General features: G+C 36.9%; 4 protein-coding genes and 3 long non-coding RNA genes across 12 annotated transcripts; 1 reads left to right on the top strand and 6 right to left on the bottom strand.

Annotated features, from left to right (window-relative positions):
- Positions 1 to 10,452: 10,452 nt before the first annotated feature.
- LOC147522908 (uncharacterized) lies at positions 10,453 to 14,170 on the bottom strand. Its single transcript, XR_015195727.1, has 3 exons — positions 12,935 to 14,170; positions 11,937 to 12,301; positions 10,453 to 10,786 (listed from the first exon to the last, which is right to left on the bottom strand). It is a non-coding gene; the product is annotated as an uncharacterized LOC147522908 (long non-coding RNA).
- A 5-nt stretch (positions 14,171 to 14,175) lies between these two features.
- LOC147522907 (uncharacterized) lies at positions 14,176 to 20,568 on the top strand. The gene is made up of 3 exons (XR_015195723.1): positions 14,176 to 14,249; positions 19,841 to 19,966; positions 20,058 to 20,568. It is a non-coding gene; the product is annotated as an uncharacterized LOC147522907 (long non-coding RNA).
- A 12,787-nt stretch (positions 20,569 to 33,355) lies between these two features.
- On the bottom strand, positions 33,356 to 34,510 carry LOC147522906 (ATP-dependent DNA helicase pfh1-like). The gene has a single exon (XM_086568919.1). The coding sequence runs from the start codon at positions 34,508 to 34,510 to the stop codon at positions 33,356 to 33,358; it is 1,155 nt and encodes a 384-aa protein (XP_086425045.1).
- Positions 34,511 to 35,154: 644 nt separating this feature from the next.
- Positions 35,155 to 37,726, bottom strand: LOC147522905 (uncharacterized). Its single transcript, XM_086568911.1, has 3 exons — positions 36,883 to 37,726; positions 36,483 to 36,788; positions 35,155 to 35,786 (listed from the first exon to the last, which is right to left on the bottom strand). The coding sequence occupies exons 1-3, from the start codon at positions 37,724 to 37,726 to the stop codon at positions 35,155 to 35,157; spliced, it is 1,782 nt and encodes a 593-aa protein (XP_086425037.1).
- Positions 37,727 to 40,007: 2,281 nt separating this feature from the next.
- Positions 40,008 to 41,622, bottom strand: LOC147522904 (uncharacterized). Its single transcript, XR_015195716.1, has 4 exons — positions 41,245 to 41,622; positions 41,077 to 41,129; positions 40,858 to 40,994; positions 40,008 to 40,742 (listed from the first exon to the last, which is right to left on the bottom strand). It is a non-coding gene; the product is annotated as an uncharacterized LOC147522904 (long non-coding RNA).
- Positions 41,623 to 42,205: 583 nt separating this feature from the next.
- On the bottom strand, positions 42,206 to 45,132 carry LOC147522902 (uncharacterized). Of its 6 annotated transcripts, none has more exons than XM_086560956.1 (5): positions 44,627 to 45,132; positions 44,128 to 44,316; positions 43,621 to 44,016; positions 42,937 to 43,381; positions 42,206 to 42,566 (listed from the first exon to the last, which is right to left on the bottom strand). In XM_086560956.1, exons 4-5 carry the CDS (start codon positions 43,043 to 43,045, stop codon positions 42,253 to 42,255), a joined length of 423 nt encoding a protein of 140 aa, XP_086417082.1. In that variant the 5' UTR covers positions 43,046 to 43,381; positions 43,621 to 44,016; positions 44,128 to 44,316; positions 44,627 to 45,132; the 3' UTR covers positions 42,206 to 42,252. The 6 variants fall into 6 exon arrangements, with proteins under 6 accessions (XP_086417082.1, XP_086417075.1, XP_086417089.1 ...); XM_086560949.1 differs by having other exon boundaries at positions 43,621 to 44,004; XM_086560963.1 differs by having other exon boundaries at positions 43,621 to 43,939.
- Positions 43,223 to 44,181, bottom strand: LOC147522903 (DExH-box ATP-dependent RNA helicase DExH3-like). Its single transcript, XM_086568905.1, has 4 exons — positions 44,136 to 44,181; positions 43,919 to 44,049; positions 43,621 to 43,728; positions 43,223 to 43,381 (listed from the first exon to the last, which is right to left on the bottom strand). The coding sequence occupies exons 1-4, from the start codon at positions 44,179 to 44,181 to the stop codon at positions 43,223 to 43,225; spliced, it is 444 nt and encodes a 147-aa protein (XP_086425031.1).
- Positions 45,133 to 54,021: the final 8,889 nt, after the last annotated feature.

The raw sequence follows: 54,021 nt of genomic DNA, 5'->3' as shown, positions 1-54,021 counted from the left end.
GCATTTCAACATTCTCATCTTCTCAAGTAACGTTACAGCATCCGATAAGCTATTCTCCACACAAAGACCCTTAATCAAATAACCAAAAATAATCGTATCTGGATTATACCCTCTTTTAATCCTCTCCCTATCTCACAATCAGAGTCTCACTCCGAGAGCGTACTCAGTAAACTCTCTCATTTTTAGTAAGAATGGAAAGGTCTCACATTTGCTTTAGTTCTACGTGTACTATTGGGCCTAGGCCCAACAAATTTTATAATATATATTTTAAGCGGGTATTTGTATCAGCAACTTCTATTCAAATTAAGTTACAGAGCACACTCCCACACCTCAAGATTGGAGACTTTAACTTAAGTAAGGAGATTGGGGGAGCTGGCAAAAGAGTTTCAAGAGTCAGCCTCCAGTTTCATCCCCAAATCCACAGTCGAAGAACAATCGCTCCGTCAACATGCCATCTCCATCAATTTCCGTTCAGGTACCACTCTCTCTATCATTTCAATACATAAGCTACTGGATCTTGCCCTATTGTTCTATAAACGCAATGTAATGCATTTCAGGTACCATTTTAACGAAATGCGATATGTTCTCTATTTTTTGTTCAATTTGTACTTTAAAATTTGTCATATATCAAAATGTATAGGGAACTGTTCAATAATTGCAAAACTGTTTTGGTACTTGGGATTTTTTTGTACCGTAAACCTCACTACATGCCTATGTCAATTGGCAAAATAATACCAATGGATGAAAAAGTTTATTTTCCTTTTATTTGTGGACGGTGGACAAAGTACATTTTGCCAAATTAACGCGTGGAGGTAAGGCTTTAAGCTGAAGCAAGAAATATGTTGGGTTTGGGCTTTGGCAATATATAAACAAAAGAATTGGCATAATCGATAAAGATTAAACTATCGGCTAATTAATATTTAAACTAAAATTTAAAATAGCAGTTTCGATAGTGACTAATGTTCATAAATAGTAAGGTTTTATTCATAGTGCTATTCCTGTCATGTTCTGATGGTTTACGTGTTGTTGATATAGAAAACTTGTTCGTTTTCTAATTCGAATGTCATTTAAGTTGTTTCTGCTACAGTTCGGGTGTCTGTCCTTGTTTTCCTCGTTGTTGGCATATTCTTTCTTTTCTATGGCCTGTAAAAATAAAAAAATATTTGCTCTTGGAAATCTTCTCGGTCGAAAATTTATCCTGTAGATAGCTATATATAAAAAAATAATTATCATTTTTTATCTCTAACATTGATTTGTTAATTTTTAACAATCAGTAAATGTAAAACGTATTGATTTACCTTTTTCAAAATATTGGCTGTTGCGTAAATTCATCATAAATTTCTCGAGTTTGATCTTGAATACTCGGTTGACAAATCCTTCATTCCTTGAGGCAATTCCATTATTTTCAATACATTTTGCAATTTCTTCATCAGCATTGAAATCCATTATAATTTCAGGGTTTTTTGTGACTGTGATAGCGTTGATTTTTTTTTCTCTAACCATTGAGTTGTCAGTAGTATCATCTAAACCTGTGTACATGTCTGCCGTGATTATTGGTAGTCGGTTATTTGCCTTCATCTGTATAACAAATATAAAATTTAATTTTTTTGTAAAAGTAAATGCAAATGTAGAGAAAAATAAATATTTTATTAAGTTATGATGAACTATAGATAATTCAAATCGAAAAAAACAAAAACATAAATTTGATGGATCTAACACTGTGCTAATCCTCATCCAATATAGAATTCAGCTCGAAAACAACTAAAAAAATAAATTTGATTGATCTAACACTACGCTATGCCTCATCCAATTCTGTTCAATTATTTGGGATGCTTAGGTAGTTCATTTCCCAATTTGGTCCTCCTATAAGCAATGCTTCATTTATTGACTTCAATAGGCATTTTCGTTTCTCAATTTTTCAATATATTGATGAAGTTGTTTTTCTTTAGTCTTTGCTTCATGTAGCTCTTCACGTTTAGTAATGACTTCTTTGTGGTTGACGTCTAACACCTCAAATGTGTATCTGCTGTAGAAAGCGGTAGCGTTTCCTGCAGCCGCATTTTCTGAGTCCACTTTCTTAGCTTGATAGGTTCCCGAAAATGATTGGCTTATAGGATAATTAGGATTTTTGAAGATTTCTCTCATTATCGGCAAATCTATTATGACATCTGCTTTGTATTGGTTGTTTTCAATCGTTGATATGTAAACTGGTTCTCCCTTAATCTTTTCCTTGATAAGAATTTCCTTCAACGCTGTCTTGAGTGAAATATTGTGTTTGGTTTCATACTCCATGAGCTGCATTTTAAAAATTACATTAGTTAATGAATTGGAATGTGATAGTAACGACAACAAAATGTTTTGCAGTTTGAATGGGAACAATTACAAATTGTCAACCAATTGGTGATGAAGTGTTTTGGTTTAATGAAGAAGGTAACATTAATAGCCCTAGTCATTTATCAACAACTTAGGTTTATTTTACACTAATAATGGCAATTTGACATCTTTAAAGCTCAAGGCAAGCCATTTTTATTAGTACAGAGAATTTGTTATTATCCAGAAATATCCAGTCTGACCATTTATCGACTTGCACAAAGTTGAACTTGTTCTTTCTTAATTTTCAATTTATTAGGTTCTTCGACATTCGACCCATGTCAGGGCTTATAATAATTTGCTAATTTTAGAACATGCACTATTTTAGGCTTTGTTTTATTTAAGGCTCTTTGACTGTTTGCAGGCTCTGTGGGAGGATACTAAATATGTGTGAAAGTGGCCTATAGTGAATAGGTGTTACTTCCCTGTGGATGTTCCTAATGCTGTTGGCATACCATGCTCTCCTGAAGACAATAAGGTACAGAAAACTCGGATTTGTTTTGCTTTCAATCTTTGTTGCTTATAGTTTTTTTGTGCTTCTTGTTTCTTTGGTTAGTTGGTTGGGTGTTTTTTATTATTTATTATTTTGTATTTTATTTTTGCAACTAATATGACTTGAGATCATAACACAAAGTTAGGTCTACATAAAAAAATTCTTGAGGTTGACACAATCCAGGTTAACAGCGGCTCAGTAGGTAGACCGCTTTGTCTTTCTGATGTAAATGTTCCACTTCAGAGTCAGAATCTCAACTATCTATGTCCACCATTGTCCATCTCCTTAACAACTCAAAAACTTTATTAACAATCTCTTCCTTCCATGAGTCCCAAACATTTTCCTCCTAACATTTTATAGATATGAAGTTAACAGTGAACCATGTCACAGGTCCAACTCTTCTTCTTAGCTATTATTACTACTTGATCGCACATGCCAACTCTCTGTCAGACTCCAACTCTCGAGTCTCGACTATCTTTATCCACCACTCCCTATCTCCTTAACAACCTATTATAAGTACGAACCATCTCTTCCTTCAACACCAAGTCGCAAACCCTTCAACCCTGACATTCTACAATACTAAAGCTAACTAAGTGAAGCAGTACACTCACATAACATATTTTCTTATCTTATAAATTATAACTGATGGTGAAGCATGTAATAGGTCCAATTTCTTTTCTTAGTTATTATTATGTGATTTGACCATACATGATAAACTTATTCTTCTTCTTAAGTCCTTATTAATTCCATAAAGCACAAATGTATCATAATAGAAGCTAATTCCAAAATATAAAGAAAAAATAAACAGAGAAGTTTATAGATTTCTCTCTAATTCTATAGGCAGTCTACTGAAAGTATCTGAAAGAACACCAACATAGATGCCAGATGCATGGACACAAACTAATTTGTCTATATATACATATCAATGAGGTATCTTTTTGAATTAAGATGCATACATTAGTTATAAGAAATCGATGACACTATTGGTAAGACATAAAGCTTTTAAAATGGACTGATTCCTTTGTGATACTGAACCCCACTTCGTTTAACTATACTACAGAAAATATCTTCTACTATACCAAACCCAATAGTCCAATAGTCCAACTCAATATGAAAATCCATTTTGTTAGATATTAACATCAACATCAACTCATTGATTATCTTGCTCTATTTCAATACTTTATAGTTCATCAACTCTTTAGGGTACTTTTAGAATCTTAGAAGTTGTGACTTAAATATAATATTTTAATTTTTTACATATGTTATAGCTGGAGAGTCAGTACATGTGCCAGCTACGACTCTTGGATGGTTTACTTACCTGAAGGTGAATTCTTGTCACGCATAGGTTCTACAAATTTTCTAAAGGTTGAACCACTTATGAGCTATTTATTTTCCAGCATTCTCAATTTTATACTAATTGAACCTATTTGTCGCTCAGTTTAAGTATAGATTTGTGTTGTTCACACTTGATAGTTTAAATTTTCAGGACTTTGAGAAGTATGTAAGTGGTCTACTCTAAAGCACCAAACATACCGGGTCAAAAGAAAAAGACACAGAAATCAAAATACTACTTCATGCTTTTGTATAACAACATGAGAAATCAACAAAATTATTAAATAAGATACTGGATAAAAAATAGTTTCCCTTATTCATTTTTTTTTAACTCTTTGTGGAGCCTTGATTGAATATCCTCTATTGTATGTAATAAAGAAAAGAAAAACAACTCAGTTAGATATGTAAAACTAATGTATTGAATTCAACATGTAAATCAGAAAATAAAAAAAAAAAAACTAAAAGTTTACCTTTTTTTTTATTTGCCTTTTTGTGTTAGGCAGATCGTTGGTTTTGTATATGTATAGGTTTGTTTAGGTTTTCTTATGTCATTAGAAGTTAAGTATTGATAGGATTCTTATTTTGTATATATCCATAATAAGTTTTTTTTTGTTTTGTGTTAGGTAGATCGTTAGTTTTGTATATCAATGAGGTTTGTTTACGTTAATAGGATTCTTTGAGTTGAAGAAGTCCTTATGGTGGTGGGAATCTAATTAACTCAGATTATTTGGGTTTTTATTATTGGGCTTATCCCATTTTAAGTAGGCCTGGGAATCAGAGTGTATACCATGCACGACTATATGGTTACATGATTTTGTAAATCAGCAGCTACCATCCCTAACCAATCAGAATAAAAGAGCAAATTGTTTCCAAGTCCCAACAGATTTACTCTTTACTCAAAAAGAGTCGAGAAGTGTCGGAGACTTAGAAATAGCATTGGAGATTAAGTTGCATAGATGTACTAATAAGTACCGCGTAGCATGCGAGGCGAGGGAAGGGCAGGAGCAATTGCATCACAGAAGCAAAGGCCCTAATGACTGTACTGGCTTCTACGTGTACCGGATGAAGTACACTTTCAGTAGAAGCCACACCCTATAGAATAACTATTTGAGTCAGTGCAATCCGCTTAGCTATAGCGTGTGCGGACTTAGGCAGTATGATAACAAATGTGGTCAATGTCACTGCAATGACAATAGTAGTAACAGAGAAGAAGTACACACAAACTCATTCTAAGTTTTAACTCCTTCAAGCCCAAGATGTTCTTAGGAGTTTCGACTGAGACTCAGAGGCATTTGAAGGTACATGATCAGTAAGTGAGTGTTAGTGTTACTGATGAGTGATGACCAAATCCTCAGAATTTGTGATTTATGATTCTGAACCCATCGTTGAAAAACGACGTAAATGTCTCTGCATAAATCCTGATATCTTACATCTTTTGCATGTGGACAATGCCTTTCTTTGTCGTGCATCACTTGAACGCAAGCTATGTACCTTCTCCAAGCATTTTGAGTTGTTACTACGCACTCACTCAGTTCCAGAATTTGTGGTGTCCTCTCTTCTGCCCCAAAATCTCCAATTGGCATATGGTTATCCAGTTATCCTTTTTGAATTTTACATGTTTCCTCATTGAGAATGTACCATGGAACCCCACACATGCCTCGATTGTTTGATTGCATGTAGGTAGTTGGTCCATCATACTACTGGCTGTGTCACTCATATTCCCATGTTACATAACTGTTGATTATTCTTCCACTTTGTTCTCTTTTTGCGGTACATGCCCAACCCGGCCTCCTCATCTTGTAATGTAGATCGTGGAGCAACGAATAAATTAACTTAGACCCACTATGAGATTTATCCCCAACCACAAACACATTATCCTGCATTGGCCACCACACACCAAAAAATGCGATTATCACGAAATTGAAATTAAAAATAACGTGAAGATATGGTCCTAGCTAGTGGAACTATTAACTTTATAACAAAAAAAAAATTAAAGAAAGATTGGTGTTCCCAAATGAGCAGCAAGTAACAGAGTAACTTCATGGCCAATTTGATTCTGACTTGGGTTAACTGTTGTTCTTTAAAATGTGTAATCTTCACCTTACAATGCGGCGGGAAGTTCCCATGTTACCTATATGCTGACATGCAGTGGTGTTAAAATTGAGCGGAGTTAGTGGAAAGCATTATCTTCTTTCTTCTATGTTATAATTACTTTTAGTATGTGTGTTAGGTTTTGTAGTGTATGCTAGCATTACAATTGTATACCATGTTAGTTGTGCTTTCAGCTTTTATTTATTTCTTGCTAGATGTCCTTTCACATGACATCTAGGTGTCTGGTGGTTTACAGTCTGTTTTCATTTGAATGTTTCCTGATTCAACTGTTTCTTAACTATTAGATCTGTTTCTTCAATATAGGTGTGGGTTTGAGATTCGGATATTGCCCAAGATAAGAATGACTCAAGAGGCATTCAGCAACACAAAAGATGGGGTTTGGAACTTGCAGAATGAGCTCATTTAATAGTTGATGATGAACACATGAAAGTATTTGAAAATCGTGTCAGCCAGATTCTTATGTTGTCAAGGTCAACAACATTTACAAAGATCGTCAACAAATGGAATACAGCTCTCATAGGTAACATTGTTACCTTTGGTTTTCATTTAATTTTCAGTTTTCTTTTCTTGTATTTTCTTTCTTTTTTGATTTGTAGATGTAGAATTTGTGATTTCACAGAGACTCAAGTACTTTTGATTGCCTTTGGCAGGTCTTATGACATACTTCCGCGAGGCAACTGTACATACGCAAGAACTGTTAGATATGGTGGTCAAATGTGGAAATAAAATTCAAACATGTATTAAAATTGTATTGAATTCAAAGATGCCTAGCAGGTAGGAAATATGGTTACCTTCTTACCAATTGAATTTCTTGAATTTTTAGGAGGGTCCTAATTAATAATCTGTTATGTAGGTTCCCTCCTGTCATCTTCTATACACCAAAAGAAATTGGAGGATTGGGTATGCTATCAATGGGTCACATATTGATTCCACAAAGTGATCTCAGATACAACCAACAGACAGATGTTGGAGTAACCCATTTCCGAAGTGGTATGAGTCATGAAGAGGACCAGCTCATCCCGTATCTCTATCGTTACATACAGGTATTTCTTGGAGCCCCTAATTCACAATTTTATGCGTATCTAAAGTTGAAACCTGTATATTAATATTCATATATACTAATATCATGTCATATTTCTCGACAGCCATGGGAAAGTGAATTTTTAGATTCTCAGCGTGTCTGGGCGGAGTATGTGTTAAAGAGGCAAGAGGCACAATCCCAAAACAAGCGCTTAACTCTCGAGGATCTTGAGGTAATATTCTTTTCACATGAACTCACATCTGTATAAAATACTGAAAATTGGACATAGGTGCCATTGCTGGTTGCGGAGGTGTTGAACTCAGGCTTAGGCGGACGAAAGTCCTTTGTAGTCTTGATAATGTGTATATGGCTTGAATGTGTGCTTCCATCAGAACTTTGTTGGTTAGCATGGAGCATTTTACAGATGTGAGCACTGCATTTCTAAACAATCAGGAGATATAATAAAGTTGTTGATACTTGAAGCAAGTTCACATAAATATTCACTAACAATATTAAAATAATTAAACTAATTCTAAAAACTATTTCCATTCCCTATTCATAATTGCCTTGGCATATTCAATCTCTTGTTTTGAGAATATATCTTCCTGCACATTTGATAATCCCATATAGTATTCTTTGAGAATTGTATTTTTCTTCATTGTGTAGTATTGCAATCGATTATGCTCTAATTTAATAGATATATCAATTTTTTTTTTTTTTGCAAGTGTAATTGCATAATGTTGTAGTGGAGATTCACTCTTGATGATTGTGCTTCTTTTACAATTTCCACCGTCATCTAGACTATCCATGTAGTGAACCTGTAATAATTTTTTGTTAGATTTTCCCACACAGAAAATGAATCAGAAGACATTGTTTATGGTATTTTATCAACATATATTGTCTAATTATATAAGATATCAAAATAGGCATAACCAAAGAACAAAAATGGAATTAAACAAAACACATTGCCAAGTAGGTGTAAACAAATAAAATAAAATATGAAAAATAAACAAAACAACTTTGAGAAGGAAAATTCACTGTAGAAAATGTGATTGATCACAAATAAAAAAAAAAATGATGGGATTATTTTAAAGTACTGCTCTTTTGTCACTCCCTTTTTTTCTTCCTTCTTCCTTTCTTGATTGTCACTGTAGATTCATAACATTGCTTTACTATGTTCCCTTATCGTTTGTTTCTTTGTTTTCGAATAGCTCTTTGATTTTCAGAGTTGCTTTGTTTGTCCCTTGTTTAATGTATTCAAACAGATACTTGATAGTCGTTGTGTTGTTGTACTGACCTGTTGTACCTATAAAATTGAATTTCTTTTTCCAATCTGAACATTTGAAAATATAATAATTGTTTGAGTCACAATTAAAGAGGTATTGAAAATATGAACATGTTTGAGAAGATATTAATGAATAATTTTTTTACAAATAAACATGTAATATGTAAAATTAAATATCACAAATCTTGTTATTGTTGTTCCAAACATATTGCGTTGGAAAGTGAACATACGAATATCCATCAATTTCATTGTCACTTTGATAATCCATTTTCTTTGTAATTATTTTTCAGCCTAAAAAAGTAGTCCAGTAACATTAAATAATTTACCTATGAGCGAAATTTATAGACCCCAAATCTAAGAATAAATACAAACGAATTAAAAATAAATCTATAAATAAGAAACAAATTTTGCTTGCAATAATAAATTAATCATAAATGTTATATGAATTAGCAATTATTTTCGTCAATGCATAAATCTATAACATATTGCTTTCTCTTCCTTGAGTCTTTTATCCCTTGACAGAGCTTTATCATTTCTTCTTCTTGTAGTTTTTCTTTCGCCCATAATGATAGTATTAGTTTACGTAGTTCTGAGATTTCATTTTGTTGTTCTTCAATCTCTTGGCTTTTTTCATTTAGCTCCTTGTAGTTGAAGTCTTCAATTTCAAAAAGGTTTTTGTCTTTTAGATAATTGATTGCACTCCATGCTGCTGAGTTTTCAGACTTTTCTTTTGTAGTTGATGGAATTCGAGATACGGTTTTTGTTTTGGAGTCATCAAATATGGTAACCTGAGATATATGTAGATTGTCTTCAAATTTTGAGGTGTAAGTTGCTTCTTCTATGTGAAGTGAATCAAGTATTTCCTCAAACATTTTTTTTTTGTGACGTAGAGTATTTATATTCGTCATCCATATCTTGCAATATTTAATAATAATAAATGTTAAAAAAATATATATCAAGGGTAAACTTATGATATTTAATATATTCCACAGAGTTGTACAATATGATGTTGATGGTTTTTTAAATTTATGCCCTCTACTAATTATGATTACACCCTTACGATAAGACACAGACGTTTAATTGCACTCTACAAATTTATGCACTCTACTAATCAAGATTTATTTTAGTTGAACTTGTTATAGGTTGCACAAAATATAATTTTGCAGAATAGAGTTAACCTAAGCATAACAGATACATAATAAGGTAATTATTTCAACTAATTTTTTTTTAATTTAATATGATTTGTTACTTTATAAATTTTGTAAATAAGAGGAAAATGTTGTACCTGTATGATTGCTTTACTGGAATTATAGAATAGCTTGCAATATACAAAAGAAGAATTTAGAAACTGTAAAAATATTTTGATAAATCGTAGAATATATAAGTATAGTAGTTAAGTTTTCTAATAATACCTTTGTTTGGAGGAGAGAAGTTTTGGAGATTAGTGGAGTACGGTGTTTGTTTTTGATTTATAGTTGTTTTTTTGGATAAAGATTTGTAGGTATTGAGATAGTTATAGTAGTAAATTAGTAATAGAGTTCTAAGACTTCTAAGACTCTCAGTGTTGTGTTAGTTTTAGTCTTTTAATTGTATAAGACTTCTAATTGTCTAAGAACTGAAGATAAGAGGATTAGGATAGTTTTGAAAGGTCTATGCTACGAATGCTTGACTCAGCTGTGAGGGAATGGTTTGCTATTGCGACGAATAAGGGCTTCAGAAGGGCTGACTTGGACCTTCATATTCTTATTTGGTTGACTAAATTGACTTTAGTGAAAATTAAAGAACAATCCAAGCAACTGGTTGTTAAAAAATAGGATCGAGTCATATTAATCTGCTAGGGAAGACATAAAGTTATTTACAGATAATATTTAGATTTCGTCCATTAACAGTGACTGAACAGGTAAAACCTTTGGACAATCTCATCAACTTCTTTCTAAATTGCATAGTCTTTTATATCATAATCTCTTCCACGACAGCATTTGCAATCGATATTCATTTTCGACAGAAAGCCTTCATTCTCTAGCAAGTATGTAACAACGTCTAGTTCAATCTCATTTTGTTTGTATATATCCAATTCGACTTCTGTGAGGTGCTCCAATATATCTTCATCAGAAAGTTATTCTGGTTGCCCATATCTTTCAATGTTATGCACTTTGTGATTCGGATATTGTCCCTATCAACAGTTCATGAGTTAGATAATTATCTATAGGCACACATGTGTTCGACTCACGAATAAGTTGTTATGCTATAGTGGTACCTGTATACGTATGTGCAGAGATTGCATGTTGGGATAACCCCTTAGTAAGTGTCTTTTATACCAAGTTGGGATGTCATGTGTAAATCCTAGCAAATCAAATTTTTTGGACCATAAATAATTGTGGCGCAAGAATAAAAAAAAACAGATCAATAACTAGGGTGTGGAATGCCCATTTTCGATTTTTCGTATGAATTGATAAGGTGAACCGTGAGGCGTGAGCATATAAACCTATTGACCTACTTGTGCTTAACATCGAGTACCTTATCAGTGCGAGGCTTTATGTTGACTGGGCAGCTAAGTATGTACTGAAAAATCTCATACACTTGTCTGACCATGGCTTACAACCTTTTGCCAATACAATCATAGAAAAGTGCTACATTCGCAGCTCTAGTCCTTAGTTCCAGCAACTCATGCTTTGTAAGATATGGGAAAATAATAAATCATAAACATATGTTGCTACCTTAAGTCCCGAAACAACGAAATAATATGCTGGAAGAATATATCATTCCTCAAGCTAGTAATACCGCATTAAGACTACAATGTGGAGTAGCCATTGAATCTATTAGATACCGATCCTTGGAAATACTCTGAAACAGATTCTAAGTGTTACTGTAACTACTATAATGAGATCAACATACATCCATTTGCTAAATTAGAAAGTCGCCGCAAAGGATACCCCATGTTCAAACATTGACATTTTATATAAACCATCGCAAGGATGGTGGTTCATCGACCATAAGTGGTTGTAGAACGGATTGGCATACAGATGGAAAATGTCACATGACTAAGGGGTGTAGACCCCTTTTTGCGTGCAACTTTAAAAATCTACACCACTTCACCAAGGATTCAGTAGTAAAGATATATTTGGGTTACAATTTTATGGTCTAAGCCTTTTATTTTATATATATATATATATTTGGCCTTCCACAGATGAATACTTAACTTCGAGTTTTTAGTAAGGTAAAATTGTAGAAAAAGTTTAGATATGACAATGAATGGTATATTCATCCCTACATGTTAGACTGATTTTTTCTATCAATTTGAAAGGCATTGCGAATAGATGTACCTTTTATTACTGGAACTTGAAGAAAATTGCGAAGTACACATCGATTTTTAATGTACTTTTGAACGCGAGGTCCTTGAAAAGGCTCATTTTCCAGTAATCTTTGCATGAGCACTTGAAATTGTTGAAACTCTCCAGCAACTTGGTTGTTATTGCCAATGGATGAACTCCCAAGATAGACACAACTGGCCAACACACAGTCTTTAAATGGCTGTCCAATTCTCTGACAAACATTATGGATAAATCTGCTTCAGGTCTTTGGCGTTTAGGCAATAAAAAGTTTTAAGATAACATTGATGTAAGAATTGGAGTAGAAGATTTACGGGTTGTAATAGACTGAAGCTGGTGGTCCTTTAACTGAAGAAAAACTGCCAAAAAACAAATGGTGATTAGGTCTGCTACAGAACGAAAAGTAAATGTCCCAAGAAAGAGGCAGAAGTAAAGGTTTTTTTCATACAACAAGGAAGATATTTGTTATTCATGCCCACTCTGGTATGGATTTTATTCATACTACTATGGATGCTAGATATATGTCACTACTAGTATCGATCAATGCAAACTCCTATTGAAACTTTACTTTCCTTTCTTAGGTCCTATTGTTTGCCCCAGCGTGGCGAATTGCACCCCTGTAGACCAATCACTTTGTAGTTTGTTCATTGGTCGAAACATCGGGAACTGACTCATTGAAACAACAAAAGTTTTCTTTGGGATATATGATGTGGACAATATAAGGTAAAATCAATACACGCACCTGCTAATACCTAGTGGTTTAATTTTTATGATAAGATGAAAGACTATAGGTGTAGACTTTTCCTTCCGTATCTTCCTTTACATATAAGCTAAGAAGCTCATCAATAAGAGAGATAAAATATAGATAGTCTTGTTCTTTAGCTAAATTCGTTAAGTAATCTGCTACCCGACTAGTTTCTCTATACATATGTGTGTATTGGAGATTTTGAAATCTATGGCCTAGGATTTGTACCATGGCAGTTTTTCGATACCTGTCAGAATCTAAGTGTGATCGAGCATGAGTCACCCTTATAATCCTTTGAGGATTGCTTGTTACTCCTGAAAGAGTATAGAGTTCAGATCATTGGAACCTGAGTTCACCTTCCTGGTTTCAAATAGGTCCACCATATCTTGTTCTTGAGTCAGATAAGGCCCAATCGGCATTGAATTTAATCCACTTTTCATCAGGTCTAATCCAGATACATTGCTTCTGTAGCTTTTGTTTGAATAGGACTGAGATGGTCAGTTTGGTCATTACCGCTTTCCCTTGTAGTGTATCATAAAGCACTTTGAGTAGACCTTGTAGGTAGAGTGTTATGTCCCTTAGAATCCTTCTAGAAACCACTTGACTTGGTTGTGATGTTCTTTGAAATCGCCTAAAGTTCCTCTCCCTCCAGATGTATCTCACTGTTGCACATGTGAACACTTTAACTATCTCAGCTTCAACATTATTTTTCTTACTAACATCATCCATTCCCAGTTAGAATTAATGAAAGGACAACATAGTCTACACGCTTTTAAAAAATGGGTGCACTTGGAACACACATATTTTTACACTGCTTATTTTAAAAAAATCTTGACCACTAAAGGTGATTCAGAACTTGCTAACTTAAAAATTGCCTTTCTTTGCTCTTTAGATTTCTTGCCAATTAATGTATGATATGACTTTTAGTGTACTTGTATTGAATACCTGAAGCTCTTCTTTGAGAGTTTTCGTGTCAGTTGCTATTTTTTGAACTCGTTGCGGTTCCATCCTTGTTAACATTGCTTCAAGTAGCGAGAATGTTTCCTCTTCTATCCGCCCTGCACCCCTGGTTGGCAGCGTTGCCATCATTAGCATTTTGATATTTTAAATTAAATGATATCATGCTCGTCACGTCTTACGGAATCATTATAACCAGGTTTTTATACTGTTGTGAACATGCATAAATATACCTTTGTATCAATACCATTTACTAATAGCCTTTTGCATCCAACTCTTTCAAATTAGCAATAATGCCGAGAGATATTTATTGTTTTCATTTGATGTACTTAGGAGTGTGAGGTGAGCTATATGAAACTAGTGACTATGTACAATAATTCTTTTGGTTGGTGTGCTATTTTACATTTTCTAGTTAATATTCTTACCACATTCTGCCTTGTGAATTGTGATGTAGATTATATTGTCATCTCTGGTTTATGAGAAGCAAGAAAATCTAAGAATGATGATGAAAATGCATGGGCTAAGCGATGGTATATCATATACATATTTCTTTGTCCAATCCTTTACCTACATCCTGTGTTTTGTTGTATTTGGTTCCATCACTGGTAAGTTGATATGAACATGTTGGGGATTACACCAATACCAATCGGTTCCCCCACTACACAGATAACTTGTATGAACACAATTCAACTTCGGACAAAATCTAGATATCAACTACAACCTATACTAACATGCCCAACTCGCTAAACAACTATTAACAACAGATAATAATGTAAAGCAGTAGAAGCAAACCACAACACAAAGATTTACCGTGGTTCGGCCAATGATGCCTACTTCCACAAGAGCCAGTTCTTAATAAAGTAGGAAGGAAGATTACAATCTCTCCTTCGATCTCTCACCTTACTAGATCACTCTTTATCTCTTTCTGAGGGGTTGTCTCTCCAGAAAGGTTCTCTCTTTTGTTTTAGTCCGGATTCCAATCCTTCCGACTTGTCCGGTTAGGTTTTCCAAAACCTTGATTTTGGTTTTATCTCCAAAACCAAATTCGGGAATCTTGTAGCAAAGCCCACGAAAATTAGACTTCGAGCGCTGGCGCTTCTATGTGAGCGAGTCGCTTAAGACACCGGAAGCCGAAGCTTAAGTCGCCCTATGAAGCGGTCGCCCTATTCTTCTTCGAACTCGGCGAAGTCGCTCCCATCCGAGCGCGGGCGCTCTCTGACATTTCCAACGCCGAATTTGCCCGTTTCTCTCCAGCTCTGTTTTCTCTCCTCATGTGAGGGATAACTCCAACAATCTCCCCCTCCAGAACAGTGAGGGGCTTCCTCCATGCAATTTCCAAATCAACAGGAGGAGTGTGCTGCCATTCCGGCAATAGCACAACAAACATCAAACTTACCTTTCGGTAAGACTTTGGTCATCATATCCGACCCGTTCTTGTCGGTATGGATCTTCTCGATACATAAATGCTTGTCTTCGAGTACTTCTCTAATCCAATGATAACGCACGTGTATGTGCTTGGATCTAGAATGAAAACTCGGATTCTTGCTCAAGTGGATGGCGCTCTGATTGTCACATAGAACTACAAACTGTTTCTGCTTTAGCCCTAGTTCGTCGAAGAACCTCTTCATCCATAGCAACTCTTTGCAACACTCAGTGGCTGCAATGTACTCGGCTTCTGTAGTGGAGAGGGCAACACACTTTTGCAACTTAGATTGCCAAGAAACCGCTCCCCGCAAAAGTAACCGGATAACCGGAGGTGGACTTCATCGAAGTCAACATCACCGCCATGTCCGCGTCGATTAGCCTTCAAGTAAGGGCTTACTTCCACCAAAACACAAACACGATTTGGAAGTGCCTTTGAGATATCTCAATATCCACTTAACACCTTCCCAATGCTCTTTACCCGGATTTGATGTAAATCGCTTACAACCCCAACGGCGAAAAGCAATATCCGGTCTAGTACACACCATGGCATACATTAAACCGCCCATCTGCGGATGCATAAGGAATCTTTTCCATCCGACTCTTCTCATGCTCACCCTTAGGGACACATCTCTTTGGTCATGCGGAACTGGCCACCAGCGGACAACCGACCGCCGGCGATCCATGTTGAATCTCTTCAACACCTTCTCAATGTAGCTTTCTTGAAAAGCCACAACTTTCCACTCTTTCTATCACGGTGATCCGCGATCCCAAGTATCTGCTTTGCTTGACCTAAATCCTTCATCTCAAAGGACTTACTCAAGTCTTTCTTCAGACTTGGATATCTTGTTGATGTTTGGGCCAACTATCAACATATCATCCACATACAAAGAATAGCACTATGAAATCCCCATCCGGAAATCTCTGAACAAACGCCAATGATCTAAGCGGACTTCTTGTATCCTTGCTTCGCCATAAAGGAGTCAAACTTTATGTACCAATCGCCTCGGTGCTTGCTTCTTAACCCATACAAGCTCTTTATCGGCTTGCATACTAGGTGCTCCTTGCCTTTGACCTCAAACCCTCGGCGGTCCATGTAGACATCTTCTTCAAGGTCTCCATGAAGAAAAGCCGTCTTAACATCTAGTCGCTCAACCTCTAGGTTCATACTTTGCGCCATACCCAATACCACCCGATAGAAGTCATCTTCACTACGGGAGAAAAATCTCATCAAAGTCAATCCCTTTCCTTTGACCGAATCCCTTCACAACAAAGTGAGCTTTGTGCCTTGGGTGAGGATTGTTCCCCTCATGCTTGACTTTGTATATCCACTTATTCTTGAGAACTTTTCTCCCCGGGTTTCTCAACTAACTTCATAAGTGTGATTCTTATGCAAAGAATCCATCTCATCATGCATGGCCTTCAACCACTTTTCTTTGTCGTACCTTCAAGTGCCTCTTGATAGTACATAGGTTCTCCACCATCCGATAGTAGCACGTCATTATGTGGTGGATACCGGTTGAAGCTATTCTCCCTCTGTCGGACCTCCTTGCCCCATCTGGCGGTGCCTCGGGAGGTTGCACTTCTGCTTTGCTCGGTGGTGGTTCATGCATCTCATCTGCATCTTCTATACCAATAGGTTCTATCCCATCATGAGCAATAGGATTCTCATCATGAGCTTCAAACTCATGGTTCTCTCTGCATTCTCAATGCCTTAAGACGCTCCACGGTAGGAACTTCGGTTCTCGAATCAACAAGATCATTGGTGAAAGCCTCGAAACTTCTCACCTCCCTCAAAGTCTGCTATGGTTTGGTCTTCTAAGAACACAACATCTCGACTTCGGATTACCTTCTTGTTAATCGGATCATAGAGTTTGTAACCAAACTTTTCATCTCCATAACCTAGAAAAATGCACTGCTTGACTTTGTCATCAAGCTTGGATCTCTCATCCTTCGGAATATGCACAAATGCCCTGCACCCAAATACCCTCAAGTATCCATAATCAACATCTCTGCCTGACCATACTCTCTCTGGATAATCACTATTCAGAGGCTTTGCCGGCGACATGTTGATCACATGCACGGCTGTACGCATTGCTTCTACCCAGTAGCTTCTAGGTAGCTTAGAGTGAGATAGCATGCATCTCATCCTCTCTACAATGGTACGGTTCATTCTCTCTGCTATTCCATTCTGTTGCGGTGTCTTGGGAACGGTCTGCTCATGACGAATCCCATGACTCTGGCAATACTCTTCAAATGGCCCAATGTACTCACCCCCATTATCCGGCGAATACATTTCAACAACTTCCCATCTCTCTTTCCACCATCTTTGTGGAATTTCTCAAACACGCCAAGTACTTCATCCTTGGTCTTCGGACTATAGGCCCATATCTTTCTTGGACGATCATCAATGAATGTCAAGAAGTCGGCTCCCGGTGGGACTTCACTCTCATAGGACCACATAAGTCGTGTGCACTAGCTCAAGGACGTTGTCCTTTCGTGAGACGGGAATCTTTGGAAAGACACCTGTGTTGCTTTCCTACCAAACAGTGAGTACATGTATTTAAATGTGTACCTTTAATGTCGGCATGGCCTTTTGCTTAGCAAGAACTTCCATCCCTTTTATGCCCATGTGACCGCGGTCTCTTTGTGCCACCGATTCGGATGAAACTTCTTCTTCGCGCGTTAAACTTCTGGCTTTACACAAACTAGCCGTGTTTTGTAAAGAGAGCAAGTTTTCTTTCCTCTAGCTGCTATGGAACCTCGCTTTCGGTTTCCATACCCGTTACCAAACGAGTTTACAAAGCCATCATCATCTAATTTCCCGGCCGAAATCGGGGGCTTAACCGTATGTCGGGGACATGTCTTACATCCTTGAGTGTCAAGGTGTAGCCGACATTGGTTTCTACATGAACATCTCCAATGCCTATAATCTTGAGGGCACGCCATTGTTATCCATCTTCACTTCACCATATTCACCACAGCCGTAGGTAGTGAAGAATCCCCCGTCGCGATGTGGCGTGATAGGATGCTCCCCATTTTATCACCCACTCGTATCGACATGAGGTACTAAGGACGGCCACACCACAATCGACACAATTCCCACTAGGTCGCCGACTAGTGCGGTAGTATCTCTACCTGTGTTTCCGTTCCTCCGCACCATGTCTTCATGTACACGCTTATTCTTCTCATCCCTCTTCGATGTTACTCACTCATATATCCTGCTGGCCTTTTGTGGCACAATAGTAACATTGCCTCTCGCCTTAGGAGTTCTAGCTTCACCCCTAGATTTACTTACGTCATCACCTCTAGAGCGAGATGGTTTTACGCCCGACCTCTCCCCGTTTCTCTGTGAAAAGGATCTCTCGAGTGAGAAGAGCTGCTTCTTGCACTCCTTCGGTCTCCTCATTCAACAAAGGCGTGGTAGCCATCTCCATGGTAACAATTCCATCCTTGGCTGCTCCATGTAGAAACCGCTAATGTCTCCCAACTTTTCGGGTAGAGCCTAATAGAAACAAAGCCTCAACTTCGTCTCCCAAATTGATCTTCATCAAATGCATCGATTGATGATATTCGTACTTCATTAAGATGCTCGGACATTGAAGAACCTTCTTGGTACCGTTGTCGCAAACTTCTTAACGACTAGCACTTTGTTTCCACCCGACTTCCTCTCATAAAGGTCTTGAGTTTCTTCCATAGGCGAAGTCAGTAGTCTCTTGGGCCACATGGTGAAAGACACACTCGTCAATCCACTGTCGAATGTATCCAATCGCTTTTCTGTCAAGCTTTTTCCACTCAGCCTCATCAGTCTTTTCTGGTTTTACTCCCTCATTCTCAATGGGAAGTGCCAAGTCCTTGCAGTATAGCAAGTCTTCCATCTTGGCTTTCCAGATGGTGTAGTTCTTCCTATTCAGACTCATCATACGAGTGTTCACGGAATGGTCCATCTCTACAAGTTATTTAACCTCAAATCTTCTCTCAGGAATTTCGTCAAACACCTTCTGACCAAGATTCGGATAACACCCTAGGCTATTCTAACCAAGGCTCTGATACCACTTGTTGGGGATTACACCAATACCAATCGGTTCCCCACTACACAGATAACTTGTATGAACACAATTCAACTCCGGACAAAATCTAAATATCAACTACAACCTATACTAACATGCCCAACTCGCTAAACAACTATTAACAACAGATAATAATGTAAAGCAGTAGAAGCAAACCACAACACAAAGATTTACCGTGGTTCGCCAATGATGCCTACTTCCACAAGAGCGGTTCTTAATAAAGTAGGAAGGAAGATTACAATCTCTCCTTACGGTCTCACCTTACTAGATCACTCTTATCTCTTTACGGGGTTGTCTCTCCAGAAAGGTTCTCTCTTTTGTTTTAGTCCGGATTCCAATCCTTCGACTTGTCGGTTAGGTTTTCCAAAACCTTGATTTTTGGTTTTATCTCCAAAACCAAATTCGCGAATCTTGTAGCAAAGCCCACGAAAATTAGACTGAAGGCTGGCGCCATATGTGAGCGAAGTCGGCTAAGACACCGGAAGTGAAGGCGGTCGCCCCTATGAGCTGGTTAAGCCCTATTCTCTTGGAACTCGAGCGAAGTCGCTTTCATCCGAGCCTGGCTCCTCGACATTTCCAACGCCGAATTTGCCCGTTTCTCTCCAGCTCTGTTTTCTCTCCTCATGTGAGGGATAACTCCAACAGAACAGACATGTTTACTATATGTTTAGGAGTTTTTCTGTAACTGAATATGTTTTGCATAGGATTGACAATTTTCATAATGAACGATTACGGCAAACAATTTCTATTCTATTTTGTCTACATCAACCTACAGATTGCAACAACTTTCCTTTGGGCAACAATTTTCTCCAGTGTCAAGATTGCTACAGGTTCCACCGTCACTTGCATGATTTTATATGTTGTCAAATTTGAAACCCATCTACAAAAGTATTGAATTTTCATTGTTGGATGTGATAACAGTAATGTCGTACATATATACCTTCGGATAAGGGCTCTTAGGGAAATTTCTTTTCCAAGATTTCCTTGAAGATGATTCCTTTCCTAGTGAGTTGATATCTCAAACATGTTAAAATAAATTAACTGTGATCTTGTTCTATATACTTTTATTTATTTATTTTTTTCGATCGGTAAAAGTTAAATCTGACCACCCTAGAGCGAATAACGTTGATTTTGTTCTATTTATTCATGTGTCTTGCATACCTTCTATTATACCGTTTTGAACTGATGACATAGAAAGCTAGAATGAACCTAATGTATTGATAATTGGCTGATCAATGTCATTGGGTTGGTCTATCCAACAGTGACACCTGTTTGCACTATATTAAAATATATTTTTTTGTGTGCTGCATTAATATCAGTCTTCATCTGTTTAAAACTTTTTATATATAATGTTTTATACTACATTGTCCTCTGTTTCTTAGGAAGCTTGGTTATTGTTATGGAGATTTTCCCTAGCATTTCTTTATACCGGGGGCTATATGACTTACGGGACTTGTTGTGGGTACTAGTGGAATGAGTTGGATTGATATGAATGATAGGTTAAACAGGATGAAAGAAGTCTGAATCATCATGTCTATGGAATGGTGTATTTTGCTTCCTATGGCATACTATCTTGATCAAGTTGTATCAGTAGGAAGTGGTGTCAAAAAGCACCCACTATTTTTCTTGAAAAACTTCCTAAATAAGCATTTGATTCCTTTGAATAAGACTATCTTGAGTGGGAAGGTTGCCTGAAAATAGTTGCCAAATATTGAAGGAGTGTTTGGGGATTACCTGTTTACCCCAAACCAAGTTGAACCATATGACCTTATCCTTTGGAATTCTTAAAGGTTCATATACTGACTTAGAGCTGAAATTATCACTTGCTTCAGGTGCATAGTAAACTGAATCGTCATCAATGTAGTTATTGATAGAGGTATTCAAAATATAATCCTTGAGAGTTCCTTGAGTCAGACTTTGTAGTATGTTGATCCATTTTCCATTAGATATAAGGCCGCTGACCTTTGCATCTAATGGTAAATGAATATTATTTCTTGCTACTGGGTCATCGCATCATATATACAGTATTCTATGTGCACACCATGGCTCGTGCCATAAGGAAGTGTTCTGTTCCGAAGCAATACTGTAAACAATGAGGTTCTGTGTAGTTTCTCAAGTGTTTAAAATATTTCGCCATGCCCATGAGGAGTCATTTTGTGTCTTCATAGTCTAAAAAAGCTTGTTTTTATGAGTTGCACCAAAATCTATTTTGACCATAAGCTGTCATTTTTGGAAACAATCTTGAACACTGGGCCACAATAGTTAGCTTTGTTCCAAATCTTCAAATCTAAAATGTTCAGACCTCTTTCCTTCTTCGTAAGAGATGTAGACTTCTTGCTTGCATGATACATTTTATTTTTCATCTCTTGCCCACTCCATAAGAACTTATTACAAATCTTTGTAATTTTGCCCAACACGATGCTAGGTAAGATGAAAGTTCTGGACCAATACACATGGAAAGTAGTCAATACAGAGCGTATCAACTGAATCTTCCATGCATGTGACAATTGTCTTGCTTTATATATAATGTTTTGTACTACATTTTCCTCAGTTTCTTAGGAAGTTCAAATAAATGGTTTAATCTAAACTAAAGTCGGGATGGCATTTGGCCAAACTAAAAAACTTCTTTTTGAAGGGGCATGGCATGGGAGCATCCCAAAGCTTGCAGCCAATTCGAGGAGGCCACTCGCAAGGTAATAGAGGGTGGCGAGGTTATGAATTAGGAGCTGGCGTGAAGACTCCATAAAGACTACTTATGGGGTGCTTCACGCTAGAGTCTAGTCATGCCTCACTTGGTCTGCTGTTTGGGTTGGCTTTTCCTGATGGGCCTGGTAGTGTAAAGATGAAGAATTATAACCATTCTGCGACTGCTAGTCCCTTGTACAGAGCTTTTGGGGTCAATTGAAAGTCTGGGTTGAAGTCGGAGGTTGAGGATTTTGTTTGGAGTTGCTATGATCACTTTGTGAATAAGGGAGGTCTTGTACAGTTTTTACCTTTCGTTTGTGCAAGGTTAGGGTGTCGCACTAAGTTGTTGAGTTTGGATAAGACATGGCGGAAGATTAGATAGGGGAAACCTCTTGGGACAGCAGTAATGATGTTGGATGCTCTGGAGCAGTGTTTCAGGTATCCTCTTGACAATGTTTTGTCAACCATTACTTCCAGGGCACGCTTCAGCAGAGAGACTGGTTTCAGGTCCTATAAACCTTTCGACGGAGTGGGGATCAAGCCTTTGTAGTTGTTAGAGATCAAGACTAAAATCAAGAGAAAACAGTTGTTGCAACGTAAATGTTTCTTTTTAAACTTCACCCTCACCATTTCTTTTAAATAACTCCCAGGCAAAGGGTCTTTCGACCCCTAAGTCTTACTCGTATCTAGGGCAGTTTGGCTTTGTGAGGGATAACGGGTAGTTCGAGGTGTAAGGTTCAATTTTCATAGAAAATGCCAAGTCTACAGACTACAATAGAATGTATTGAAGTGCTAAAAAGATACTGATAAACTAAGCACATCTTAAGTGAGCTTCTTTATATCATTAAAGGGGACCACTTTACAGCCTATAACTTCCTTATCCACTTTAGCAGACTATCAAGCAATCAAGTTACTAAGCTACGAAGTCAAACACCTAAAAGCAATACTAAAATGAATACCAATATTAGTAACTAAACATACATGAGACTAAAGAGACATAAATAAGCAAACAAAAAACAAAATATATAGATAAAATGTTAACCAACCAACTATTGAAAACAATGAAAGTGGACTTTGGAATTTTAATATTAAAAACAACAGTAGAGTTTTTCCATTTATTAAGAACTTGGTAATTTCCACAGCAATTTCGTAACCAATGCATCATGCTTCAAAGCCATTGTCCTGTATTGAAAAAGGAATTAACATTAGTATCTAGTATCATCTATAAACAATGTACATCACCAATAATGGTTTTTTTTTAAAGATGCGAAATTGAAAAGTTACCTTGAAATGCAAACTTTTGCAAGCTTTTTTGGCTTTTGGAGATTCATTTGAAAGATTGGTGTTGCTGCGATTCTTTTTTATTTTGGTTGCATCTTCCTGTATAGATGAATAGTAGCAGCACCTTAGTATTACAAAAATGGTTTTTAATGTATTTATTATTGTGAAGTAAGAAATATACCTTTTCTGTTAGATCAATTGGTGTTGATATAGTTGTAACACATTTCTCTGTACTTGCTTCCTGGTATTAAGAAACAAAATTATTAGAATTTGATATTATGAATTGAATTTTAAATGTATAGAATTACATATATATGTATTTTTAATTGTACATTTTCTATAAACTCTTCTATTTGTGATTCCTTTTTTGTTGATTGTATAGTATGCTGCAATTCCTGAAAATTTGTTTGGAAGTAGTAGTATGTAAATTTATAAAATTGAAATATCACTTTAACTTTAAGTATACTTACTTCTTCATTGGTGTTCATGGCGAGACGCATAAAAATATTGCATGCGTTTTTTTTTCGCTATAGTTCTTTATTATTTGCAGATTCTTTAATGTGAAAGCAATATTCTTTTCCAACTATACTCTGTAAAATCTGATTGACCAATTCGTTTCCATTGTCCTGTTGCAAATTTGAAAGTTAACAATATATAATTGTAAAAATAGTAGATTACTCATTTGCCATTGTACCTTATCTTCGATGGCAGCAATTTCTTTTTCAGTATGCTTGGTCATTACTTCTGCAGTCTTCCCAAATGCTACTGTGCTTGCACAATTTAAGCCATCGAAGATTTCAAAGTTTAACTTGTACCTGTACATTCCATATTAAAGAAAAACATGTAAGATTGCATATCCCTTATATGATATATTTGTAAATATTGTCCTTATTGATATCTGAGCTTAGATTCTGAATGGTTTTTGCACTTTTTGCACCAATATCTTGAATTGATTTTTTCAAGCTTATTTTTTCAACTTGGGCAACCTTTATAGTAACATGGCATTCTTTCATTATTGAAAACTTTCGAAACCTTTGATTTGCACATATATGATTTACCCTATTATAGAACAATAAATTTAAGACAAACTTAGATAATAAAGATGTATATTTTGAAATTTGATAGCAAATCAGATTAATAAACATTAGTTGTTACCTCATTTTCTTGAAATAATATGTTAGCTAAACTTCGGTATTCTTCTGCTGTGTTGCTTACTTGCTGCTTGCTAGTGTCTTGATCGTTATCGAGTGCATCTGTTTTGATCTGCTGTGCTCTGCATATATTTTTTTTTTAAATAAAAATATATGTTGAAATGGCAGAACATACATAAATTAATAATTGACTGAAAAGTAGTTTTATGTTACCTTTTCAAATAAGATGCAGCTTCAGGAATATTCTTATTTATATACACCTTTGTAACAAATATTGACTGGAGATAATCAACTGTAATCATACAGTAATATTTTTATTTATTTACAATATTTATATAATTATTTGAATCTGGGTAAGTAAGAGATATGTACCTCTAAAATTTTGGAATGAAGTTGATGTAACAATTAAGACATAATTTTTATGGGGTGATCTAATGAAATCAGTTGGAATTTGGTCCCCCCATAAAGTTATTCTCATGGTAGATTTGCTGCAGTTAAAAAGTAGGATAAAATACTATTATTGACTTATTTAAATATATAAAATTTGTAACATGTTTCTTACATATCTTGTATCGGCAAGTATAATGTCTCGTCTTTGTCTTTCACTGCCATATCTGATAACTGACGTTTCAATTTCCTTGACTTTTATAAGCACACCTATCACATCTGTTGCATGTAAAAGATTATTGAGTATACATGTACACCATACGTTAGTAAGCATGAAAATTTCCAATTAATGTATTACCTATCAGAACAATGTTATTTTTTTTTGAATGAATATTTGTGAAGGATGTGAAGAAGAAAAGGTCTTTTGGAATTTCAACGTCTTGATTGCTTGCTAATTTCAGTATTGTTTTATCATCTAATTCAAGATTGAACTCATGTGCTGCAGTACGGAATTTTTCTGACGGCTCTTTCACTTTGAAGTTTTCGACGATTAGGATATTGCCATCTCGAATGAATTTTTCAAACTTCTTTGTTAATTTTAATGAATATGTAGCTTGAATTTCATGACCCTGTACAATGAATAATATATAAGTGAACAATTTATAATAATATATGGTGAACAATTTATAATAATATATATGTGTTAAATAAATATTTAAATAAAACATGTTCGCCCATTAGTAAAACGTCGTTGCTTTTAAGTGCAAGATCATTGAAGAATAGGTCATTCCACTTTCTGGTAACTCTAACTTGAATTTTCCATGGAGTATCTTATTTGTTGATCATTTTCAATGAATGATATTCAGTTGTCATAATCTTAACCTGTAACCAATTTCATAAAAGTAAGAGTAAAGAACATAAAATATGAAAATAATTTAATTTTTAAAAACTAATCAAATACCTTTAAAATTGATCTTGGAAAAGAGAAAAGGTCGATGGAAAATTTTCAGGTTTTCTTGATGTGTTATATATCGTCCTAATAGTAGTTTGTTTGTTTAAGAAACTCTATTTTTTTTGCAGGCAAAATGTGAATATATTAATATAAATATAAGGTTACATGGTGAAGAATCGTTAACATGTTACATGAGGGGTTCCCACTACCTAACAAAAGGACTGAGCGTACTCTAGCTAAATCGAAAGTACACCTGATCAGGGCTCTCAATTTTGGGTACAAAAGATGGCCGTGATGCACTCCATTCCGATGCATCCATATCCAAAGTCGCCCCATGCTTTGCTGCGGAATCAGCACTGAAGTTGGCTTCTCTCTAACTGTATGTTATCATGTAGGAGAGCAAGTTCTGAGTGGCTCTTTCCCATCTAGTTTTCAGTTTCCATGCAATGTGACCATTTGCAAAAGACTGAGCAACCGATTGGGAGTCTGTTTCAATCCATATTACCCTCCAGCCATGAGCGATTGCTCTCTCTGCTGCTAGTACAATCGCGATGCTTTCTGCCTCATAATTGGTGACCACCCCGAGTCCTTGTGCCAGAATTCCAAGTAAGTTGGATTGGTAATCTCTGAATGTTAAACCTGCTCCTCCTCGTCCCGGATTCCCAAGTGAACATCCATCACAGTTGATTTTAATCTCTCCTTGTTCAGGTGGATACCAGCTTACTTGTTGGATTGCATTGAACGGCTTTGGCTTGCATTCGATGTCCCAAGAGTGTAGAATATCCAGATCGACGGCAGTGTTGTACATGTGACTCTTGGTCAGACGCCCAGTAACTTGAATGCCCTTCCTTACCTGGTTCCTTATATGTCCGGCACTGAAGCTGGAGTCGCTGTATCTCTGAGAATTTCGCATCTTCCAAATGGCTACTAGCATATTTTCTCCGTTTCCATTTCTTCTAGGTGCCGCTGACTCTCAAAGGACTCCTGCTCTTGCTGTTTTTGGATGTCTTTGAGGGTTTTGTTTGCCTGAGCAATTTGATCTCTAGTGCCCCAGTAAGTATTTTTGTGCCATGCCTTTAGAGTACTTTTGAGACGTTTGAGCTTGCGCATGACGAGACGGATAGGGCCATCACACATTGGCTCGCTCCAGCTTTGCTTTACCATATGCATGAACTGATTGTGCTCGAGCCAGATCTTTCTAAACCGGAACGGAACATTTTCAGGCCTAGTGTCTTTAATGCACCATCCCATTACTGGAGAGTGGTCAGAAAACTTGCGTTGCAATATCTTGCATCTCCAGTTGGGATTCGCTAGCATCCAGCTGTTGCTAACGAGAGCTCTGTCTAGCTTTGCCAAAATCCGCTTCTTCCCTATTTGCCGATTACACCAGGAGAAGCTATGCCCCAGAGTGGCCGTGTCCAATAGAGCATTTTCAGGTTTTCTTGATGTGTTATATATCGTCCTAATAGTAGTTTGTTTGTTTAAGAAACTCTATTACTGGTAAACTTCTATTGAATTTGGAATTGTATTTATGTTAGGTCTCTTATGTTAAGAATCCAACTTAGTAAGGTATTTTTTTTGGTAATAGTAGTTTGTTTGTTTAAGTAAGTCTTGAATTTGGAATTGTATTTATGTTAGGTCTCTTTTTAATGATAGATTTGAGTTGTAATTAGGACATGGGTCGATGTACAAAAGGTGGTTCATCTTTGTAAGGGAAAAGAGTATAATCTATATTACTTGTGAATGAAGAACGCACCTCATAATAGTGTCATGCTAATCCGAGGTTGTGTAACTTGTTGCAGTGAGTTGTAGGATACTGCTTGTTCCATTGATGCCTTTGGAGTTCAACATGACAGTAGCGACCAAGCATATTCATGTAATCTTTCCATACACGGTCCTCAAAGTTTGCTCTAGACTGACTTCCAATTGGATAACTCTGATCAAAATCAGATGACTTCAGATAAAACTCTACACCATACTTTTGTGTGACCTTTGAAAACTAATAGGCATAATTCTTCTGTAAAGAATGATAAATAAATTCAAGGCAGAGGCATCACATGCTTTAGTCATAAAGTTTTTCTTGAACAGTAAGAACAACATTTAAGCAACAGATGAATTTTGCATGTTCTCCTTCAAGGTTCGACCTTGTTCAAGGGCATATTCTCATGACCGGACGGAGTGTCCTTTTGTTCACCCGGGTGAAAATGCTAGAAGAAGAGACCCAAGAAAGTTTCACTATAGTTGTGTTCCTTCCCAGAGTTCCAGAAGGGAGCGTGCAGGAGGGGTGATTTATGTGAATATGCTCATGGAGTTTTTGAGTGTTGGCTTCACCATGCACAGTATAGGACACGCCTCTGCAAGGATGGTACGGGTGCGTGCATCGCGAAGAATGTGTTTCTTTTGCAAACAAACTGAAGAGCTTCGTCCTCTATGTGTCAACAACCTCCATTTCCTTCCTTCTCCCCATTTAGTCAGATTCCGCTACTATGGAAATGGCTGCTGCCTTGAGTCTATACTTGACTAGATAGGGAGTCTCAAAAAACTTTCTTATATGAAGATTTCGTCCTGTAAGAGTTTGACAATCCTGCCAGACAGATTGCATCATCTGACTGCTCTTCAGACTCTAACTATTAAAAGTTGTCATCCTGATCTTCATAGAACGAAAAGAATAATTCATATTTCATTTTGTACTAATCTCTCTCTGGATATTGGATTAGGTTCTAGTTGCGGTGGCGGCAGCTGGGGTTTGGGCTTATTAGAAGAATTTTTCAGCTGTTTTTGATGATTTTTAGCAGCTCCTAAGAAATTTCACTATAGGACGGATGGCCCCCGCCGAGAGAATGATGCCCGGGTTTTCTCGATGGGTGGATTTTTGTTTGCAGTAGTAGCTTCTTGGTATAGTCTGAAATTCATTATTGGGTAACCCTGGCCTCCGGGTTATGGTGCTTGTTTCAGCTTGTTTCCGAAATAAGAACTGTGAGTTCCGAGCTATTATGTGTAGACATGTAGGTCATGGGGATAACTTCATAGTTGAATGTCTAGCTATATCAGAAAGTGTGGAGTATACTCTGCATACAAATTGGAAGAAGTTATGTGTGGGATTGGATTTTACCACATCAATTCATGAATTTGGTGGTTCAAATGTGCCAAGGTGAACGAAGGCAAAGATGGCATAGATGCACAGAAGGACTAAAGAACTGCAGCTTAACTGCAACATGGAGGGAGGCCAATTTAATTGTGGATCAGGTGGCAAAGCATTCATGCAGTCAATCTCCAAGGAAGTGAAGTAGTTTTTTGTTTTTTTTATGTAAATCCCCACATGGATCACCAAATGTGAGGTTCCTGTGCATACTTAGTTTAGTGCTATTGTTGTGCAGTGGACGGTGATAATTGTAGTTGGTTTCACAGTCGGTGCTGCTGCAGCTCCAATGTAACAGTGTTTTTTTTTTTAATTATTATTAGTACGTATCTAATCTAAGTCTGACTCTTATAATTCCTAAAAAATAGGAAAATGTTGGAAGCTATCTATCTTTTTGCTTGTTGTTCCCTTATATTTTCTTGGGCTGTCCTTTGCTGCTTTCTGGTTTGTGGGTGGGGGGTCGTTCTTCCGTATAAGAGTGTATGTGTCTGGGTCTAGTCCTAGTTACTAATTCCTTAGGTGTTGATGCACTGTTTTTAGACATATATCAATTCGATACTTTTTATGGATAAAAAAAATAAGAGAAAAAATAACTGTGCAAAGCATCTCTCAGTTTTTATGCCATAAGTTTATTACAGTTCAACCTCCTCAATACCAAAACACACACAATGTGGTGCTCCATGATAGCTTCCTTATATATCTCAGTTTCTGATAATGTTATTCTCAATTCTTGTTACTACTGAACGACTTCTCTTACATTAGCCTGTGAGGGATAACGGGTTCAAAAGCTAGGGGATAGGTACCCTGATTTGTTGTGTGTTAACACACGATTTGGAACAAATCTTTAGTGGATTCTGGGTATTCTGACTGTTTCTTTTGGTACTTCTTGGTCTTCTTTTGTCAAGATTTTTGTCCGTAAGCACAGTGGTCTTCTTTTAAGCTTAAAGTCGGTCCTGTTCTTGTTATGTTTTTGGCAAGTCAAATCAAAATTCTATGAAGAATCCATTTTTATTTTTCTGATCCTGCAATGCTTCCTAATCTGCAATCTTGAACTCTCCATCTAGAACTTTTTCATTTGGTGACGAAAAGTGTTTCTAAATTCCATTGTTTGATGTGTCATTTTTATCATATTTGTAACTATCTATGTTATGTAGGGTAATAACTACTCAACATGAGAATTTGAACCACCAATGAAGCAAGATAAGGTTGTTTCTTAACACTGATGTGAAAAAGCAGGAAATAGCCTACACAAAGGTATGTATTCATAGAAAGGTATGTGAGTTGAGATAAACTTTATATTTCTATAGTATTTGTACCTGTGAAAGTCATATTGATGCTTAATATTTATGCAGACATATATCTTTAAGAATGAATTTAAAGTGAACCAACTTAAAGAAATTGATTAAAATAAATTACATATTATTAAATCCCAAAAAAATGAAATTTTCTTTAGAGTAGAGTATGTGAATAGAGAAGATTTTGTAAATGAGATTGGTTCTGTGGTGATTAAAGACTGAAAAGTCATACAATATATTAGAATAATTTTAATGAAAATCAAAAGTGAGAACTGAAAAAAAAAAAAAAAAAAAAAAGGTGGACATTAAAAAGGGACTACCATAAAAAAGCAAAATGGATAACTTAATCACTTTTCCATAAACTTTGGAAGTGCTTATGTGAAGGTATATGCCCTGCTTATGCATCAAGTCATGTGGGATTGTCAATCATTGGAGCATAGTTGACTTCATCTGCCACCAGGTGGAACACAATCCTATCCGGATGATTGGAATTTAACGCAGTTGAGTTGACAACTACTGAAGTAGCAAGAATGTTGTCAGAGAAAACACATAAATGGTAGCGAGTGTTACCTCTCAGTTTCTCTACAACATGATTGTCTTCAGTGAGTTTCCTCTGAATATTTGAGTTTTTTAACCATTCCACCGTCAGCCTGACACCAAGGTAGTATAGGCTTTTCGGGACTTCTTCAGCTATTATCAGCAGTTTGCAAAATCAAGAAAGATACAGGAAAGTGATTAATGGTGGAAACGTTGCATCACCAGATGCAATGTTCGTGAAGGAAGCAGGTCATGCTTGGAGAGGCAGGGGAAGAGGAAATATAGAAGCAATTCACTCTACTCACAACAGGTCTCATAGAGGAATTGGAGCAGCGAATAATGTATCGAAATTTGGTAAGTGGGGGAGAGGTAGAGGAAAGACTTGGGAATCACAATGGAACAGAACTCCCGACTTGCGTAGGAGGATTCAATCTCTACATGGTTCTCCTGCGGCAAGTGTATATGGCAGAGGAAATGGAGCAACAAACAATATGAGACCTACAACATCATATAGCTCCTCATTTGAAATAGGAAAGTGGGGCAGAGGTAGAGAGATTGATGATATCCAATCATCATGGAATCGAACTTCTAATTCTTGTAGGTGAATTAACTCGTCTTTGGCGTACATGCGAAAGATATGGGATCATCATGGAAAAGGATTTCTGATTCTGAGCAAATGCGGGCCTTATCTGGTTCCCCTGTTGCCAGTAGGAACAATGTCCCAGTCAAAGGCAAGGAGCATATAGTGTTATGGAGAGATCAAACTCCTGAGTCTAATAGGATAGTACACGCACCAAAGGTCGCTTCACCATCAGCACGGGGATGGGCTGGTGCAGGAGCCAATCAAGGCCTCGGAAGAGGTAGGGGTGTTCCTGAATGTGGTAAGTTGAATGCGGTAAGCTTCTTGTATGTTTTGGACTTTTGGGTAGTGGCTGTAAGTAGGATATGGAGTTTAGCCATTGCCAACATAATCAGGAGAAAATAAAAACAGAAATGTTATATATCTTTTCGACCAATAAAACTTAATAAATTGATAATATCCAATTTTTTCTAATCTATTGATATGATGCAAACAGTTACATCAATTAGCTAGAAGCTAATAGTCTAAAGACCAGACTCCAGAACACCCCACTCCCATTTAAGAGAACCCCAAACAGAAAATACATATCAAACCAAGAAACAGATAGCTACGAAGGCAACAAAACCAAAACAGAAGAACATATAGCAACACAGAAAGCGCTACTCAGAAAGCACCACCATCTACCACGGCAACATTCTCCGCCATATGATGTTCCTACGGTTAAATGTATATATGGTTCAGTACTCATATGAAAAGAGGTATAATCATGACGCTTTCTCATCTCATCTCATATGATATTTTAAATCGGTTGCTGGAACTGGGAATACAGAATATAGTCTCTAGTTATATCAGAACTCTGTAGCTGTTGTTATTTCTACTACCCATTTTCCCCAGGGCCTTTGTCTTACTCCGCTATATCTTCTCCTACTTTCTCCACCACCGCAACTAACAACAGCAGCAATTCCTTCTCCGTCTCCTGCATTGTAAGTAGTGGTTTCTTCTTTTGGAGTTGCTACTTGAGTTTCAGCTGTGGTAGTTATTGTAGTTGATGTAAAGCTTCCACCTTCTTGTTTTACTGTAGAGAGATAGGAAATAAAGTCAAAACAAACACCTGATTGCATCAAATGAGGTGGCCTAATTTTTACTTGGAAGTGAATATATATATTAGAAGAAAGAATACTGTTCGATAAAGATGAAATAATATTAGTTCACCAACAGAGTTGTAAAAGTATGTTAAAGAAATGTGTCATAGGAGCATTCGAAATGACTCGATACAAAAATTTAAATGAAGCAGAATATTGAAAATGAGACAGGAATAATAAAAAGGACACTATTATAACTATAGACTATTGGTGGTTTGATTAAGGGAATCAGGGAAACCTACCTATCCACATCAATTGAAAATCTGGAGTGTCAGAAACCATAGCTATTGTCGAGAAGTTGAGAGGAGAGGAATCAACGGAGAAAATGTGAACAGGTACAACTGGTGAAAGGAGTTTCCAAAAAATAGTATGCAACAAATAAGAAGCAGTATTACGGAAATAACGCCAAAAGTAGATGAAGACAAAAGAAAAAGTAGCGATTCATTAATCAATCAACAATATAATAGAGAAAGGTAAATAAGAAAAAACTTACAATGATAGTGAGGAGTAGAGAATGTCAAGGAAGATTGTTGAAGACTTCTTGGAAGACAATATATTTGGTATGCTAATGCAATTTGTCTTCTCTGTTGTTTAATAAAATCTTCAAGCCAGAGCGTGAAGTTACACGTGACATTGCAACATATAACTGCCCATGCGAGAATATTGAAATTTTGAGATATACTCCAACGCTGCTTAGAGTTTGGCCTTGGCTTTTGTTTATTGTCATACAATAACAAAGCTTTATTGCATTTGGCGTAAGACAAAAGGCCAATTTTTATTTTCTGACTTCATCACAATCCGAGGAATGGTGTGTTCATCTCCACTTCGTACTCCAGTAATGATTTATGCTTTTAGGACATAATCTATTATTTTTGTCACTTTCATCCGAGTACCATTGCAAAGTCCCTTACTCTGGTTTATGTTTCTAATAAGCATGATAGGAGCTCCCTCTTTTAGTTGAATTTGATGATTTGCAATCCCTGATATTTGAAGAGTGTTAAGAAACTCTGTAGGATACAAAATGTCTTGATCTGCGATTTTATCAGATGTCGCACTTAATGTGTATGCACTCAAGTATTCATGTATTTCACCTGGATTAATGAGAGAACGTATTTGTTTAACTCATCTGCAGAAGCATTCGTAGGTGTCAGAATGCATCGACTTCTCAAGTATTCTACATCTTTGTAGTTCCTTGAAAGTTCTGTATAAACAGTATTTACAATCTCTTCTATCCTATCTCCTTCGGAACGAATAATTAGATCTTCAGGTATTTCAATCCATGACGGTTCTTCCCCTTCGCATAATGATTGACTGGGCAGTTTTCCTTCACCAATAGCTAATATCCAATTGTTAAATTCTACATCGGATTGGGTACTTGGTGATGTAGAATCTATTCTACTCAAACGCATGTTTATGGAAAGATGAAAAACCTTGAAGTGACGCCATAAGTAGGATATGTTTATCGAAGCTGACACAATAACTTCTCTTGAGCCTTTTTCTATAACTGGAAGCGTCTGCCAGAAGTCACCTCCCAAAACAACTGTTTTCCCGCCAAATGGTTTATCTTTCAAGCTTTTATCAATCACAGACATTATGTCTCTAAATGTCTTGTCAACAGACTTAAAGTCATTTTTCTTACTCATTGGTGCTTTGTCCCATATGACCAAATCTGTTTTCTGAATGAGTTTTGCCAAGTGCATCTTTAGTGTGACATTGCAAGTTGCAGATTCATCTGATCGAATGGGAATTTTGAACCTCGAGTGGGCAGTTCGACCACCTGGTAATAAAAGAGATGTTATGCCTGATGATGCTACAGGTAGAACTATTTTTCTTTCAGAGCGCAGCTTTGCAATTATTGTAATCCATAGATAAGTTTTTCTTGTCCCTCCACTTCCATATACAAAGAAGAGACTTCCAACATTACTTTCAACAGCGCTAATGACAGCATAAAAAACAGCTTTTTGTTCGACATTCAATCCACCATGAAGCTGTAAGTACTGTGAGGAAAGTAAATTGCAATTATAATTTATTTCCTCTTGTATCATTCTGTTCTCAGCTTCATCTGCTTCTGGGATATCAAACTTATAATATTTTAGACTCCACCCATTCTCGTTCATTAGAATTTCAACTTCAAGAAGTGTTTTCCTTTCCAGTTCCGATTCAGATAAATTTGGATTAGCCCTTAAGATATCATCAGATAGTAACTCCCAATGGTAGTTCCACATATCAATAGCATTGGATAACTCACAAAACACTAAGAGTGTTACAAATAATCGGCGTAATGACGATTTGGAAAACCATTCAGCTTCTTTTTAATGGCAAGATGCCATTCATTGTCATCTTGTAAAAGACCAAAGCGCCGCGACAAGTCGACTTTGTAATCATCATAGAGAGTACCATTAACAGTTCTGATTTCTTCAAAATTTCTAGGTCCATTTACAATGTTTAGAAGCATACGCATATAGTATCTTTCGCCTTGTGTTGGCTGAGCATAGAATATTCTTCCAATCTTCAATCCTTGGCTTCTTCTTTTCCATTCCTGAAAAAATTAATAAACATGTATGTTATGAATAAATATAAATTTTATATGTAATTTAAAATATAATTCTTTGTTTGGAAATTGTAATGTATTGAGACCTTTGCATTTCTGTCCCACACAAATTGTAAAGGGAAGTCAACATATGTAAGATGTCTTCCACTCGGGTCTTTTTCATTAAAATGCATCCACTCAGTGACCATAGTTTTTTTTTCTTTTTTCACTTGCAACAATTTCAACTAGATCCCCATTTGCACGAAAAACAATATTCTGCTGATTTTCAAGATGGAACTCATTCTTTCAACAGAAGGATCTCTGTACTAGATGTAAAATTCATAAATCCTCCAACTTGCTTCTTGATGCAGATACATATTTGAAGTCTAGATAGTGCTTAATCTCATCAACTTGATGTACGACCCACTTCTGGTTATCTTTGTCATAGACATTATTTTCTTCAACAATACCTGTAGCTCGATCTTGCCCTTTTGAAATGTACTTGAATAAGTATTTAATCATCTGTGAACGGTTACAATGTTCAACATTGATGTGACACTGAAATTCTTTGGTAAGTTCAGGGTTGTAAGGTACAACCCATCGATTGTCAATTTCAACCGGATTTTGACGGCCCACCATTGCAGTTCTTTTATTATCTCGCCTTCGATAAACTGCAAAACCTTTCTCATCAAATGTCATTTCACTGCAAAAATCCTTTGGAAATTTCATTGTACATTTGTTCTTCTTAGTGTCCATACATGGAGAACCCTTTTTCTTCTCACCACACGGACCATGAATCATTGTTTGGACTATAATATCATATAGTAGAGGTTCACTGGCTTTGTCTGGCAATTCAACTGATATCATTTTGTCTATATCCGAAGCACTTTTAGCTTTATCTTCCGGATGTAAAAACAATAAAATGTGAGCATGTGGCAGTCCTCGTTTTTGAAATTCAATAACGTACAATACTACACACAAAAAAGAAAAATTTATTTAGTACCAGTCTTTAAATAATTATAAAGGTATATGATCTTATCAATAAGTAAGAAATATATCTTTCTATTAAGAAGTGACATAGATGGATCACTTTGAAAATGAGACAAACCGTAAGCATCAATCTTAACAAACTGAATTTAAAAGGGTACTAATGTACATTAACAAAGTAAATGACACCTGGACTCAACACAAAATTGGGTAGTTTTCTGTTAATATTGGGGGCGGGAGAGAAAACTGCTTTCTCTTTTTCAAAAATTCCACAAAACACCTCATTTTTTCCTCCCATCTCCTCTTCATTATGTCTCTGGTTTCTAACATCACGACCCCTGGTTTTCTTCTTCAACTTTGACTATATATTATCTTAGCCACAATGCACTATTTTCCATCAAAAACACATATCTCAACTGCTTCTAAATAGAGAAAATTTTGAGTGCAGATCTGTTGGACCATATATAGAAGAAAATATGTAAGTGTTCTCCCCTGTTTAAATATAGGATCTTTAAACACATAAATTTACATTTTACAGTTAATACCAAACATGAATTCCACATTTATGAATAAATTATTAACTATTGTTTCACATTTTGCAGGTTTTTGCTCTACGTCAATTTATAGTCTTACTGGACATGATCTATTCTATATAAAAAAAAAAGGTATGTGATTATAACCTGCAATGACTCTGCCAAAATGATTTCCATAATGCAATCTTTTCATGATGCACTCCAACTTCATTTTGAATACTCGACACACAACATCAGGAACATCATTAGGCAATAGTCCAGGGTCTTTTTGTAGATAACTAAGAATTTCATTCCAATTTGGATTGCAAGTCACATTAATAAAAAGATTAGGTGGTCCTGCCCATCTACATATGGCAATAACATCTTGGTAGGTCTGTATCATGTATCTAGGGCCTCCTATAAATGTTGATGGAAGGATCAAACATTTACCAATTGATGCTGCTAAAGTATCACCTGTGTTTATTTTAAAACGGGTTATTGATAGATTAAAACAAATCATAAGCTAATGGAAATTAAATTTAAAAATTAAATAATATTACTTATATACCTGCAGCGACCACTCCATCCATCACATTGCTGTATAAATCAGCCCTAATTTCTTCTTGGTGTGTCTGATACCAATGCATTCTTTGATCTTCTATACATGTATAACCATCAACAATGACTGTTTGACGTAAACGTCCACCTATCCGGAGTAATCGACTTTCTAGTGTCCTTCTTTGTAGTCTAAAATCCCAATATTGTCTCATACTAACCGTATCTCTTTTATGATCATCTATATTAAAAACTCTTTCATTTTCCTCACTATTAGGAAGTTTTCTATAAGGAATCCCAGGTTTATAGCCATCTTCACCACGGGGAAACATTAAAGGATATTGCAAAGCCATAAATTTAGGATGCAATTCATTTATTCTGTCCAAACCTCCTCTAGTTTCAACAATTATGTCCCTAAAATCATTAACATTAAATCCATCCCCTTCAATTAAAGATGGAACTTCATTGCCAGTTGGCAAATTGTATTGTTTTCCATCACTCTGCCGAGAATTAATAAGTCTTAGGCGGACATCAATCATTTCAACTTCTTTAAATTTGTCTCTAGCCATCCTAAAAGACTGTACAACTTTATTGTGTTGATCAAACATTTTGATCAATCCATCAACAATTGTAGGATCAGGAAGTTCATTATATTCATTGAATATTTGCATCATATTCTTTAATTCATTTTGAGTATCGTATACATATAATTGGGCAAATTGAGGAGGCTTATTTTCGAATGGAAGAAGAGACCCAATTTTATGATGATTTTGCCCACTTATTCTGAAAACGCAAGGACCTCCTCCATCATTGATAGTCTTATCTGTCTTCCCTCCTGTAGAAGTAAATTGAAACATGGAGTTGTATGTCCGTATTTATCTTCTAAATTTAGTAGATCTTATTCCTCCTTTCAAGTCTAAGAGTTTATTAAGAAACTCAGGGGCAGTCTCAAATAGTGGAAGTTGAACTTTTCCTTCTCCACAACATATAGAGAACGTTGGAACAGATGATTTTCCTTTGTTGTTTCTTTCTTCTTCCCAAAGAATTGCTCCACAGTACATACACTCTTCAGTTGGTGGTCCAAAGTCATGAACTCCTAAAATATAAAAATTATTAGTGAATTGGGCAAACATTCTGAATAAAATATCAGAATTGAAGAAGAAAACACATACCATCACTGTTAGTATACTTGCTTAGATCACGATGAATTTTTTTTTGCTTTTGCAAATGTTTATTCCTTTCACTGATATTTGTGATTTGAGATATTGAAGTCATTATACGACGCATAGCATCTGTAAGATTCAAAGTACCTGTTTGGCCTGTGTAATAAAAAATATCAAATTTCAAAAACTTTAATTAATCCTCAACCGAATATAGTATACAATTTTACCTTTATTTGAATGCAAGTTGTGTTCCTTGGATGCCAACAAACGATTACGTTTCTTTAAAGCCAACAAACGACTTCGATTAAGGCGAGCTATTTTAGCAATCTGTTCCTTTGTAGATTCAACATTGACTGTTTGAGAATTATACCAAAAAAGGGTCAACTTTAGCCATTTCTTGTGGAAAGGATATTAGAATTGTTGTCTCATTATAAAATCAGTAAGTTCATACCAGTACTATTGGTTAAATGATTGCTTTGTTGCTCATTTAATTCATGTGTGTGTATCAATTCCTTTGTAATAAAGGCATAAAGAAAAATATAGATATCAGTTACTTACATCTATACAATATCTTAAAATCAAATGAGAGTATAAAACGGTAATTTTTATTTACAAGTTACATACCAATTGTGACTTTGATATTCCATTAGTCGTGGGATGTTTTCTTCTTCTATGCTCTTTTAGCACTTTTTCTCTATGGCTGCTCTTTGTATTTGCAGACATCATAATTCTTCTATGACGCATAAGGTTAGAACCTTCAATATATTCGCATAAGGTTAGACCCTTCAATATATTATTTTGTTAGAATATTTATCAAGTGTGTAAAATAAAAATTAACACTTAGTACCATTATTCTTTTTCAGTGCAAGAATACATCGTCTATTGTACTAAGCAATTCTGGAGGTATATATTTTTTCGTCATCCATAAGGTAAACCTAAACAACTCTTCCTCTCTTTGGCTAAAGCCCCCTCTTATAGCTACTGCTCTTATTCACTACAGCTGATAATGATTTAGAAATTGTCTTCTTGGACAGCACTTACTTGAGTGTATCAGCAACCTTTGGGGCGTATAGGGAGTGCATTTGCAGCGGAGTTGGGAACAATGCAGATTTCGGAGCAGACTGATACATTGAGAGTTCTTGGTACTGACCCAGTGGATTACCTTGTGATGCCGAGAGTGATTGCTTGTTGTGTTGCTTTGCCGATTTTGACGCTGATTTGTTTCACGTTTGGGTTGGCTTCGGTGCCCTTCTTGTGATGGGGGGTTTATGGTGTTAGTATAAATATTATCTTTGAAGCCTTAGGATATAATCGATGCTATGATTAAGTTGCAGGTGTTTGGGGAATTATTTCTATTGTCACCGTGCTTGGGGTGTTACAACTCTTGGAGGTGCTAAGGGCGTTGGGGAGTTTACTACTTCGGCAGTTTGTTTATCGTAAGATATGTGACACTGAAGAGGATCTTGAGCGACAGAAAAAATAGTTTGCTTACAGCTTTTGTTAGTGTTGTGTTACCTTTAGACTTTTAATTGTATAAGATTTGTAATTGTGTAAGAACTGAGTTAGCTTTAGAGTTTTAATTGTATAAGACTTCTTAAATTTATCCTTGGACATTTGAGTTGAATTTTTATGCAAGTAAGATAACGTTATTTAATTTGTGTGTTTTGGATAGTAAAAAATGTTATCTAAATAAGATCGTTTCCAATTTAATCTTAACATTTGTACTAATTTATTGGGTTATCTACTTATTTGAATAAAGAGTACGTGTGAAACAAAATCAAATTCCTAGTTTCGTCAAGATAAAACAGGAATATTAACATAAATAGATCCTATATAATAGGAAACAACAACTGATGGTTGCTGGGCAATCTGCTGCATAGCGGGGACAACTGGTTCACTGTGACTTCTAGATGACAACTAAGGCTGCCTAGCTGAAGGAATAGCAAGTGTATGCATTTGTGATATTGATTGGTAGTGAGTTGAAGCATTGATCTAAATTGGAGCTCACCATAAGAAGATGGTGCAAATTACATGAGTCTAATGACAATAAATAAAAGATTAGAATTCATCCAACACTCTTTAAGTAAACAACATCTGATACATACACATTAACACAAATTCATACAGTAAATTATTCTAGCATTTGGTATAGTCCATGGTATGTAATAAATTTCATGAGACGCTGCTAGTCAATCTTTTTGCGTTGCTCGTCATTAACATTTTGTGATCGACTACTATGTAGTTAGCTTCTAATACATCGACCACCTCTCCAGATGAATCCAACATCACAAAAGTGGTTGCAGGCTTTCCACGTCCCCAACAGCAAGACATGATTCTTGGTGCAACTTCATCATCGGCCCTTCCGCTTATATGGTGCTACAGAAACATTTGACAATCAGTAGAATTTTTTTGGATCTAGCAGTCAACACAGAATGCACTTCCTTTTCCACTTATCAACCTGTCTAACTCTTATTATGGCAGTTTGATAGTAACTTTAAGAAGCTTCTCTTCTTCAGCTTTTTGGATTTGAAGCCACTATGCATCTTTAAATTCTTTTACTGGCTTATTACGTAACTACAACAAACTCATGAAATGAATCGATGGCCGCATTGCCATCAGAAGTAGGAGTTATTGAGACTACCGGTCCACTCATAAACTTATCACGGACATGTTTCTTTATACGTGGCTCTCAGCTGATTTACACAGCTGTCTGGAGCAAATTAAAAACCAACAAATTAGGAAATGAATACAGACCACACAATTTTGAATCTAGAAATTTTAACAAAACAATTACTCCAAATAAGAGTTAGTACTGAAAGACCTACCATGTCCCTAACACCTTTGAACACAGCTTCAGGAGTCTTGAACATTGAGGATGCAAAAATTATCCTCGACAATGTATAATCCATTTAGCCACTTTAATGCCATGGCAACATGAAATCATGCGACTTGATTAAACTTCCTAGAATGATGATTCTGTGATTGTGATCAAAAGTTTCAAGCAAAAAATGGAATGAACCCAAATGATTAAGAATTATAGATACCTGATTCGTAAAGATTGTGTGAGATGAGAAGATCATCGTTAACTTTTAATATTCTGAGAATTACCAGAAATCAAGATCTCAGTTACGTTGACAATAAGGAAGTCCTCATTTTCTTTCTCAGCCATATTTGTACATAATATAGAATCGAGCATTTGGCGAGAACCTTACCTCGATCAGTATTATGCACATCTTTGTCATCATTTCTCAATAAGAATTTCTGAAATGCTTGCCAGGATTCACCATCAGCTTCTTCTCCATAAACTCCGTCGTCCTTCCCAGAAGGGCTATATATTGGTAGAGCTTGTATATTTTGCTCCAATTTCGGAAGTTTTAGAGTTCCTAAGCTTCATCTCATCTTGAAATTCATCATCAGTTTCACGGTCAGATGCTAATTCTGACTCACTCCCTGAATTATTCTTCTTTGAAGTGCTGTAGTTGATGTTTCGTATGACAACCATGCCCGCTTGTTTTTTACTCACCCGACCACCTTTTCTTCATGGTTCCCAGCCTTGTGAGCCATGAATGTGCTAAAAAGTACAGAATTCTTCTAACAGTGTTTATTCACTTACACTTGTACACTAAAATTGGAAACAACCTCAAACCAAATGAAAAAACTTTTTGGAATGATGGTTGGTTTGCTACCCCCAAAATTTCAAACATCGTTTGATAGTAGGAGATTTCTTTCAGGTTAAATATCTTAAGCCAAAGGGAAAATGGAAAAATGTAAATGATGTTTTTTGACTGCCCCATCTACAATGAAAATCATACTTGCATTTGACTCATGCCATAATTCCCCGGATTCATTCTGCTTCTTTGCCTCAATAGAAATCACAGTCCCGGGAGCAATCATAGAAGAGACGTCGTCGGAAGAATCCGACATTGTTTCAAATTGAATCAATTTCAAGCCACCGGGCTGGTAGAGCTTGTATCTTTTGCTCCAATTTCAGAAGTTTTAGAGTTCCTAAGCTCCATCTCATCTTGAAATTCATCATCGGTTTCGCGGTCGATCTTGATTCTAACTCACTCCCTGAATTATTCTTCTTTGAAGTGATGTAGTTGATGTTTAGGTATGACAACCATGCCCGCTTGTTTTTACTCACCCGACCACCTTTTCTCCGTGGTTCCCAGCCTTGTGAGCCTTCATTCTCTAACTTCGAAAACATCCTAAGGCCTCATTCAGGGAACACCCGGTTCCCCAGACTCTGATTCTGTGTTTTTGTCTTTACTCTCCATGGATTGTCTTCTTTGTCCCACTCTTTGTGTGGGGTTGAACCTAGGATCGTCCATACGAGGATAGGGTGGCTGGAAAAATGGTCCAATTCCTGGATAGTTCTGATAGTAAGGCATGGCATGCATTGGGTACAGATGGAAGATGGGAGGCGCTCTATGTGGATGAATAGGCCACTGAGGGTACATAGGATGCTGATATTGTCCTTGGAAATACTCCTGGCTACCTGGGGGTATTTGTGTATCCAGTGGAGGCCTTTTCTCTGGAAAAGTTTAAATAATACATTCTTATTTCATTTGACTGGGATATCCAAAGAAGACGTCATAAAATATTTTTATAAAAAGCATGTTAAAGAACCGCTTTAGTTCTTTTTGTGGGATCTGAATGTGCTAAAAAGTACAGAATTCTTCTAACAATGTTTATTCACTTACACTCATGTACACTAAAATTGGAAACAACCTCAAACCAAATGAAAAAACTTTCTGGAAGGATGGTTGGTTTGCTACCCCCAAAATTTCAAACGTCGTTTGATAGTATGAGATTTATTTCAGGTTAAATATCTTAAGCCAAAGGGAAAATGGAAAAATGTAAATAATGTTTTTTGACTTCCCCATCTACAATGAAAATCATACCTGCATTCGACTCATGCCATAATTCCCCGGATTCATTCTGCTTCTTTGCCTCAATAGAAATCACAGTGTTGGGAGCAATCGTAGAAGAGACGTCAGAAGGATCCGACATTGTTTCAGCTGAATCAATTTCAAGCTACTGGCCAGTTTCATGCTTTTCCTTCCATAGCTGTACAAATTTTATGCATGCATCCCTGTTGCAACACATAGATGGAATCATTGGTAGCTTAATGTATTTTTAAAATATACACTACGCAGTTCAGGCATTCTTTACCCATACAATCCGAAACTACTCGTGATTTTTCCTTTTCCGTGGCATGAGCTGCTTCTGTGTTTTCCACAACTTCTCTTGGCCATAATCATCAATCTGATTAAATGAAGCCAATTTGTATCCCGTCATTTCCAGAACATCTTCCAAAAAGTGTGATCTTACGGGGTACGTAAATCCCTGAAAAAAGGAAGTGCAATAATAAGAATAACAATAATACTATAACAGCTATACTACTACTACTAATAATAATAATAATAATAATAATAATAATAAATATACAAACTTAAATTCAGACACTGACAATACACAATAAACGATGTAACTTTTAAGTCACAAATTTGCAAAACAAACATTATACTAATACATATCACTTTCCACCAAAAATAATCACATCCGTCCAGCTACATTTGGCTTACCGGAATGTGAATTGTTGATGCTCCTCCGAAATAGTTAGAAAACAACTCCGCATTCAGAGTGGCACTCATTAAAATCAATCTCAATTCATGACAGCGTGGAAGAAGATCCTTCAGCACAATCAATAAAAAATCGGCACAACAAAGTTTAACCAAAATGTTGGCAAAAATATGTGAATATTTGGAATGAAATACTTCCAAATGAAATCAAATCATAAGGAACATGCCTTCATTCATCCCTCTTTCATGAATTTCATCAACAAAAACATGGGCTACCCCATTCAGATTGCGGTCACTCAACAAGCTTCTTAGCAAAATACCGCTGGTACAAAAAAGCAGATGGGCATTTTTTCCTTTCATTCCCTCTAATCGAACTTTGTAACCAACCTAACACAGAAGCTAATGATGTATGGAAGCAAGAAGAAAGAGATTCTGAAATGAAATATTTATAGTAAAAGCAGTACTATAAAAATCAGAAAAGTTAGAGAGAGAGAGAGAGAAAGAGTTTACAAAATCACCAAGAGGCTCTCCTCTTTCTGTAGAAACTCTTTCTGCAATAGCCATAGCAGATATTCATCGAGGTTGTGTACAGATGATGCTACAAAATCCTCCAGGACCAGATTCTATCTTAGACTCTAATACATACTGAGGAAGCTGAGTGGTTTTGCCACATCTAGTCTCTCCAGAGATCACAATGACCTGTCATATAAAAAAAATTAACAATTGGTAACACCAATAGAAAATTCACAAACCGGATATAACGCGTGCAAAAACAGCCTACTGGAAATATGTCCAAATTTTTACCTAACTGAATTTGGAAATATCAATAGCTTCCACTTCCATGAGCATAAGTGAAAAGACAAATAGTAGACAGATGAGAGAATCTGTCGATGCTTATATGACTTGCAAATTATTTATTAAAAACAAAACCAAAAGCAACCCAGATGCTTAGCAAGCAATCTGAAACACGAAATTAAAAGTATACACATCATTAGAGTTGTCTATTTACCATGTTTGAATTCATACGAATATCTCAAATTAACCCTTGGATTGCTCGAGGCAATAGATGAAATGCCCGACTGGATTGGATTTGTGATTAAGGATGCAAAAATTATCCTCAACAACGTATAATCCATTTAGCCGCTTTAATGCCATGGCAACATGAAATCATGCGACTTGATGGAACTTCCTAGAACGATGATTCTGTGATTGTGATCAAAAGTTTCACGCATAACCACATCCTTATCGTCTTTATCAATCACTATTGATGTTTTTTATCGAGCAGATGCATTCTTTTTGTTCAGCAGATGCTTTCTCTTCACTTTCTTGATAGCTATCTGCAGGAGATTTTTCATCATCGTCTTTATCAATCACTGTTGATGTTTTTTATCGAGCAGATGCTTTCTATTCTGTTATTTTGAGGGTTTGAAGAGATGATTTTTTTTTTGTAGAGTTGGAGGTGTTTTGTAGAGTATGGAAAGAGGTTTTTAGCTATTTGGAACAACAAACAATTGAAATTGGCAAAAAAAGGGCGTAGAATTCCTTTTTTTCTGCTGAATTATTGCAAAATCTGATGTGTCAGTCTCAGAGAAAAAAAGGGGCCTGACGTGGGTGTCTGGGAGCATTCTCAACTACTCAGTATTCATGGTCTTTGATGTATGTTTCGCAGGTGCCGACTAGCAAAGTCGGTAAAACTTTTGGGTGATGATACTAGAGGTCTGGGGCTCAAACCCCACCATCATCAAAGAGTTACTGATCTCATTTAAAGCAGGCTTGCCAATTAAAAAAAAAATGTATGTTTCAATTATCTAATAAAATTCAAATTTGTTGAGCTATTAATTATCATGTGATTTTGTGTTTCAATTGTAACTGTTTTTTATGTATGTTCCAAAGAACCAATGAACCATAAGTAACTTCATATATGCACTTCCTAAACCCAAACCCTGCATCAGCTATTCGGTATTACTCTAATTGCTGGATCTCTTTATTCTTACAACAATTTTGATCCTAGCTAACAAAATTAAGTTATAAAAATTGTCATTACCTTTGACATTTTCTATTAAATTTTGAAGAAAATTAACTCCATATTACCTTTTATATTAATTAAGTTCAAGGAGAAATGGTTTAAGCCGTTGGATTGAGTTGATAGGATGGAGACATGTGTGTCACGAACTCCAACTTTTTTTAAGCCATTAGATTGAGTTGATAGGATGGGGACGACACGTGCCACTAACTCCCTATTTGTTTAAGTCGTTGGATTGAGTTGATAGGATTGGGACACATGTCACTAACTCCCTCTTTGTTTAAACTGTTGGATTGAGTTGATAGAATTGTGACATATGTCACTAACTCTCCTTTGGTATTGAGAGAGTCAAGAGTTAGTTTGGTAATTTTAACTGGCCGAGGGTAGTATGGACATTTCATTTTGCCCAAACTGCATGTTCACGGTCAAAGATGGTGGACTTGGTCTTGTTGTGAGTCTTGGGGGGAAGTCTTAAAAGTGAAGAAGTACGGGTGGGAGGAAATCATTTTAGGAAACTTGAGAGGGGGTAAAGTCTTAAAAACTGCCTAATTATACCAAAAACTCAGTCTATTTTAGCTTTGCAATGATCTGTGTTTGGAAAACAGACAATACCCTTAGTTAATTTCTCCCTGAATACAAAAATCTCATATACGCAATTTAACAATCACAATATAGGAATCATCACTTACTCTTTCACAAAATGCATAGAGACGAAAAGTTTTCAAATTCCAAAAGCAGTAAAGTTTAGATTTCTTTGGTATTCCAAAGAGACAAATGCCTTTCATTATTTTCACAATGCTATAAATTGTTGGGGTTAATACTGATACCAATCAATACCCACTACACAGATAACTTATATTTGAACCAACAACAATCTCCAGACAATTCTAAATATCCACTAAAACCAACCTAGCATGCCTAACTCTCTAAACAACTATTAACAACAGATAATAATGTAAAGAAGTAAAACGCATACCACAACACAAAGATATACTATGGTTCGGCCAATGGTGCCTACTTCTACAAGAGCTAATCCTTTTATAAAGTGGAAAAGAAGATTACAATCTCTCTTTTCAGTCTCTCACCTTACTAGATCACTCCTCTCTCTTTATAGGTTTGTCTCTCTGTAAAGGTTATCTCTCAATCTTGATTGATTTCAAGATTGGGTTTTCTCTCTCTTGTGTTGCCTCGGTTCGTGTGTTAGGTTTTGCAAAAATAGAATTCTGCCGAAAATAGGCATGGAATGCTAGCGCTCTCGGCAAAACCAATATCGAAAAGCGCTACTTAATGTAATTGGAAGTTGTTCACGGCATGCATGCTGGCGCCATGTGGCAAGACTAATCTGATCTGGCCGCGACGCTCTCAAACCTCTTCATGCAAACTGAACTTCTTTCTCTCCTCATGTGAGGGATAACTCCAACAATCTCCCCCTCCTAAACAATGAAGGGGGATACCTCCATGCAATTTCCAAATCAACAGGAGGAGTATGTTGCCATTCTGGTGGTATCACAACAAACATCAAACTTACGTTTTAGTAAGACTTTGGTCATCATATCCGACCCGTTCTTGTCGGTATGGATCTTCTCGATACACAAATGCTTGTCTTCGAGTACTTCTCTAATCCAATGATACCGCACATGTATGTGCTTGGATCTAGAATGAAAACTCGGATTCTTGCTCAAATAGATGGTGATCTGACTATCACATAGAACTACAAACTATTTTTTCTTTAGCCCTAGTTCATCGAAGAACCTCTTCATCCATAGCATCTCTTTGCAACACTCTGTGGCTGTAATATACTCGACTTCTGTAGTGGAGAGGGCAACACAGTACACTTTTGCAACTTAGATTGCCAAGAAACTGCTCCCCCTGCAAAAGTAACCAGATAATTGGAGGTGGACTTCATGGAGTCAACATCACCTGCCATGTCTGTATCAGTGTAGCCTTCAAGTAAGGGTTTACTTCCACCAAAACACAAACAAGATTTGGAAGTGCCCTTGAGATATCTCAATATCCACTTAACACCTTCTCAATGCTCCTTACCCGGATTTGGCAGAAATCGGCTTACAACACCAACGACAAAAGTAATATCCAGTCTTGTACACACCATTGCATACATTAAGCTGCCCACTGCGGATGCATAAGGAATCTTTTCCATCTGACTCTGCTCATGCTCACCCTTTGGGCACATCTCTTTGGTCATGCGGAACTGGCCACCAAGCGAACAACTGACTGGCTTCGCATGATCCATGTTAAATCTCTTCAACACTTTCTCATTGTAGCTTTCTTGAGAAAGCCACAACTTCTCACTCTTTCTGTCATGAGTGATCCGCATCCCAAGTATCTGCTTTGCTTAACCCAAATCCTTCATCTTAAAGGACTTACTCAAGTCTTTCTTCAGCTTGGATATCTTGTTGTTGTTTAGGCCAACTATCAACATATCATCCACATACAACAAGTGCACTATGAAATCCCCATCTGGAAATTTCTAAACAAACACACAATGATCAGAAGCAGACTTCTTGTATCCTTGCTTCGCCATAAAGGAATCAAACTTTATGTACCACTATCTCGGTGCTTGCTTCAACCTATATAAACTCTTTATCAACTTGCATACCAAGTGCTCCTTCCCTTTGATCTCAAACCCCTCTGGCCGGTCCATGTAGACATCTTCTTCAAGGTCTCCATGAAGAAAAGCTGTCTTGACATCTAGTTGCTCAACCTCTAGGTTCATACTTGCGGTCATACCCAATACCACCCTGATAGAAGTCATCTTTACTACAGGAGAGAAAACTTCATCAAAGTCAATCCCTTTCCTTTGACCAAATCCCTTCACAACAAGGCGAGCATTGTGCCTTGGGTGTGGATTGTTCTCCTCATGCTTGACTTTGTAGATCCACTTATTCTTGAGAAGTTTTCTTCCTTTCGATTTCTCAACTAACTCATAAGTGTGATTCTTATGCAATGAATCCATCTCATCATGCATGGCCTCTAGCCACTTGTCTTTGTTTGTACCTTCAAGAGCCTCTTGATAGTACATATGTTATCCACCATCAGATAATAAAACATACGTATGTGGTGGATACCTAGTTGAAGCTTGTCTATCTCTGTCAGACCTCCTTGCCTCATTTTCTTGTGGCTCAGGAGGATGTACTTCTGCTTGCTTAGGTGGTGGTTCATGCACTTCATCTGCATCTTCTATACTAATAGGTTCTATCCCATCATGAGTAATAGGATCATCATCATGAGCTTCAAACTTATGGTTCTTTGCATTCTCAATGCCTTCTGCACATTCCATAGTAGGAACTTATGGTTCTGAATCAACAAGATAATTAATGAAAGATTCTAGCTTCTCACCTTCCTCAAAATCTGCTATGGTTTGGTCTTCCAAGAACACAACATCTCGACTTCGGATTACCTTCTTGTTAATCGGATCATAAAGTTTGTAGCCAAACTTCTCATCCCCATAACCCAGAAAAATGCACTGCTTGGCTTTGTCATCAAGCTTGGATCTCTCATCCTTGGGAATATGAACAAATGCCCTACACCCAAATACCCTCAAGTATCCATAATTAACATCTCTGCCTGACCATACTTTCTTTGGATAATCACTATTCATAAGCTTTGACGGCGATAGGTTGATCATATGCACGGATGTATGCATTACTTCTACCCAGTAACTTCTAGGTAACTTAGAGTGAGACAGCATGCATCTCATCCTCTCTACAATGGTCCGGTTCATCCTCTTGGCTATACCATTTTGTTACGGTATCTTAAGAACGGTATGCTCATGACGAATCCCATGACTCTAGCAATACTCTTCAAACGGCCTAATGTACTCACCCCCATTATTTGAGTGAATACACTTCAACGGCTTCCCTGTCTCTCTTTCCACCATGTTATGGAACATCTTGAACACGCAAAGTACTTCATCCTTGGTCTTTAGACTATATGCCAATATCTTTCTTGACGCATCATCAATGAAAGTCAAGAAGTATAAAGCTCCCCCATGGGACTTTACTCTCATAGGACCACATAAGTCAGTGCGAACTAGCTCAAGGACATTGTCCTTTCTGTGAGACAGGAATCTTTGGAAAGACACCATGTGTTGTTTTTCTACCAAATAGTGAGTATATTTATTTAAATGCGTACCTTTTATGTTTGGTAAGGCCTTTTGCTTGGCAAGAACTTCCATGCCTTTTTCGCCCATATAACATAGTCTCTTTTGCCACAGTTCGGAAAACGCTTCTTCTTCTGCTGCATTTGCTTCTGCTTTACACAAACTAGCTTGTGTCTTGTAAAGAGAGCAAATTTTCTTCCCTTTGGCTGCTACTATGGAACTTCTGCTTAGTTTCCATACCCCGTTACCAAATGAGTTTACAAAGCCCTTATCATCTAACTTCCCAGCGGAAATTAGGTTTAGCCGAATGTCAGGGATATGTCTTACATCCTTGAGTGTCAAGTTATAGCCGACATTGGTTTCTACATGAACATCACCAATGCCTACAATCTTTGAGACGCCACTGTTACCCATCTTTACCTCACTAAACTCACCACAGTTATAGGTAGTGAAGAATCCTCTGTGCGGTGTGACGTGATAGGATGCTCCTGTATCTATCACCCACTTTGTATCCTGGCATGAGGTACTAAAATAGTATACACCACATTCTGACACAATTCCCACTAGACCATCATCGACTAGTGCGGTAGTATCTCTGCCTGTTTTTCCGTTCCTCTGTACCATGTCTTCATGTACAAATTTATTCTTCTCATCCCTCTTTAGTGTTCTGCACTCATACCTAAAGTGACCCTTGGTGGCACAATAGTAACATTGTCTCTCTGCCTTAGGAGTTCTAGCTTCACCCCTAGATTTGCTTATGTCATCACCTCTAGAATGAGATTGTTTTCTGCTCTTACCTCTCCCCCGCTTCTCTGTGACAAGGATCTCTAAGTGAGAGGAGTTGCTTTGTGAACCCTTTCTTGTCTCCTCATTCAATAATGCCCCAGTAGCCATCTCCATAGAAATAACTTCATCTTTGGCGGCTCCGTTAAGAGAAACTGCTAACGTTTCCCAATTGTCAGGTAGGGAGGTTAATAGGAACAAAGCCTCAACTTCGTCTCTCATATTTATCTTCATCAAATGCAGCTGATTGATGATATTCTCTACTTCATTAAGATGCTCAGACATTGAAGAACCTCCTTTGTACTTCGTGTTAGCAAACTTCTTAATGAGCAGCACTTTGTTTCAGGCCGACTTCCTCTCATAGAGGTCTTCGAGTTTCTTCCACAAGCCAAAAGCGGTAGTCTCTTGGGATACATGGTGGAAGACACTGTCGTCAATCCACTGTCGAATGTACCCAATCGCTTTTCTGTCAAGCTTGGTCCACTTAACCGTATCAGTCTTTTCCAATTTTACACCCCTATTCTCAATGGGTTGTGCCAAGTCCTTGCAATATAGCAAGTCTTCCATCTTGACTTTCCAAATGGTGTAGTTAGCTCTATTCAAACTAATCATGCGAGTGATTCTAGAATTGTCCATCTCTACAAACTATTTTAACTCAAACCTTCTCTCAGGAATTTTGTCAAACACCTTTCGAGCAAAATTTAGATAACAACTTAGATTAATCTAACCAAGGCTCTGATACCACTTGTTGGGGTTAATACCGATACCAATCAATCTCCACTACACAGATAACTTGTATTTGAACCAACAACAATCTCCAGACAATTCTAAATATCCACTAAAACCAACCTAGCATGCCAAACTCTCTAAACAACTATTAACAACAGATAATAATGTAAAAAAGTAAAACGCATACCACAACACAAAGATATACCGTGGTTCGGCTAATGGTGCCTACTTCCACAAGAGCTAATCCTTTTATAAAGTGGGAAAGAAGATTACAATCTCTTCTTTCAGTCTCTCACCTTACTAGATTATTCCTCTCTTTACAGGTTTGTCTCTCTGTAAATGTTATCTCTCAATCTTGATTGCTTTCAAGATTGGGTTTTCTCTCTCTTGTGTTCCCTTGGTTCGTGTGTTAGGTTTTGCCAAAAACCCCAACATATATTGCAAACTCGCGGTTTTGCAAAAATAGAATTCTGCCGAAAATAGGCATGGGCACAGGTGCGCTCTCGGCAAGGCCAATGTCGAGCGCGCGCGCCCTCAATGTACTGGAAGTTGTTCACGGCATGGGCACGCGCGCCTTGGGCAAGACCAATCTGAGCGCGCGCACGCTCAGACCTCTTCACGCAAACTGAACTTCTTTCTCTCCTCATGTGAGGGCTCCAACATTAATTACACATAACTTAACGTTTATACACAGAAAAAGCAGGTACAGAATTAACCAAAAGCAATACATACAATCTTTACACAACATTACAATTTGTGTTTGTCTTCGCTATCCTTACGTTGAAATCTGCCTCAGTTCATTCGCTTTGCACTGGTCATAGTTCATTTTCCTAAAGTTGACGGCCAAGAGAACATGTAATCTTCTTTACTAGGAGTGAAGTAGGGGTATATAAAATATATGTCATTCTCTCTAACCTTCCACAAGTGTTGGATTTGTGGAACCGTCGAGCTTTGCTCCGGTGTTCGATGCCGCATTCACGATTTTCTGTTTGGAGAAAGGGGCACAACTTGCGCTCGAGTTGGCCTTGTAGAAGGCGCGCCCCACGCTCATGCTTGCAAAAGTTACTGGAAGTTGGTAACGAAGGGGGAACGACCTGCGCTCGACCACGCCTTATCCAAGGTGCACCCCGCACTCATGCCTTTCGAAAGTTTCACTGATTTTTTTATATTTCGGCCCAAAGCTCATTTTCTCACCTTTTTCTATGTGTACCTATATAAAGGAAATAGAATAGGGTTTTGAGACAACTTTGAGAGATTAATTTCATGGGAATTGTGGGAGCTCTATTGAGCTAGGGTTTGAGTGAGGCCTATTGTTCTTGATTCTTGTTACCTATTATAAACTCTCCAATCTTTACTATAAAGGAAACTCAGCTCTTGTGTGGACGTAGGTAATAATATTTACCGAACCACCTTAAATCTTTGTGTCTCTTTGTATTATTTATTTCCATATTTATTGTTGCTATGAATTGTGAGGATAAACTAGTTGTTTTGCTTTGTTGAGTTTGTTATGATAAGTACTAAAGTCTTGGGTGGGTGACTTCCTTGGTGTGAACTCCAAGTTGAAGTCATTTGGGATAGAAAGTAACTAGATTGAGGTGTGACTTTCTAGTGAAATCTCCCAACAAAAAGCACTCGCGATCACATTTACTGGTATCCCTTTTGAATTGTAAATGTCATAAGTTCCTTGTACTAGTTTATTATTATTGTTGTACCACTTGAATGTACACCAGAAGCGTGTCGTACCCCAAAGATTGCGCGGAAATTCCATTTATAGGATCTTGTATGTTGTATTGTATGTGCGCCAAGATCATCATTCTTTGATTTGCATTGGATGTCCAGCGATTTACCTGAATGTAATTTGTTTTGCACGTAAACGTATACTTTGTCTTAGGTTTGAGTACTAGATACCAAGGAACAACACCCACACAAAACCAACAGAACAAGAGCGATTGGAAACTTAATACCATGATTATTTCGGTAGATCAAACACCCTATTGTTTGTTGTTGCTGTTGCTAATTTTTCATGAAGTGATAATTTTAGAATCCATATATACAGATAAAATTCTAGGACCTGAATTTAGTTTGCTTTCCACCACATATTAAGATATAAGTTTAACAAAATCCAGTTTTGTGGAATACAGTTGTGATGTTCCGTAAAAATAGCCTAATGGCTAGCTAGCTAGGTGGTTTGCCTCCATCGAATTCTATCGGTTATACATTTCTGCAAGGAGTAATTGTTTGAACCAAGTGGAGTCTTGTTTGTGGGCGACCAGTAGAGACTTAACTTAGTTTGCTTCATGATCCTGTGGTCCTTGTTAGTTCCTTTTTTAGAAAAAAAAAAGTAGGTATCGATAGTTTTATCCTTCTCTTCCTCTGTTCTTTCCTATCTCGGTAAAATCCTGCTCTGATTACAGAGTTAGTTCGAGTAGGAAAGGTAGTTTCTTCTTGGTTTGCTTGTTTTTAGGCTTTTCGGGGATTCCTTATGGCTGGTCTCGGGTCGGTTGTTGATGGTCCTTCGGTCATGGGAGGACAGGGCTCCTGGAGAGCTTTGTTCTCATCTGGTACAAGTTCACGAAATACTTCTCTCAGAAGGTATGAGACTCATCGTGGATGGAATAGCGAAGTTCCAAAGAAACATAGTAGAGCAAGGTGTCTCTTTGTGGAGTGAATATGTGGTTGGGTTTTTGTAGAAAAACGCTACCTTTCCCATTGGTTAAAGCTCTCGCTCGGCGATTGGAAGGTTAAAGGC

The sequence above is a fragment of the Coptis chinensis genome, chromosome 1, assembly GCF_015680905.1.
Source record: "Coptis chinensis isolate HL-2020 chromosome 1, ASM1568090v1, whole genome shotgun sequence".
Lineage (NCBI taxonomy): Eukaryota > Viridiplantae > Streptophyta > Magnoliopsida > Ranunculales > Ranunculaceae > Coptis > Coptis chinensis.
Note: the sequence above shows the minus strand (reverse complement) of the source record. Positions and strands in the feature narration are given on the sequence as shown.

Excerpts from the sequence above, each read along its gene's own strand:
- LOC147522906 (XM_086568919.1), bottom strand. The coding sequence starts at position 34,510 with ATGTGGAACTACCATTGGGAGTTACTATCTGATGATATCTTAAGGGCT.
- LOC147522905 (XM_086568911.1), bottom strand. The coding sequence starts at position 37,726 with ATGTTTCAATTTACTTCTACAGGAGGGAAGACAGATAAGACTATCAAT. Across the intron at positions 36,789-36,882 it reads GGATGGAGTGGTCGCTGCAG|GTGATACTTTAGCAGCATCA; the intron begins GTATATAAGTAA and ends AAATAAACACAG. Across the intron at positions 35,787-36,482 it reads TTTTGGCAGAGTCATTGCAG|TATTGTACGTTATTGAATTT; the intron begins GTTATAATCACA and ends TTTTGTGTGTAG.
- LOC147522902 (XM_086560926.1), bottom strand. The coding sequence starts at position 43,045 with ATGTCGGATCCTTCTGACGTCTCTTCTACGATTGCTCCCAACACTGTG. Across the intron at positions 42,567-42,936 it reads ATGGCATGAGTCGAATGCAG|AGAAAAGGCCTCCACTGGAT; the intron begins GTATGATTTTCA and ends AAACTTTTCCAG.
- LOC147522903 (XM_086568905.1), bottom strand. The coding sequence starts at position 44,181 with ATGGCTATTGCAGAAAGAGTTTCTACAGAAAGAGGAGAGCCTCTTG. Across the intron at positions 43,729-43,918 it reads GGTATTTTGCTAAGAAGCTT|GATCTTCTTCCACGCTGTCA; the intron begins GTTGAGTGACCG and ends ATTGTGCTGAAG. Across the intron at positions 43,382-43,620 it reads CATCAACAATTCACATTCCG|GGATTTACGTACCCCGTAAG; the intron begins GTAAGCCAAATG and ends TCCTTTTTTCAG.